Raw genomic sequence first — 72,089 nt, 5'->3', positions numbered from 1 at the left:
CGGAGGGCGGTGTGTCCCATATGCCGAGATCATTTCACGACTCACAGAGCAGTCCCCTTGAGAGGGAAGCCCGGGCTAATAACAGGCTTCCCTTGTAAATAATGAAATACGGCTGCCTTATTTCAGCTATTGATTTAGACCAAATCGAGTCAGTCAGTAGTGCTGTGTTTTATTTTTTGGTCTTAGTAGTTAATGTATCACAGTACTTGCAGATATAATGATTCATATTTCGGAATCTCAGCTTCCTTCTTGTAATGACTCCCGCTAATCCTCTGCATTGAAATCTTGACCACTCCTCTCCACCAATCTTCCTGAACTTTCCTACTCGGAGACAATCATCCTTGATACCCCGCTGCACTGATGCCTCCTCTTCTTGTTCTTTTTGTTGCTTCTTGGTTCTCTGACATATAAACATATTTTTACAATCATCTGAACAGCTGTTACCGGCATGAATATCCCAGTAAAAATATTCAACACAATTTACAAAAATCTACACAGGGTTATTCTCACATTCATTTATTTACCTGGTATTGTCGCTAAATACAATTATTAATAAAAAATAAAAACCTGTGTGGAATGCATCTGCCACAAACTGTCACAAATACACAACCATTCTATTGCTGTCAACAATAAATGGATAACAATAACAATATTTGAATGAAGTTAACAAATACAATGCTGTCCCACCTCTCAGATTCGGCTCATGTCCATTAAATAAATAAAACTTGTTGGATAATGCATAACACAGTTTCTAATATTGACATTTTAGCCAAAATTTTTCATCAACAACCTTTTTTACCATTACATTTTAGGTTACATATGCCACACTGTCTACACAAATTAGTCAAATTTCATCTCATACTTAATTGAATAGTGTATAAATAAAATAAAGCAAAAAAAGAGAGAGAAAATTTAGAGAAAGAGAAACACAGAGGAGTAGCCAACAAGTCCCACGCAAACAGGTCAGTATTTATTAATGCAATACTTCAAAAGAGATTAAACCGAAGTTAAAGGTGGTCTGGGAGTTGCATTGGGTAAGGCTGCCAAGCAGTGCAGTAGTTTTACTGAGCAACAGCTTTAATTAGCAACAATATATTTCTGTGTGTGGCAAAAAAAAAACTGATGCTGCCAATAGATTAGAAAGGTATTTCAGATATTCCATTTGTGCAGTATTCAAATATCCAATTCCCAGATGAATCGGCTTCCTACCAGTTGTGTCATGAAGGAAGGTAGCTGATCATTAATTTAACTTTATCTCGGCCAGCATTTTGAAAATGTGAGATCCATTTCCTTGCAGAATAATACTGCTATCGAGGGCACTGTAGTGTTGTTTAAAACAAATACATTGCTGTGTTTGTTTTGGAGGCAGGGTGGGAGGAGGATCGGAAATCCCCCCCAAACCAGAACACTTGTCCAATACAGGCAGGAGTTCAGCAGCCTTAACTCCAGTGCAAACAACAGTTCGGAGACAAGAAAAACTGGACTGCACAACATTGAGAAACAGATCAGGGTGCTGTTATTGAAGCAAAGAGGAGCGGTGCTGTTTTCTGAAGCTGGAGACTGCAGCAAAATACAGACCTGGCATTTGACCTTCTTTTCCCCCTATGGCTCTCTTATGGAAAGAAAATCTCCTTGTTGATTTTTGTTTCTTTCTTGTTTTTTGCTTTTTCTCTCTCATATATTGGCTCTGTTCTCCAGTAAATCCATCGATCACCCTTAATCCCGCTGACATTTTCAACAGCTATTTCCTCTTGCATCCTTTCCCCTCCCCACCCTAAGTCTCCACATGTGTTATTTTTTTTCTCTTTATTAGTCGGGGACACGAAAGCTCCAGTGCCTACCCTATGGGGTCACAGCTGTTTTTTTGTATTGCCACCAACTGGGGAAAATAAGCTGTTGGACTGTAGATGTCTGATAAGATGCTATCATGATGAACACTGTAATCTGTTCATCTTTTTCATAGCAACACTGCAAGTGCCCAGTGCATCCAACCCCTCCACCACTACTCCTTTACAAAAGGCCTGTTGAAACACAGAAGGTTGGATCCTGTGAAGGCAAGGCCTGGTTGCAAGGGGAAAAGGTGGGAGAGAGGAGAGAGAGAAAATATAGAGGAAAACAGTCTTGGGAGAGGACAGAACGCTTGGCTTTGTTAAAAAAATGATATATCTATTAAAAAAAATAATAATAATAACAGTGCTGCCAGAGATGGTATTACTGATATAGACCTGAGAGGAGAGCAGAATCGCACTGACCTGAGAAACAAGGAGCAGGATAGATTGCTCCTGCCTGGATTACAGCACATTACCAACGACTCCGCACAGTGATGAATGAAGTTTAATGCCGGTGCTGTGTGCAGAGAGGCAATGAAGGGAGCAGCCGGCTGTTTTAAAGCTGGCAGACCTTATCGACATGCTAATTGCCACAACAGGGAGGCGCCGTGCCCTCTAAACACAGTGACAGCATGAGAAACTGACACACCAGGGTGCCAAGGCAGTGCCAGCTCAACACTTCCTCTCTGGGGGCCCTGGCATGAAATATTAATCTGGTGTTTTGTAGCTCAGCAAGAGTGTGCCCCACAATACTGCTACAAGCCAGGGCAGATAATGTGAGCAGCACAAATCTAATTTTCCGTAATGAATAGCAGAGCTGCTTATTTACAGATGTCGGGCTGAAGGGGGCCTGGCCATAAACAGCATTTCTCCCTCCGTTATGACATCTGCATGCATAATTCAGACCAACGCACCATCTCCAAGAATCTCTCAGGCGGTATAGTTTTGGTCTGAATGGCTTTGACTTAATTCATAATTGCAATGTATTTTGTGAGAACCTGCAGGACCTGTGCATTACATTTCCATTATTTAGATGAGCATCTGTCCTTTCTACCTGAACTAGGTATCTAATGAGAGCTTGACAAATTAAATGGTTTATGCAAGACATATAGGTTTACACTTTATTTATTTACATGTAAATAAATAAGTGAAATAAAACACTATGTTATTACTGAGAATAAACAGAGTATTGTGGTCCATGGTGTCATATTGTAGGAAAGAAATTATATTGTAAAAGGAAAGACGTAAAAAGTCACCTCACAGAAAAACTATCAGACAGCCCAGAAAGTATTATGTCAATGGTTTCTCAGAAGAAACAGCCTGTCTGACCTGAATTGACATTTTACACCTATTGCACATCCAGTGTCAGGCCTCCTGTAGATGGCCAACAAGTCATTAATCTTCACAGATGTTTCATTGTGGTCATGCCTTTCTGTTCAGTCCTGTGTTAAACAAACAGTTCCTACACAGTGCTTACAGTCTCTCTTCACACCAAGCAGAGAGACTGGGTTTCTTTAAGGAGTGGGCAAACAGAAAAAACTCATTTTGCTTGTTTAGTCATCCTCAGATACAGTGTCTCTGACATAACCAATAGATGGCACGTGTTCTCACAGTGCCACGGGAATGAACACAGAAAGCTGACGCACTTAACTGTGCAGCCTCCCTAGAGAACAATTGCTAGACACTGACAGTACAATTAAATATGCATCTGTAGGAATATAGAATATGTAGCAATGACGAGGAGAGCCATTCACCACTGACAAAGCACACTCCAACAGTCACATAATCATGGCACTTATTAAGCACTGATACTGCTTCTAATATTGTAATTGCTTTGACTAAATGGTCTGAGATCTTATGGTTTCTCAATTAATCCTTTAAGTGTCTGCGAGACCGTGCAGCTGCACCAACAAAACTTATATTTCAATTTAATTCTTGCTATTTAGTTTTTTTTAATTTGTTTTGCTTTTCATGTAATCCAGATTACCAGTTTTATGCAAAAGTGGATCAGCTGCCGGGGTTAAAGGGCTGCTAAGAGCCTGTTAAATCACTGTTAATCAAGTCTATTTTCACTTAAACAGGCTGTAATATTTTTTGAACCCTGTTTCCCAGATGCTTTGCTTAGTCGTCTAACAGTATACCAACACGTAAACTCTGCACACAGGGCAAAAGAAATTCTCCAGTACAATCCACCCACACATACTGTAGTCATTAATTTAGCCAGGAGGACGATGATGCTCTGTGAGAGACAGGTACAGGGGAGTATGGAGATTGGGATGATGTATACAGCAATTTCAGTGACCTATATTCCAGATCTGTGTGCCAGTGAAGTGGCTGAGCTTTAATTCCCTCCTACTTGTCGGGGGGGGGGGGGGGGTGATTGATTGGCAGGCTTAATAATGATGTCAGCGCTGTGACTGTAATTGAACAGCCTTGGTGCTTTTAAATTGATTAGCTGCAGGCCTCTTTGCTTGGGAAGCCAATTGGCGGCTCAACACTTGAGCTGTTGCATATAAAAGCGAGCCACCAGGATCGATACGGAAACACAGCCACATTCACTCTGAGCAGTGAAAACACACACACAGCCCTCATGGACACACACAAGCACAGCTGTACAGGCATATCTTCCCACAGACCTCACACTTTCACGCTCAGCTTAGATTCTGCATTCCTATGTTCATGTGGCCAGCGTCATGTAAGTCTCAAACACAAAAGCTAATTTTGCTGTGGAAGGGTTTTATTCATCATATTCAAAGGATATGGAAGCCTAGATCTTTCTTCCATGTCAGCTGCCTTCTTTTACTGGGTGCTTCATAAGTGTGGCCTGTGAATTACCTGCATGGGTCCCATGCACAGCAGGACAGATTTAGAGTCTCTCCTTGCCTACGATTTCACCTGATTTCACCCGAGGGAGATTTTTCTTGACCTATCTGTGAGTTTCACTAGCTCCTTTGCACTGTTTTGTCAGAATTTACTCAAAACAAAATGCTGGCAACAAGCTAAAGCTCAACACACCATAGAAGTCCTTGACCACTTCCAGACATTCATTACATTTTTGTCTGCATTTTATTATTAAAGTCTACTGCAGTACAGCCCAGTGAGTTATTGATGCATGTTTGCTATAACATAGTGCTTCCTTCTCAAAGTGGAAAGTTTTCTGCAGTATGTGTCCAAAAAATACACTGAAAAGTTTTTAGATTTCAAGAACAGGGTTCCCACTCAATTCAGGGTTCAATTTTCCATGACTTTCCAGGATAATTTCCATTATTTTCCAGGAAAAAAAATTAAAGTGAAAATTAAAATTAGTAAATTAGAAAAAAGTAAAATTAATAATCATCATATTTGTACGCAGAACAACTGCTGCCATTACTAAAGGTCTGCGTAAAGGTGTAAGGTGCATGTTACTGAACCGATGCCAATACTAAATCTCTCCACCCTACCAAACTATTTCAAAAGTGCAGTAAGTGGGTCATCCCATGTCAAATGAACACAGAAAAGTGGATTTCGACCCTCATCATCTCAGTTATGAAATTGATTTTATAGTAAGAAACAAATATGGTAAGCACTCCTGCAATATTATTTTGTAGAAGAAAAATGATCTCCAAGAAATTAATTGATGACATGCATATTTAATGCTTTCATTTCCTAGAATTCATGTTTTGATTTTTGTTTTTTTGTTTTTGGAAGTATGAATATTTTTTCCCCTAATTTTCCAGGTTCAAAACATTTTCCCTGACTTTTCCATGACTTTCCAGGTCAATGTTTTTCCCCTGAATTTCCATGTTTTTCCATGACGGTGGGAACCCTGCAGGAAAGTCTTCCATATGGCTTGGCTAGAGATGGGTCAAGTGCAGCATTTTTGCAAAGCAGAAACAGGGCCAGGATAATGCACAATTAAACCCCTAAAGCAGGAGAAAGCACTACCTAAAATCAGGTGCAAAAAATACAAAAAATGAAATATAAGCAAGTGCAACAGCAGCAACAGAAAAACCTCTGTCAATTTCACAGAACGTGTGAAAATGAGATTACAGCACAGTACAGAGAAGCAGTATGAAAGAGTGATGGACATCCAAGCAGGAAGAAAATAAATTGAGGTGAGGGGAACTGCCAAAAAACAACAGAAACAAAACACTGTGAAACAAGGTAAGCAATAGCACAGTGTGGTGAAAACAGAGCACTGTGTGACACATTCTGCCAAACACCAAACGAAAGTTAAAAAATCTAGAATAACTATAATATATAACATTCATTTAATAATATTGTATTATCATCATGAAAAACAAGCAGATAGAGGTAGATTTAAATAAGGATATTCATAATTAATATTTTTTCCTCTCTGGCATTCAAAAAGAATACATCTCGTATACTATATAAAAAAAAAAAACCTCTGACGTCAGTTCATGTGGTAGGAATTATCTTAGTTGGCTACACTGTGGTTATCGTTTTGACAGAACAACATGTACCCACAGTAGAAACACAGAGCCTACTTTGCTGCCTCCTGAAACTTTCCCCCAGGGATACTGTAGTAACCTAATTAAGTCATTGAGGGTACATTGCTGCGTATAGTTTGTGCAAATTTACCTTCAGCCAGAGCCAGATTGTTTGCAAATAACATCTGTTTGCTCAATATACTGGTAAGAGTCAAAGAGCACCATCAGATTAGTCTACCCAGTTCCACTAAATTTAAATAGTAATCTAATTTTAGGCCAAAGACATGCTGAACATCTTGTTTTATGACGATTTCAAAGTCCCTTCTAATGAAGTCAACTTAATTGCTTATTTATACAGGAGAAGGGAAAAGATAAAACAAAAGAGGGAAAGGAAATTAAGCCACACATTTTAACAGGCGATGGTTTTGATGACGGAACCCCGGCGCAATGCAGAGAGTCGTTTCAGTTTGTAGGGAAGGCAGCAATTGTTGGTAACGCTGCTTCACAGAAACTGAGACTTCTTATAATACAATTACCACATCTAGTAGATCAAAGAAAGTCTGAATTGCACAAGTTACAGATTGTTATTGGGTGGTTTTGTAGTTTGAAGGACATAAAAAAACAGAGGATGACTGGTTTTGAAAACTCACTATGGGTCAGCTCTTACTGTCACCGAGCAGCCTCCCTCCTCACCCTGCACAACCCTACAGATGTGGTGTTGGGACCAGGAAATCCATGTAAACGTACAGAATGAGTTCTACACTGACACACAGCTCGCCAGAAAGAACTACAATGTGTGTTCATTACATCAGCTCATCCAATTAATGTCATAAACTGGGTCAGGGTTTGCTACCCTGAAGAGGCCTCAACAGCTGAGTCACCCGAGTAATTCTTGACAAAAAGCCAGTGGGAGGTGAAAAGTTGGTCAAGACTGATCAATTACCAGAGTGGACAAAACTTTCATCATACCTTTTATAAAATGTTTAAAACAAACGTGGGGGGAAGTGGAATATTATACATTTAAGTACACTTGGCAACAGAGAAAGAAGGGTGGTTAAAAGAGAGAGAGAGGGAAAAAAGAAGATGAGAAAAGAGTAGTGAGGAGTGAGAGGAAAGGAGGCTGATTTGAAGACATAAGGAGAGGAAAAGAGGGAGGCAAAGGAGACAGACTTTCTTTCTTTCTTTCTCTGACGTGTGTTTGGTACTTCCTGTTCACTTGAAGCACTTTGGCAAAATGTCAATAATCTTGTTATGTCAATACAAGCTGTTTTTAACGTACTAAATGTAATAGGAAATACGAAAAACACAGAAAGAAAAAAAACGGGAAAGAAAGAGAAACAGAAAGAGAGCCATGGAGAGATGGGAAAGAGTGCTCAAGGTTTCGGGGAATTGAGCCAGTTGGTCGTTGGGTTGTTGAGTGCAACATCATTCACACCCATCTCTTTATACTGCACTCACTTCTCACGTCGTTTAGAATCAGACGGGGCCTTTCTGTGTTTCTGTGGTTTTTATTGTGCCAAAACTACGCCTGATGTGTACCCTTGGGTTTCACCTTCACCCACAACTTCATCCCCACTTCTCTCGAGCACCACCAAGAATCTGGAATCTCTGTAGCTCCAAGGAGGAGGGGCCTGATATTGGATGAACCAACAATGCCTAAGGACAATTTATTACAAGGTAGGGTACAAGACATTTCTTTGAAACAGTACAGTGAGGGAAAAAGTATTTGATCCCCTGCTGATTTTGTACGTTTGCCCACTGACAAAGAAATGATCAGTCTATAATTTTAATGGTAGGTGTATTTTAACAGTGAGAGACAGAATAACAACAAAAAAATCCAGAAAATTGATTTGCATGTTAATGAAAGTATTTGACCACTTCGACTTAGTACTTGGTGGCAAAACCCTTGTTGGCAATCACAGAGGTCAGACGTTTCTTGTAGTTGGCCACCAGGTTTGCACACATCTCAGGAGGGATTTTGTCCCACTCCTCTTTGCAGATCCTCTCCAAGTCATCAAGGTTTCGAGGCTGACGTTTGGCAACTCGAACCTTCAGCTCCCTCCACAGATTTTCTATGGGATAAATGTCTGGAGACTGGCTAGGCCACTCCAGGACCTTAATGTGCTTCTTCTTGAGCCACTCCTTTGTTGCCTTGGCTGTGTGTTTTGGGTCATTGTCATGCTGGAATACTCATCCACGACCCATTTTCAATGCCCTGGCTGAGGGAAGGAGGTTCTCACCCAAGATTTGACGGTACATGGCCCCGTCCATCGTCCCTTTGATGTGGTGCAGTTGTCCTGTCCCCTTAGCAGAAAAACACCCCCAAAGCATAATGTTTCCACCTCCATGTTTGACGGTGGGGATGGTGTTCTTGGGGTCATTCCTCCTCCTCCAAACACGGCGAGTTGAGTTGATGCCAAAGAGCTCGATTTTGGTCTCATCTGACCACAACACTTTCACCCAGTTCTCCTCTGAATCATTCAGATGTTCATTGGCAAACTTCAGACGGGCCTGTACATGTGCTTTCTTGAGCAGGGGGACCTTGCGGGCGCTGCAGGATTTCAGTCCTTCACGGTGTAGTGTGTTACCAATTGTTTTCTTGGTGACTATGGTCCCAGCTGTCTTGAGATCATTAACAAGATCTGTAGTTCTGGGCTGATTCCTCACCGTTCTCATGATCACTGAAACTCCACGAGGTGAGATCTTGCATGGAGCCCCAGACCGAGGGAGACTGACAGTAATTTAGTGTTTCTTCCATTTGCGAATAATCGCACCAACTGTTGTCACCTTCTCACCAAGCTGCTTGGTGATGGTCTTGTAGCCCATTCCAGCCTTGTGTAGGTCTACAATCTTGTCCCTGACATCCTTGGACAGCTCTTTGGTCTTGGCCATGGTGGAGAGTTTGGAATCTGATTGATTGATTGCTTCTGTGGACAGGTGTCTTTTATACAGGTAACGAGCTGAGATTAGGAGCTCTCCCTTTAAGAGAGTGCTCCTAATCTCAGCTCGTTACCTGTATAAAAGACACCTGGGAGCCAGAAATCTTGCTGATTGATAGGGGATCAAATACTTATTTCCCTCATTAACATGCAAATCAATTTATAACTTTTTTGAAATGCATTTTTCTGAATTTTTGTGTTGTTATTCTGTCACTGTTAAAATACACCTACCATTAAAATTATAGGCAGGAAAACAAAAACAGCAATACATCTCTCACCATAACTGGTAATGGTCCAAAACTATGAGCATTCAGGACACACTGTAACACGATTAAAGCCAAGTAAAGACAAGCCGAGGACTAGGATCCTTTGTAGAGGCAGAGACAGCTCAAGGAGCAGTTATGAAAAATGTAAAGAAAATTGCACTAGCAAACAGAAGGGAGAAGATTTTGACCTAAACAAAACAAAACACCAAGTTAAAATAGAGGGAGTCGATATATTGAATTGTTTCATTCTGATATTTTGTTTTATGCAGTGCAAAAACTGTTGCATGGTTGATTCTTAAATGTGGTGTAATTTTTCTGTTTATTTATTTATTTAAACCTACAACATGACCAGAGCCTTTCACACGGCAGGGTTTTTATCTCGATCTATGATCTATGATCACTTCAGTGGGTGTACCCCAGAGAGATGAGGGAGACTTCTCCTCCCAGACCAGGTCGCAGGGAAAGGAGGTCGATATCCTCGGTGGTCTCGTCGACTCACTGGAGGAAAATGTCAGGTCGGAAATATAAACACACATTTCCCCCAGGTGAGCAAGTGGCTCTCCAGCTCTGCAGCACAATTTCCCTCTCTCCCCCTCTCCTCCCCTCCTGCCTGCCAACACCACTTTGCTCTCTCTCTCTCACTCCACCTCTGCCCCCTGTCTCTGAACCTTTCTTCTGTACTCCAGCCATCCCCCTACACAGCTCTTCTCTCTCTTTAATCCATTCATTGCACTCTTTATGGATTCACCTCTTTTAACAAAAAAAAAGCTATAGTACCATTTCAATCTCTCTCTCCCTCTTCACGTTTCAAACACCCCCCCGTCACACACACACACACATGTTCTCTGCTCTGTGTGGAGTCCTGGGAACGGAGGCAGATGGATGCCCATCACTGAAGGGTTTAGAGCCCTCAGTTAGCAGCAATCAAATTTAAACATGAAATTTCAATTAGCACAGCCGGTCCCTCAGGACTACGATCATTCACTGCAGCAGGCTGACCTACGCAGCTCCCAGGACCCAGGACCCAGCCCCACATTAGTCAAGCCCCCTAACTACCTGCAGCGGATTTCACAACAGCAGATTTAACCCCCTCAGCTGCGACCCCTGTCTCGCTTGGCTATATTCCCAGGCACTCCCTCCCTTCCAATGCACTTTAGAGAATGAGAATTTTCAGATGATTGGTCCGGATGTAGTCACAGCATATGTATCTATATCAATTAAAGAAATGGAAGCAAAAGCAATATCATGTAATATGTCTTGTGAAGTTAATTTTATGCGGGTTCATGTTTATTCTTCATGTTTGTTTTGTATGTATCCTGCTTTAGCTGGGTGTGGTTCTCTTAACTTTTCAACGTTCCAGATCACATGTCAATTTTATCTGGATGCTTCTCGGGGCTGGATTCACTTAAGATTCTCTTGGAGCCAGTCTAACATGCAGCACACATCACTTCAAAATAATTCCACAGTCCTCTTCATCAAACATGCCCGAGTACAAGATGAAACACTCGAACACTGCCTATCACTGGAGAGAAAAGATTAATTAAAATTTCATGTAAAACATTTTCATCATGCGTAACCCAGATTCTACTCGATAATTAAATAGGATTGCTTTTTTTCTTAAAATGGGGGCTGAAGTTCTGCATTGCCTTCAGCCAAGGAAAAAATAAAATAATCTAGCCTTTATTGAAATGTAAGTTTAGATACTACAACTGATATAGCATCAGAGGAGCGTGAATCATGGTCAGAAGGGCAGTGAAGCATGCTGTCAAACAGGACCCAACTGTATCCTGACTCCACACAGCCCACTGACAGGACGCTGCTGCAACGGTGCCAATAAACCAGCTACAGAAGAAGCCAGCATATACCTCCTCCTCTCTCTCTCACACACACACAATCACCTGTGGCTGGGTAACAAGACCCACAATACGGTGTCCCTGCTTGGATATCGTCTGAAAACGTCTCCCAGTCTCTCTCTGTGTTTGGATCCTTCATACAGCCCTTTGGTAATGTTCTTTACACAATCAAATCAATGCTACCAACCTGGTATGATACGATGCTCTACTATCTGCGGACACCAGCTCTTCACTGGGTATTTGTTGATTTGCTGATGTTAGCTCATTAGAGAGACCTGTTGAAAAGACTAATGAGAAAAGTAACAGGGGGGTGCTAATTATGCATGACGAACTGGAGCCTCAAACTAAATTGGTCTTGATATCTTCATTACCCAGTTTAAATAGCTGTATGCTGCATTTCTCAAGCAAACGATGCTCTGGCACAGAGTAGTAAATGTTAGGCCGAGGGATTTAGAAGTCCATTGGTATTTCAGAAATGGCTTTATTAATTTTATATATACAAAGGCCTTCATTTAGGCAACTGTGTGATTTGTGTGATTGTGGCAGTCCTTGTAAGACTCTGGCTTCTTCCAGGTGGAGATTTTTCAAGACCAACTCCTAGATTTTCATTTGTTTTTTAATTTTGCATACATGATACCTGTTTAAAATCACTTTGTCGATTTGCAATTTCCATTTCATCCTCTACCATGAACCCATCCTCTCTTTACACTGAAAACTTTTTTTTTTTTACACTTGCGTTTCTAAATGCTAACAAACAACCCTGCTAGAAACACAAGCCCAAACACGTACACAGCACCATTGCCATTAGCATTCAAACGCAGTGGAAGAAAAAGCACGTCCCGTTTAACAGAGTTCAGCTCAGTGCAGGGAGCAGACGTAGTGCTGATGCTGTTATGAGGTATACGCAGAACAGAAGGAGATGCACGTCTGGCCTGAAGAAGAACCCCACAAGAATACTAAGAGGACATTTAATCAAAGCAGAGACAAAGTTATTTAAGCATGAAGCACTGGGGGATGAAATAAACACTGATCCTTTTGTCACACCATTTCACTTATTAAAAAAAAAAAAAGACAGAAAGGAAGGGATTTAGCTGTACGGATTAAAGTTTCATTGATATAAATAAACAGATTAATTAAAGTGTGTGTGTGTATATATATATATATAAAAAGAGAAAAGCTAGTGAGAAGTGAGCAGGGAGACGGCAGTGGGGTGAGATGGGAGAGCTGTGAGTAATGAACACCACTAAAACCCCAGCCGCCCAGACATTACAGAGCAGGGGGGCATGTACCGCCATTCACAGTGACTCCAGAAAGCTAGAATCAAAGCAGCACTGGGAAGAGGACAGGGACGCTAGGGGGACAAATCAGGACGGGAACAAAAGCCTGGAAATGATAAATTAATAATCATAATTGCCTCAGAAGCAGGATACATGTGCATGTGGGCCCGTGTGTGTGTGTGTGTACGTGCACTTGTGGCCGTCTATGACATTCAAAGCCAAGATCCTCTTTGAGTTTTCTGCTGGGATCACGCATGATACTTCAGATCCCAGTCATTGGTTCTGCTGTGTTACCCACTGCTAGGATGGGTGGGAGTGTGCACAGTGAGATACACTGAATATTTTAAAGTTGTATGTGATAAACACTGCCACAGGGAAACAAACATTATTTTGTCAAAACAATGCCCAACACAACCCCCAGCTGACCGATTCACAAAAAAACAACCTTGTGTTTTAAATACCTCTAAGAGCATTAGGAGCATTTAACCTGCGACACCCGAGAAAACCAACAGCGCTGAAGTCCCACATGGAGGATGGGAGATGATCCCTCTCCTGGGGCCAAAGAGGAGAGGGAGTACAGTGAGGCTGAATGGAGGAGACTCAAGCTGAGCTTTGTTCAGTAGGGTCTAGAGGAGCAACACAGATCACACGCCTCTGAGAAAAACAACATGGCTGTAGAAGGGGAAGAATATCACCTGGACACTCCTATTCATAACAGAGAAGGTAAACACAGGGGGAACGCTGAGTGATTGTACAGGGTCTTGTTTTCCTCCAATCACAGAAGCACGGTTCACTGGTTTTCAAGTTAATCTCAGAGAAAGTGAAAGATGTCTGCACTGTTATGTAAAATACATAAATTAATAATGTTTTGTACACACTTTGGGAAATTAAATGCATGTAAACAAAAGTCAGTCAGCACGCACTTTTGATTAATTGAATTGAGAAAAAAAAAGGAAGTTACATTGCAAGACATTTTAATCATAATTACAAACTATACAGAAGTCATTAACTTAGGTTAATCAATGTTAAATAAGCACAATGTGATAAAATATTTTATTTTATTTAATAGTGGGAAGAAAAAAAAAGCTGGGTGGTGTGGACCTAATCCCACATCTATCAATGTCTGTTGTGGTAGGGGCAGTCATGTGACAATATCTTCTGCCATCAGTAGCTGCTATGGCAACCTCCAGTTATCAGGCATCTTAATCCTGACCTGAGCAACCCCTGCCAGTGAGTCATGGGGTTTCCACACTAAGGGTGACACATCCCAGACTTCACTGGTTCCTCGGGTCTGGCTGAGGACTGAAGGATCATAAGACAGTAGGACAGCACCAGAGCTCCCAGATTGGAACAAAAGCTCCAGCAGAGAGAATTATTATTCATTTCAGCACCTGCCACTTTTGGGCCTAGGGGTAAGGAGAACAGCACAACTATTTCAACTCACTCAGCTGTGGCCATTCATTCCTACAAATTGATTGATAACTGGTAATCTTTACCAAAAAAATAATTACATTAAGGGGCCCCACAACGGAATGGCTCAGAGGAGTCAGTGTTGCCTGGCCTTTAGCTCCAGCTTCAACTCTAGCTTCAACTCCAGCTTTCCTCAAACAGGTCACCTTCCCAGTTCCCACAATTCAATGGGGCACAGAATGTCCAGTCCCCCACACGGCCATCCTCCTCCCACGACCTGACTTCCTCCAGAAGTGGATGCAGGTTTTGGCCTCAGAGACCATTGGACCGTTCCGCTGACACAGTCTCTCCTTGGCTAACCCGGCAAGACTGATCTCTGTCACAGCGCGGAGAGAGTGACTTTGCAAGCCCCCCCGGGCGCATCTCCGCAGATTGTTGAAAGTATTAAATATGAATTACGGCTGATATTAACGACGCTGGGGGAGGGGCTGTGGCAGCGGCTGGACTGGTCATAGAGCCCTGTTGCCATCTCTCAAGGACAGGAATAGCCGCCGGCACCGTGCTCTCAGGGAGAGAGAGGAGAGAGTGTGCAAGCAGGATAAAGGCAGTGAATTGTGGGTGGGTTACTGAGACAGCAGGGCAAGAAGAAGGATGAAGTGGAGACATGGGGAAGGAATGGAGAAAGGGACATAGAGAGAGAGGTGAATTAATTACTATTTGGGAGAAAGAGACAAAAAGACAATAGGGGAAGTGGGGGAGGCTGAGGCAAGGTGGGAGAGACAGAGAGTATGAGGAGGAATAAACGCCCCACATTGGGCACCTCCCTCTGCTTGTTGCCTTTCCACACCAAACGAGCATGATGGGTCGAATGGCCTTCTCTCATTTGTAAACTTTCTTATGTTCTTATGTTCTTAAACTAAAAACAGAAGCAAAGAGGGAGAGGAAAAGGGAGGGGCAAGATGAGAGGGGAGAAAGCAGAAGAAGGGTGGGAATGGGAGGTGAAGAAGGTGGGAGTAAAACACAGACAGAGAGAGAGAGCGCAGAGAATCAGGGAACAGTCGGGGTTGCTGAGGAAGAGACTTGGCACAGCTGCGATATTTCACAGTCACTTAGCGTTGTCTCCAGGGCAAGAGCTGCACTGTAGTGTTCTTAATGTTGTAAGTCATTAAAGTAATAAGTAAGTATGCCGATTTAATATTCACTGTACCAAGCTTTATGGCTTCTGTATTACTGGTAATTGAATCAGTGTGTTAGTCACGAGTGCTTTGTGGGAGACGCTCTGGCAAATCTTTGATCTAATATGACCTTTGTGCCTGGTGGACAAAGCACGGCCCTGGGGAACACAAAGACAGGCCAAAGTCTTTCGACTTGATTCCAGACACATTCAACAAGATGACACAAGGGCTTGAGATGACCACTTCAAAAACAAAAAACAAAGAACAACAAATCTCAGAGTGTGTTATAGACCTTTAGGTCATCTTCTAAGCTAATGGATGGAGGAAGCAAGTGTAGGAATGAAGACAGGAATTTGTTAAGGGAATAAAGCAGAGGAATGCATGAAAAGCCAAGAAGGAGAAAGAAAAAGAAAAAGAAAGGAAAAGTGAGCATGAACACAGAGATTAAACATTCCAAGAAATCAGTTAGTAAGATTTTCTAGGAAGTCAGTGAACAGTTTTGCTAAATTACTCTGTTTACTGTAGAAATTATGTTCGATGTTTCCAGACATCCAGCATTGACAGTAATGAACTGCAGCCCAAAAAAAAAATCTCTGCAATTACTGAGGCTTCTTATCTAAGAATTCCAGCAAATGACATTCCCCAGTTTGAGTTCTGCAATTAAAGTCAGATTTATGCCTGAGAGGTCAATGAGATGTATTTATTTCATTATCCATTCAGAAATAAAGAGGATTAATCCTACTATGTTTCTCTTTGTTCATTATTATTTGCCAGCCTACATTGGCCTGTCCAGTTACATGTTATATGTTATCCGGGGCTAGTCCCTGTCTTCTGGTTGCATTATATTGAAACCATTAACCACTTAAATTATTATATTATTCAGCTAACTCAGTCACAATAACCACTTGTTCAAGGTATTCAGTGATTGATGATGTAGAGAGAGCTATCAAACCTAAAGGATTGTGAGTCTCCAAGAAGAGGCTCAGAGTCACCATTTCTTCAGCATTAGGACATCTGATATTAAATCCAGGAGATCAGTCTGTTGCTCTCTATCAAACCCTGAGCTCAACACACATCTCAAATCTCTCCACAAAGCCGGGTCTGGCAGGAGAGAATCATGGGCACGAGTGTATTATCATCCCCTCACCCCACCCCCCACATGAGCGGCTTTTTTATTTATGGTATTTTGACTTGAACGTCATTGCCAAGACAACAGATAATGTAACTTATTTTAACATAATTTAATTTCAGACTTTTTTTCCTGGAACTGTGCATCAGTACTTCTTCCACGAAAGCATCTAAGACCTCTGCAGTTAAAAACAGATTTCCTTTGAGCACAAGGAGTGGGGGGGGTGGGAGAATAGAAAGGATCACAAACAGAGGAGGATAACTTGGGAAACTGAGCTGATATTTGGTAGGCATTGAAAGTCGTCATGGATTGCGAGGGTATCCTGGGCTACATTTCCTTTCGGTGTGCTTTTTGGATACTGCGATCACTGCTCAAGAAATTGCCAGTACCTAAAATCACATTTAGTATTACACCCTTTCTGTAACAGAATCTGACAGCAAAGTTTGATTTATCCATCAAATAATTAATGTATCATTCTGGCCCAGAGACACTGCTTTACACGAATGGTTGAAGATCTAAATGCCCAGATATTCTCCCATCACAGGCTGAATGGCCACCTGCCCCTCATGGGTAAAGCTTCTGACATTCTTACAGAAAGCTCATAACCGACTGACACATTCTCACTTCCGCTTTTCTAAATGTATTTTCTCCCTCACTAGCTTCATGGTGTTGCTTTCTGAGAAACATTGGAGATTACCTCTAATGTTTTCAAAGGAAACTGTTTCTCTGTGTATGTGTGACTGTGTGTGTGTGTGAGGCATAGACTGACAGACACAAATGAGATACTCTCCCTATATCCTGTGCCAGGATTGTATACCTCATGCCAGCCTCAGGGGATGCGCTGCCATGAGCCATCCCCACTCAAGCACACTGATCCCTGTTCATGTGGCATTCCCGGTGACCAGAGCCTCTCCAAGGCCCACGAACCCACTAACGGCACTCATCCCTAGGCTAGCATTGCTCACTTTGGAAAGAGAACATGAAGGTTTCACTGCAGAATGCTTGATTTGCTGCATTGAGGGCATGTGGCCAAAGCGCTGTGCTGCACCAGGCCCTGTGAACTGAGAACAAACTGAGCCACCCTCCCAAATACCTGAGGAATGTGAGCAAAACTTGCTAAGGATCCCTGCTTTGCCCAAGAATGCGCAACATACCCAACACAATACTGCATCAAAATATTCCAAAATATTTATTTTAAAAGTTTAATTGTACGTATAACACACTGTCATTGCCTGCCATTTTTAAACAAAACACTGATGTGATGGAGGTTCAGAACATTTTCAAGACCAGCACAACTGGTATCATTGCTGGCCCTGAAACAAGCTTGCTCCTCATTTAATAAATTTGAAAAACAATACTCAACTACCTAATAATAATAATAATTATGGCTGCTTCGATTAATCGGGTCTATTAATCAACTAATAAATTGATCAACGATCAATATTTTCTCAATTTAATCGTGCAGATTTCTTTTTCCCATGCATTATAATGACTGGAGATTATATGGTTAACATTAGAAGCGCCAATAGCTAAACGCTGTGGTACAATGGATGGCAAACGAGGAATAAAACTAGCACAAATGTAGTATTTAAATGGAAATATTAACATAAAACATTAAAATGTACTAGTAAAATATATATATATATATATATATATATATATATATATATAGTAAAATGGTATAATTCAGCGTTCCCAATCTGTGGCGATAAATAATCTGCGCACCCCCCACTGTCACACACTGATGATAAAATCTCACTCTATGATTTGGTGTTGTTTTTTTTATAATATACATTTCTGTTATATTTATTTTTTTACCATTGCGTTAAGCATGGTTGTATGCTACTGTAGTATCAATGCCTAGTATTTATTAAATTATTACTGTGTAGCACAACCATTTAAAGACCATTACACTTATCTTAATAAGTGCCTGAGTAATCTGCCGATTAATCAACTAATGGCCTTGATTAACCGATCGACTATCGCCCCCCATGCGTGAGATTTTAGTGACAGTGATTCAGAGTTAGAGATGGGGTCTCAATGCTTGAGAGCTATGCTAAATAATTATAATTATAATGCAAAAACAATTACTGTTTAGCTGCAAAATGGCAGAGGATTCTCCTCCCCTCTCTCTACAGCAAAGTGTTTTCCCACAAATGATACTTTAAACTGCTCACACTGCCATTTTAAGAAAAACATTTATTTCAAATGAAACCGAGAACCTTTACATTGTCTTCAATATTCCCTTCTGAATCCAAAGCTAAACTGTAGTTATCCTTTTAGCGGCTGTAACCCTACAGTTTGTGCACAGATACTGTAGCTCTTGTGATGTGATCTCTTGCGTGATTCACCTTTATAATGTAACATCCATTATACCACAGCATTTAAAGAGCTATCAGCGCTTCTAGTGTTAACCGTATAATGGCCAGTCATTATAATGAATGGCAAAAAAAAAATCTGCTCAATTAAATTGAGAAAATATTGATCATCGATCAATTCATTAGTTGATTAATAGACCCGATTAATCGATTAATCAAAGCAGCCCTAATAATATGAAGTTGTGGCTACCATTACAGGCACATTACATGGTTCTCTCCCCCATTGGACTTTTTCAATAGCTACTTACATATAACACACTTACTCCATCGCCACAGCACACTGCATCATTCCGCTCTTCCCCAGGCGCTCACCAGCGTGTGTCTTTTGTCATGTCACTGTCACCCTGTCTGTAACTTGGCATCTGGAGTGTGGATCTCCTTTAGAGAGCTGTGCAGGTCCTGGGGGTAGACAAGGTATCGCATCATGTCCCAGACTGAGGAAGACTTTGCGTCATGCCACAGAACCACCCTTCCCCTTCTCCTCCACAGCAGCACCACAGAACTCAAGTTTGGGCTTAGCTTAACCACACTGTCCCTGTAGACATTCCTTTCAATATTTGGAGTCAAGGTTAGATTCTTGAACAGCAATGCTATACAGAATTGCTAAACGGTCCACATTTCTAACAGATATGCCACTGCTTAAACAAAGTTAAAAAGAGATAATACCCAGATCATTGATTAATTCACACAGAACATAATATATATGTTTTTTCAGCATAAAGGTTTTGCAATAAAGAATTCAAGAGATGAAATGAATAAAAGAATATCTCCCTGTCACTGTCTGTCACACCGAGTGAACTCGAACACGACAATGACGGCTGACAGACAGCTCCTGCCGAGAGGTTGTAATTCTCCCTTTGGAAAAAGAACACGTTAAAACATTATACATTTATATAACCTTTCTAGTCATTCGTTTACTTGCAACTTTTATTATTATTATGCCACTGAATAAATAAAAACAAATCAATATTAATGAGCCTCGTTTGGAACTAAACGTCAAAATATGAAACTGTAAAATATCTGAAACTTAGAAATGGAGCACTGATGCTCATATAAGGTCAGGGGCTGGGGGGCGCTGAGGGCCCAATTGGGGTCCAGGCTCAAGGCCCTGAGGGACCTTTTTCTATTTCATGGATGTATCTTCCACTACAATTAAACAAAATAAATCATGAACAATGTCAAATATCATCACCCTATAACTATTAAGTACTAAGTAAGTACTAAAATAAAACACATACCAACCACATAATGAAACTAATTCCAAGAGACAGATTAAAATGTATTACAAATTACATATGAAATTACAAAACCCAAAAATAGGGCTGTGGGCATTGGATAGTAGCAATGTTTTAATAGTAGTATGGTTTTTATATCGATAGTTGTTATACAATAAAAAAACAGACATCAACAAAAATCTAGATCTACTAAAGCAAGTGGCATTCTACACTTAAATGTTAAACTACAGTGGCCGTTCATTGACAATAACAACACAATGTATTTTAAGAATATACTACTTGAGGCTCAGGAGCAATTTGTACCAAAACGTAGCAAATTGAGGAACAAAAAACATTGGCCAAAATGGTTTCATTGAAGTATGTAAAAAATATAAAGAGAAAGAAAATGTTGTATAGCGCATACAAAAGGGATGGAGACAAACAAAATACATAGAATATGTTGAGCTGCAAATAGATCTTAAGAAAGGGATCAGGAAAGCAAAGAGGGAAATAGAAAGAAACATAGCTCTTGGAGCTAAAACCAATGCAAAGAGCTTTTTTCAATATTACAACAGCAAGCGGTCAATAAAGGAGGAAGTGAAACAGATAAAGGGCAAACATGGAATTATTTTGGAAAATGAACAAGATGTGGCAAATGTTCTAAATGAGTATTTCACAGAGGTTTTTACAAAAGAAAAGACAGATGACATGCCACAGGTTAACAATCAGTCCAGTCAAACCCTAACAGAGATCAGGATAAATGAGCAGGAAGTACTAAAGGGACTAGCAGAATTAGAAACAAACAAATCACCTGGGCCAGATGGTATATTTCCAGCAGTACTTAAAGAAATGAGGGAAATTATGTATAGGCCGCTAACTCAAATATTCCAAATGACACTTAGAACAGGGGATGTGCCAACTGACTGAAGACAGCAAATGTCATCCAATCCACAAGAAAGGGGACAAAACTGAGCCAGGAAATTACAGACCAATCAGTCTCACCTGCATTACTTGTAAAATATTGGAGAAAATTATTAAACAGAAAATATAGGAGCATCTTAATGAAAACCATATTCTTGGAGATAGTCAACATGGGTTTAGACGAGGCAGATCATGTCTAACTAATCTATTAGAGTTCTTTGAACATGTAACTGCAGCTGTAGATCACGTGAAAGCATATGATGTGATATACTTAGATTTTCAGAAAGCTTTTGATAAGGTTTCACACCAAAGACTGATCCTCAAATTGGAAGCTGTAGGCATTCAGGGTAATGTAAGTAGCTGGATTATGAACTGGTTGCTGTATAGGAAACAGAGGGTGTCGATTAGAGGAGTTGCTTCTAACTGGAGTGAGGTTGTTAGTGGAGTTCCACAGGGATCAGTACTAGGGCCTTTGCTTTTTCTAATCTATATTAATGATCTGGACTCTGGGATAGTTAGCAAACTTGTCAATTTGCAGATGATACTAAAATAGGTGGCTCAGCAGATACAATCTGGGCAGCACAGGCTATTCAGAGGGACTTAGATAATATTCAGTTGTGGGCCGACACCTGGCAGATGAAATTCAATGTGGACAAGTGCAAGGTATTACATACAGGTAACAAAAATGTCCACTATAATTACACTATGGGAGGAATATAACTAGATGAAATAATGCCTGTGAAAGATCTAGGAGTCTACGTGGACTCCTCACTTTCTCCATCCAAGCAATGTGGGGAAGCAATAAAAAAGTCAAACTGAATGATAGGGTATATTGTCAAAAGTGTAGAATTGAGATCAAGGGCAGTGATGTTCAGACTGTACAATGCGCTAGTTAGAGCTCATCTGGATACTGTGTACAGTTCTGGGCTCCACACTTCAAGAAGGATATCGCTGCTCTAGAGGCAGTTCAGAGGAGAGCAACCAGACTTATTCCAGGTCTGAAGGGAAAGTCCTACTGAGAGACTGAGGACCTGAACCTTTTCACCCTGGAACAGAGGAGACTACATGGGGACTTGATTCAAGTCTTCAAATCATGAAAAGCATCGACCACATCAAACCAGAGGAGCTTTTCCAGATCAGCAGGGACACACGCACCCGGGGACACAAACGTAAATTGGGCTTTCCAGGAGACACTTCTTCACACAGAGAGTCGTCACAATCTGGATCAAACTCCCCAGCGATGTGGTAGAAGCTGAAAATGTGGGAACATTTAAAAATAGTCTGGATAGGATCCTTGGATCACTTAGTTATTAATGGACACCAAACAAGCACGATGGGTCGAATGGCCTCCTCTCGTTTGTAAACTTTCTTATGTCCTTATGTTCTTAAGATCTAGTATAATCCTCTTTGTACAGCATGTAACATTTTCCTCATTTTGGTTGCCCGCCACAGTCAATTCAAAAGCCAGCATCTGCTAGCTAATGTTGTTAGACAACTTAGCCATTTACTTGGTAAAATAAACAAATTTATCTCATCTGGCTAGTTTCAATGTAAATATTTATTCTTGTTTTACTGTAATTATTATTATTCAAATCTGAACAGACCCACTTTCACATCTGATTTGGTGTAAGTTTGTAATTAAATCGGTTTAAATCTGTTTGTATCACAATCTGAATTCAGTTCACTTTTTACACCACCTAATTTTATTAGGTCATGGTTTTGTGGTGGAATGTGGGTGATATTGTGCCCAGTATGCCTAAGTGTCAAGTTAGCAAACCAGTAAGTGTTTACAGATAATACATCAATGTGCAACAGTATTGCATTTCTAAACTTTCAACTGAGACCAATGTAGTTAACTGGTATACTTTCTATCAACCTTGACTATTCTCCTTACTAATGAATACATATTTGTATTGTATAGCTTAATAATTATATTAGATGTTGTATTATATCCAGTCACTCCCTAGTTTGTCTATATTTTCTGATAATTATCATTATTATTTAGTTATATGATATCCAGTCACTCCCTCGTTTGTCTATATTTTCTGATAATTATCATTATTATTTCGTTATATTATATCCAGTCACTCCCTCGTTTGTCTATATCTTCTGATTATTATCATTTATTTTATTTTTTGTTCGTTTTCATACCTTTTGCATGGGGGATTCTGCTGCTGCTGTCTCTGGAGTTTCCCGCTTGCTGGGACATTCACACTTCAGTGACGTCAGTGACAGGAGGGCTGGGCAGAGGCTGTACGGTACAGTGCATGACTGACAGTGGGTTTGTTCATCTGAAAGTTCGTTGGTTTGTCTGTAAGTTTCTTTGGAAGTTGGTCTGGTTGTCTGGAAGTTCATTGGTTTGTTAGGAAGTTTGTCTGTTTATATTAATGAATAGCCACATTAATTACATTGTTTATCAATGTAATAAAGGATTAAGTGACACATGAATCAGACAAATGAATAAATAAACTGACAGACTCCTGGATGAATTTACTACTCTATGGCCAAACTGCCGGCAGAGTGGCCAAATTGATGAATTTCCGAATTAATTTCCCAATGAACTACCAAACTGATGTACGAACACTTTTGGCACAAACGGCGATCCATAGCGATTGGAACGCTCTCTGGCACGCATGTGTCTTTGACTTTTCCACAAGATGGCTTCGTGTATGTATGTGTAGAAGCATGCAACAAATTTAGTAGCAATCCATCGCCCCCCTCATGTATTTTTATCGGATTTGAGCGTATCTTAAATAGCCCATGGAATGGCCTAAATGTCTGGATTCGGCCCAAAATCTGAAAACTTTCATGTCTGAATCAGACCCATAATTGCAAGTAATTACTATGTAAGAGTAGGCTAATCGAAAACATTAAACCTTACGCTTAAACCTGACACTCTTCTTCTCAGGTCTTGTTCATTTTCTCTCACTAGGCTGCCATCTTTACTACTTTACCACAGCAACATATAAACACTTAGTTTTCATTAAGTCAAAGCATAAAAGTGAAGCGAATTGCATGATCAAACATCATGAATACAACAAGCTCGAATACCAAAAAAAAAATAATAGGCTAATCGAATATTAAAATAATCGATTTAATTAATTATCGCAGGTCTTATATTAACATACCTGGTATTACAGCTAACATAATCACTTGTATTAATGCATAGGACTCCTAAATTATACTACTTAATTTACAAACTATAACTGGGATAGGCTACTATGATATAATACATATCCAATGATACAGTGAGGGAAAAAGTATTTGATCCCCTGCTGATTTTGTACGTTTGCCCACTGACAAAGAAATGATCAGTCTATAATTTTAATGGTAGGTGTATTTTAACAGTGAGAGACAGAATAACAACACAAAAATCCAGAAAAATGCATTTCAAAAAAGTTATACATTGATTTGCATGTTAATGAGGGAAATAAGTATTTGATCCCCTATCAATCAGCAAGATTTCTGGCTCCCAGGTGTCTTTTATACAGGTAACGAGCTGAGATTAGGAGCACTCTCTTAAAGGGAGCGCTCCTAATCTCAGCTCGTTACCTGTATAAAAGACACCTGTCCACAGAAGCAATCAATCAATCAGATTCCAAACTCTCCACCATGGCCAAAACCAAAGAGCTGTCCAAGGATGTCAGGGACAGGATTGTAGACCTACACAAGGCTGGAATGGGCTACAAGACCATGTCTCTCAAATGTCTCTCACTGTTAAAATACACCTACCATTAAAATTATAGACTGATCATTTCTTTGTCAGTGGGCAAATGTACAAAATCAGCAAGGGATTTTCTTATTTTTTCCCTCACTGTATATCTTGCAAGAAGTACTTGCCCAAGCCTTAAGGAACTGGAAACAGAGACAGGGCTGTGTAAAACTACAGTGGGAGAGATGAGCAACTGAACATTAAACTTCACCAATCAGCAATTCAATCAGGAGACCAGGTGCCATTAGAAACCCCCATAGTCTGCACACATACTACACAGAAAGTTGCTGCACCATAGTAATTAAGGACTATTTGAGGATGAGGTCCTGGGGGATCTGTTTGGTAAAATCCACATCTGCTGTGTGCTCTCCCAGACAGACAGGTACAGGTTGCCCTTTGTGCAGAAACCACACACTCTCTTCCTGCTGAACGGTTTATTGTAGCTCTCTGGAACTGAAGCAAGGGTTGTCTGATAGTGAACACATGTGCCAACATGTGTGATAAACCAGATTGTTTTTGTGCCCAACAGGTGCAGTGCATCTGCTGCAAAAATACAGTCTTAAGTCGCTGTTAAAATCTCTTTCCAGACATATTTTTTTGGCATTTGCAGAGAGTGGCAGTCCAGTAAGTTGGAGAACCTCCCCTATAGGCCAACATCAATGAAGTGAACAGCCTTAAGCAAAAAGGGATGACAGTGGAAGATGATCAAGGAGAGCCCCTACGCCCCCATTCAGCAGAGCTCCGATCCTGGCCATGCAATTCAGCAGAACACACACACGTCAAGAGAGACGAAAAGAGCTCTAATCAACAGGCAGTAAAAGGTGTAATAGTTACAGCAGCAAATCAATGCAGGACACGATGAAAGTCAGAAATCAATCCAATGCCACAAGTGTGCAAACAGGTGGACGTAATGACCTCAGCAGGCAGAAAATCCCTGCTTGAGGAACACTCATCACCAGTCAGTGAGACATTGGTTAGTATTGATCCACTGCAGGGCCTTGTGACACACTGCAACAGATTAGGTCTAATTGGACAACATTAGATTACCGCCTCTGTTGCAATCTAAATGATGCATGCATGCCTTTTGAAAATAGATCTGTGAATGAAGCAGTTGGCTGTCACATGGTCTCATCTCCTGGTGATTAAGCACTGACTAGGAAGTGTGGATACAGGGTGTATTTTATCAGTAATGTGACTGAAGAGTTATTCAAGCAACAGGAATAGAATTGTTAGAATAATGCCTTTAGTCAATTGGTTACTGTCTGATGTATTATTATAATTTGTTCCCCTCTGGTCAATCACGAGAAACAGACACATACAAACATGGTTCTCTTCACATACAGTGGGGGAAAAAAGTATTTGATCCCCTGCTGATTTTGTACATTTGCCCACTGACAAAGAAATGATCAGTCTATAATTTTAATGGTAGGTGTATTTTAACAGTGAGAGACAGAATAACAACACAAAAATACAGAAAAATGCATTTAAAATAAGTTATAAATGGATTTGCATGTTAATGAGGGAAATAAGTATTTGACCCCTTCGACTTAGTACTTGGTGGCAAAACCCTTGCTGGCAATCAAAGAGGTCAGACGTTTCTTGTAGTTGGCCACCAGGTTTGCACACATCTCAGGAGGGATTTTGTCCCACTCCTCTTTGCAGATCCTCTCCAAGTCATCAAGGTTTCGAGGCTGACGTTTGGCAACTCGAACCTTCAGCTCCCTCCACAGATTTTCTATGGGATAAATGTCTGGAGACTGGCTAGGCCACTCCAGGACCTTAATGTGCTTCTTCTTGAGCCGCTCCTTTGTTGCCTTGGCTGTGTGTTTTGGGTCATTGTCATGCTGGAATACCCATCCACGACCCATTTTCAATGCCCTGGCTGAGGGAAGGAGGTTCTCACCCAAGATTTGACGGTACATGGCCCCGTCCATCGTCCCTTTGATGCGGTGCAGTTGTCCTGTCCCCTTAGCAGAAAAACACCCCCAAAGCATAATGTTTCCACCTCCATGTTTGACGGTGGGGATGGTGTTCTTGGGGTCATTCCTCCTCCTCCAAACACGGTGAGTTGAGTTGATGCCAAAGAGCTCGATTTTGGTCTCATCTGACCACAACACTTTCACCCAGTTCTCCTCTGAATCATTCAGATGTTGACAAACTTCAGACGGGCCTGTACATGTGCTTTCTTGAGCAGGGGGACCTTGCGGGTGCTGCAGGATTTCAGTCCTTCACGGCGTAGTGTGTTACCAATTGTTTTCTTGGTGACTATGATCCCAGCTGCCTTGAGATCATTAACAAGATCCTCCCGTGTAGTTCTGGGCTGATTCCTCACCGTTCTCATGATCATTGAAACTCCACGAGGTGAGATCTTGCATGGAGCCCCAGACCGAGGGAGACTGACAGTTATTTTGTGTTTCTTCCATTTGCGAATAATCGCACCAACTGTTGTCACCTTCTCACCAAGCTGCTTGGTGATGGTCTTGTAGCCCATTCCAGCCTTGTGTAGGTCTCCATGGTGGAGAGTTTGGAATCTGATTGATTGATTGCTTCTGTGGACAGGTGTCTTTTATACAGGTAACGAGCTGAGATTAGGAGCACTCCCTTTAAGAGAGTGCTCCTAATCTCAGCTCGTTACCTGTATAAAAGACACCTGGGAGCCAGAAATCTTGCTGATTGATAGGGGATCAAATACTTATTTCCCTCATTAACATGCAAATCAATGTATAACTTTTTTGAAATGCGTTTTTCTGGATTTTTTTGCTGTTATTCTGTCTCTCACTGTTAAAATACACCTACCATTAAAATTATAGACTGATCATTTCTTTGTCAGTGGGCAAACGTACAAAATCAGCAGGGGATCAAATACTTTTTTCCCTCACTGTACATACCAGTCTAATACAGGAAGTAATCTATGCAGCAAAAAAAAGGAATTCTACAAACTCTCAGCACGTCTGTTATCCGTTCACTCTCCTGTACGGATCTCTTTTAAATAGCTTCAATAGTCTTCAATATTATCATCCACAATAATGGCCTTGTATTGTTAGTGTCAGGAAGCTGAAAGAGGGTGACAAAATGCCCTTTCATTCATTACCATCCCAAGGGCTGAGCTAGTCAGAGCAGCACAGAATATGCATTGGTTGTATCATTTTGTCTTGCTTTGCCCAGCAGGGGAGTTATCGATCAAGTAAAACCACCAAACAAATTCCACTTGATGTGTTGGACTCCACACTGGGCCCCACCACAACACGTAACCGCAGAGGAGATCCACTCCAGAAAACTATGGATGGTCTCAGGTGCGTCTATCATTTTAAATTATATATTTTCCCCTCTTCTTTTTATATCAAGCTGACAATACAATTTATCTCACAATGTTGCCATCACCATTCTCATAACCACAAGACAACACACAGAACGATCCTGATCTGGAGATCCTGAGATGAACAAACGTGACATCACAGACTCCGTGTATATGCTTTAAGAGTCCATCACAGAAGACAGGCCAGAGAACAGGTTCAAACTCAAGGGCTCAAAGGCTGTTCAAATTCTTACGCCCTCCCAGCGCTGAAATTCTGCACTGAGGAGTTTTGTGTGCAAAATAGCATTTTTTCCTTGTTCCTCCTCAGGCCTAAAGCAGGGTTTGATGTACAGATGCCATAGAAACCACAAGCATGACCACAACCAAGTCAGGAATGAGAGTCGGCAAATACAATCTTCCCCCCCCACCCCAGCCCATTTGAGTGAGGGATTCTGGTACGGTCAGTGCAGTCATGCCCTGTCTGATTGGATTGGAAGGGCATGAGAGAGAGGGATGAACCAATTTTCAAACAGAAATACTAAATTAAATGCAAATGTCCTCATCAAATACCACTATAAGAAGACAAAACATCAGCAGATGTTATAGTGGATAAGTGGCCCCTGGATTCTCTCTCTTTTTTTCCCCTATCTCCCCTCACATGATTGATTCCTTAACTTGACCTTGTTTCTCCATGTATCCCCCCATCTCCCCTTCAGTGGTTTGAACCATGAATAATGTGACCCCCCACAATAAAATGATGTGACTTGACAAGTGGAAAACAAAATTAAAAAAAACTTGGTGACATCTATGGACTGTCTTTTGCCTTTTTTTTTAATTTTAATTGTCAGACATTTCCACCTCACATACAGTTCTCCACCATTAACTGCAGAGGAGGCCACTGGGGAGTGCCCAGTGAAAGAGATAAAACAAGGAGAGGAGAGGGAAATTGGGAGAGAGGGAGATATAAAGGCAAAATTACATTTTAACCCTTGAGATGAAAACATTCAAATTCACTTTCTAAAATCATGCATCGGCACCTGAAATTCAAGCTATATAGTTTAATTAATATTAATTGTTACCAGTTGACTGTATGGTTATTTAAAGGGAAATGATTACATATATATTATTATTTTTTAATTATTGTAGGCTGAAACAGTCTGCTTAAATCAAACCTGTAATAGAGGGCTGCACTGAGTGGGGAAAGGCAACCGAGTGAGACTGGTGGCTTCCTGTAGTGGAAATCTAGCACCATAATCTCCAGGAAGGCAGTATGTGTGCGCATTGAGGGAACACAGGGAGGCCTATTAAAGCTCTGTTTAAGTCACAGCATGTCAGCCACAGTTACTTCCTAACTGAACAAGCATCGTTGGTGTATGGAAGAAAGAAGAAAAAAGATCAAATGCTTCACATTCAATTAGGGACCTGGGTGCATCAACATCCTTGTCAATATGATACTGGCTCTAGTGGGACTGAAGACAGGAGATGGAGGTTTCAGAAAGAATATTATATATATTTAAAACAACTGCTTTGAATAAACACTGCACTGTAAATTACCTCCCTGAAATTAATTTTTAGATAAAAAATACTGACTCTCTCTCCACTCAAAAGGAATGTGTTGTGAGGGAGTTTTGATAATTATTCTAATTAAACCATATCTTTCCATTCTCCATAAACAAACAAAAAAATAAAAATATCTTCATCCTCATACACAAACACAAATCCATCATAATTCAACTTTCAATCCCACTGACATACAGTGACATTTTCAGCATGCTTTAGGGTTTTTTTAGTTTGTGTTTTCAGGATTTTAATCTTGAAATTGGAAATTACTGGTGAAATAATTTTTCATTTTAATTTTGAATACATAGAAACACATATACAGATATAATATCCAAATATATTAAATAGGTTTTCAGAATAAGAAAGGCTGCTAAAGTGGGTCCTGCCTCTATAACTGTATTTCTACATTCATAACAACCCTAACCATGTACATTGCATGCACAGACACTTCACTGCTAAAGGATTCTAGGCAGGCTGTGCATTTCCCAGACTCATCCTTTCAAGGCTGCGGTGCGATCCACATGTACCCAAGAGGCCTCGGAGTGATAGAATCTCCTCCGATTCTTCTGGCAACCGGTTATCTCTTCCCAACTGCTCAAGCTAATCAGAGGACACTGCCGAGCTGCACAATGCTGAGCAGCAGGACTCTGCTCAGATGGTCTCTGCCGAGCCTCAGCAGGGATCTACTCACTCTTTGGGGGCTGGAGTATATATATCAGGTGAGGTTAGGACGAGACTGGGGCAAGCTGGAGGAGCCAGATCTGAGGAGCATCAGGATCCACTGAGAGGCAGGACAAATGGTCTGACCAGTCCTCTTGACACTTAGTCCAGGGCAGGCTGAGGCTCTGGCCTGACAATGATGTCCAACTGTCTGTTCTGTGGCTGAATCTCCATTTCTCTGATTGCCCTGCCACCCACTTTAAGTGTCTTTGTATTTTACAGCAGATAACAAACAATCTTTCATCAGGTCCCACGGCATAAGCAATGGGTGTCTTCTGCACTGAGTCTGGGGGTCCTGGGTGCCTTCTCTTGAATAAAGTGGCTATTTAATAAGATCTTGTTGCCGCATTCTCAAAGCCAACACCCCTCTCCTCTTCTCAGGCTCCCCACACTGTAATCATAGGCAGGAAATAATTCCATTCTCAGCACACCTTGTCAACAGCATCACGAAACTCATTAAACATAAATCCTGAAAGACGACCCCCGCAAGATCTCGTTTTTGCAGCACCACTCCTGCGCCCTAACAATCGCCTGTGCACTCGGCATCACGTCCCTACCTCGGTGGAAGCTGGAGAAAGCCATGAATATTTCACACAGTACACTCACTAAATGAGGACCATGGGAGAGCTTCAAGACCAGGGATCTCATTTAAATGGAAGGAAAAGCCACTTAGAAACAAGGAAGGGGGGGGGAATGTAAATGGTGCTGGGCGAGGAACAGCACTGAAGTGGCAGTAGAGCTGACAGAAGGAATCCCTTTTTTTATTATTTTAATTAAAAATTAAATAAACAGAATCACTCTCTTGGATGCCCAGAGCCACCTGCCGAGTCCTGTTTCATATGGGGGAGTGAGAAAAAGACAGTGTGAAAGAGAGAACGAGAACAAGCGAACAAGAGACGGAAAGAGAGGGAGCATGGGAGACGGAGCAAGAGAAGATGGGGAAGGGCAGCAGAAAATAAAAAAGTGGGGGAGAACAAAGTACCTTCTTCTATGTCAAGGGGACAGATGGACATAAAAGGAGAGTGCCCAGAGACGAAACAGGATTGGAAGAGGAAGAAAGGAGAAGGACAAAACGGAGAGAATTATAGAGAGACATCCAATAATAAGCCTGTTTTTTTAAAGATCACACATGTCAGCAAACAAACACCCTGGTCAGATAAGTCTGGCAAACAGCATTTATTGATCAGGGAATAAAAAGCACACTGAAGACGAGTTGAAGATGAAACGCCAGGAAAACACGAGCACTTCAGAGAAAGATGACAGCAGGCCAATACATTATTCTCAACCCACCAGCGGTGGCTATTTATAGTCCCTGCCTGCCAGTTCACATCAGTATCCTCAATGGGTTTTTGCTGCCACCTGCTGGCTGAGAAACTATACACAAAGTGGGGTGGAGGGGGGTAAACTAAAAGGTACAAATAAGGACACACACAAGCTGTATCAGAGAAACTGGTCACACTTTAAAATAAGGTGGCGTCATTCGTCATTAATTAATATATGTACACCACAGGATTAAGACATCAATACCTCAAACACATCATCTGAATTCTGATGTTGAGCACTTGAAGTCTGCAACTAACATCAGAACTCAGATGAAGTAGCATGACATATTAATGTGTTAATCCGGTGGTATTCATATATTATCTTCATGAGAAATCACACCACCTTATTTTGAGGTGACCAAAAACTGCTCTCAAAGGTCTGTGTACAGAACACAATGGAGAAGGTTTGAAATATTTCAAGTTTGGGCCCTCACTGGGACTCAGGTGTATTACCCTCAGCACTTATGGGCTGCGGGGAGATTAATGAAGTAAGTCACGTTGCGATTAATCGTGCATCTTTGAAGCGTTGAAACTCTTTTATATTCAAACAGTGAGAATGACTACACTATCTGAGGAGGGATGGTATGCACGAGTGAGCTGTGCATCTCATCTTGTTTAGCACCGGTGGTTATCGCAACCACTTCTTTCTTCTTCTGAGGATGCTAGCTTCTGAAGAAAAACTGAAGCCTAGACCAAATTAAAACTTTGTCCCGGAGCACTGGTACTGAATCACAAATAAAATGAGGACCTGCCTCGCCTGTATTGTCAGACAGTAGTGTAAACGAAGTCGCAAAGTTAATGTTTGAATATTAGTATTAATCCCAGAAACCAAGCATTGAGATTATATTTCTGGGTACATAGGTGGTTTACACTGCACACAATGTTGTAACTATTGCATCTTTTAGTACATGTTGTACTGTTTTAATTGTGCTCTTAAATAGGTCTATATTGTACTGAATAATTGCAATACATGTGAAAAGATATTGTAAATCAGCCCAGGTAAGGACTTCTGATAAGAATGAAAGCATAATAAAAACACTATGTACATTTTGTGCCCTTCATCTTTATTTGCAGTGCTTCCTTCCTCTTATATTCCTTCAGGGAGCTCCTCCACTCTAAATTAGTCCTCTACAGCACAACTCCAGCTTGCTGAGAAGGGCAGTAACGCTCGGTGCCGTGGAGTTGCAGAAGCAGCCATGCTGTTGAGTTGCAATTCTCTGGAGGACAATTTGTGGCATTGCTGCACCGCACTAAACGCTGAGAGCAAGGCATAGCAAATCTGGCTGGTCAAGGTGCAAATATCGCAATGACTACTATTAAGCATTTTGTCACGCTCGTCATATAGCATCTGCTGCAGAATCCTCTGATGTATGCCGCAGAATTATAAAAAATTTACCTTGCGTCTCTGAGATGGGTCTGAGTTTCTTGTACGCTGGAGGAGATTCTGCCCAGTATTCAACCACTGGGTGCTGCCCTCAAGTGAGAGGCCTGTGGAATTGCAACTGGAACTTCTGGCTTTTCTACAGACGCCTTGCTTCTGTCCAGGCCTATCCTCGGCATCCCTAATTGCAGGTAGGCGGTGTAGCTTGAATATACATCAAAGCTCCAATGTGATGACATGGCCTAAACAGTGATGAATGATAGTGTCTCTGAATGGAGAGTGTGTGGGCAGTTACTGTTCAACTGTTAGTCTTCTCCACTTTGTTTTCTTTTAGATGTAATTGTCAGATCTTAAACAGTGACTTAGCTGTTGAATCGATATATACATCTGCAGAGGTTAGATAAAGGAGTTATAATGATTACAACACAAGACAGGCCAATTAAAAACTTTAACCTATCCATAAGATGCAAATTACAAATTTGTACCCAGTTGTGTTTTAATATGGTAGAAAGTGGCTTCTGATCATTCATTAAACAGCGATTGGGTACAACATTATCAATTGCAAGCAGCTTTGATTTTGTCCAGGCCTCACAATACATTTGGTTGTGTCCAGGTGTCCTCAGGTGTCAGTGTGTCTGTGCAGCCGCCTCATTGCTCCAGTAGCCTGTCCAGGCCTTGCAGGGCAATGTAAAAGGAGAGCAGGGAGAGGTCGGGGCTGCCTGGTGTCCCCAGGCTGGGGTCCAGCCTCTGTTCGCTCAGCTGCAGTCCGCAGGCCTCCAGCAGCTCCCCTGCCAGGCGAACACTGTCCTCTGGAAACTGCACTGTCCAGTCAGGGGGCACCGCACTGCCACTGTACACCTGCTGCAGCAACCACTCCACCTGCACGTGAATGGACACACACACAAGCACGCGCACGCACACAAACACACAATTACATTTGTGCTTCTAAAATGTATTCACAAAAAATATTTTGATATGCCTCCACATACAGATGGGTGACAAATTAAAGGAAAAAACAACATAAAGTGTCTCAGTAAGGTGTTGGGCACCACGAGCCGCCGGAACAGCTTCAATGCTCTTGACACAGATTCTATGAGTCTCTGAACTCTACTGGAGGGATGAACACCATTCTTCCAAAAGATATTCCCTCTTTTGGTGCTTTGATGATGGTGGTGGAGAGCGCTGACACGTCAGTCCAAAATCTCACATAGGTGTTCAATTGGGTTGAGATCTGGTGACTGCGAAGGCCATAGCATATGATTCACATCATTTTCAAACTCATCAAACCATTCAGTGAGCCCTCGTGCCCTGTGGATAAAGTGGACCCAAACCATGCCAGGAGAATTTGTCTTTGTAATGAGGGGTTTATGCACTGCCATCTTGTTCCAAAATCGAGGTCAACTGGGCCTGCTTAGCATTTTTATACCTGCCACAGAGCATGATAGGATGTTAATTGCTTAATTGCATCATGCAGTACATGTGTTTGGAGGCATCTGCATTCATTATGTTCCTCCACTCACTTATCAGGTTTTTCCTTTAATTTGTCACCCGTCTGTATATTGAAGTGTTTTAAGTAGACTGTCTTCTAAACATAATAGCTTCCTCACTCCTTGCTTTAACATTGTGCTAACAAGGCACTGTACATTACCCTTCCTGCCTTCCCCCCAGCCCCCCCGTGTCCTGGATCCTGGATCTTACCAGCTTCAGCTGTTTATGGCAATCATCTGTGTTCAGGCTGCAGATCAAATTCGTGGCTGTGCCCTCCAGCTCTGCAACAAAACAACAGCCCAGTGAGCCACACTACCATACTGAGAGACAGGAAATGTTGTCAGGGAACAGTGGCATCATATTTATGCAAACTGCTGAATACACCACCCTTTCTAGCTCTCTTGTGTACTGAAGCCTGAATCTTAAAACAAGTCTGGAGACTGCTGAAAGCGGTTGAGTCCAGTGTCCTTTCAAAATCATCTTTAAAAGCTTATTTAATTGAAAGGCATTTAACTGGTCGTTACAACACAAAATCTGTAAGCAAATGTATACATTTTCTTCAACTTGCTTCTGTGCAGTGCTTTTCTTCACTGCAATTTGAACAGGAAGCCCCTTAGAAATGCCCACTGGACTGTAAGACCCCCAGACAGAAGCCAGAACCTCACCAATGAACGCATTGACCAGGAGATTAAAAGGGGCCATGAGCTCGTTGGGGTCAGGAGCATCAGATGGGTCAAGTCCCACAAGCCTCAGCAGCTCCTGGACCGAGCCTCTGTTCCCCTCAGACAGAGAGTCCAGATAAGAAGGGCTGTCTGGATCCACACCACCCTCCTCGAGCTAGAGACACAGACAGGTTATTACAGAACTGTGCTACAGTGCCAGGCGCGCACACACACACATAGACGCGCATGCACGCACGCACGCACACAGAGAAAAAGACATGGTACAGTAGGAAACCACTGCAGACAAGTTACCACAATCCAGATCACACAGTTCCCGTTTTTATTTTAATCCACTATGCAGATTATATTGGGGGAAGAGCACAAGAAATAAAGCATCATGCTCTCTTCAGCTTTGCTGCTAGAGAACACGTTCAGTCTTTGAGGTCTGGACAAAACATATTGATCAGAATCCTGGCTGTGTGTGTTGTTGCTATATATGGGAACCATATAACCACCAACATGACCTTATTATAGTACTGTACCCATACATATAAACGCACAGGGTCAGGATTGGACTACTGACACAATAGAGGGGCCCAAATCCACACTGAACAAATTCAGGGAATCATAAAGGCTCCATTTCGCACGCTATGTTTCCAATCAGTCCACTCACAATGTAATCCAGAGCGGTCAGGGCCTGGTCACACATTATTATTTTAGACAGCACACCCCAGATGTCCTTTCTTGCGCACTTATCCAGGTTCTCGAACTCTGCAAACTCTTTCTGGACCTGCCGCTTCAATGCGGGGAAATCTGAAGGCCAAGCAGATGAGCACTCATTTCAGCATGCTAACAGAATGGATGCTTTTTGTATGGCAGAGAAAATGAATGATTAAAAAAGAAGAAATAAAATATATAATAATAATTAAAACAATCTGCCCCCCCACCTACCAATACAAAACTTTAATCTAATAAAAACCCAGAAATTGGTATTTGGTCAATATATCCAGTGATGGGTTTTTCCCAGAAACTAAACAAATATCTTTTGTTTTGACTGAGTGAAAAAAAGGAACAGCTTTTCACAAACTGCCTCAAAAAAGACCAGATCAGATCAAGTCCTTAACACTTACCAAGTGTGTCAGATGCCAAATCCTCCATCGCTCCTAGATATGGGGGGGGACAAACCATAGCATTACAAATCATCAGGTATAACAATGCCTGGAATGTATCTGAACCATTTGCAAATCAGGTAAGAGAAGACAGGCAGCCATTAATCTACTGCTCGGGATACTTGCCAAGAGGAAATCAGGAAAAAATACATTTTGAACAGAAAGACAATAGAGCTGCTTCGCTTCAGTCATTTCTAACTAAGTGAACTGCAGAGATTATATACAAAACAAAGTGAGGGAGTAGCCCACATGGTTTAGATTGTAAAAATAGTCTCCCACAGCTCTTGAAGAAACATTCCTCCGAGTGTGTCTACATTACCAGAGATTCCTGCTGTATAGGCTACAGGAACACTGTGGGTGTGAGTGGTCGCCTGCAGGGTTAGGGTCAATCCCAATTCCCCTTTTTTTAGCCCCATTCCAAATTCTAAGTTTTGTTCTTTGCCATTGAGAGCATAAGCCCTACTGGAATTGGAACGGAATAGAAAAAGGAAATGCAAACGGAATGGGAATGGAACAACCAGGACTGACCCCCAGCCCTGTGCGAGGGACTGCGGCGAGGAAAGCACCTTACCGTCAAAATCTAATCCTTGGTCCTTGAGAAAGCCTGCAACACAAGAGACATGTGCACAGTCACAGTGCTGGCCTATCAAAGAGCTGCCACAGAGCATCGGGGATATCCCCTTTTCCTGCCAGTCTCGGGCAGCATCAATTTAGCTCTCCTGCATCACTGTCATTCTGAGCACTAAACCTGCTCATCCATACATTTATTCTGATAACATGTTCCGATAACCCGTGTCAACCTACACCGCATGCAATACTATACTCAAGTCCCATGTCTCACTCTGTGACAGTCGATGGTCTGGTAAGGTACGCTCTCCCTTTCACTGCTTGGCTATCAACCGGTTATCCGATTGGAGATGCTAAACAAAACCCAGAGTGGTCGGTGATCTGTGGGTACAGGGTCGAAATCACCCCGCTGCTGAGTCTGCTTGCAAAGATTGTGTAAAAAAGCTCAGAATCAGGATGGGAAACTAATCTAAAACAAAATGGAATCGCAAAGGCAGCATTCTTCAGGCCAGAAACATAATAAAGGACTCTTTTCACCCCGGCAACCACCTCTTTACTCTGTTGCCATCTGGAAGGCACTATCGGTCTCTTAAGACACACACCTCCAGATTCCTGAACAGTTTTTTTCCGAGCGCCATCAAAGAATTGAACTCTAAGTAATAAGGAGATTAAACATTATAAATTACAGGGTTGTGCAATAATATTACTGCTTTTTATTGTTTGACTATTTATATTTTTATGTTTTTTTATATTTAAAAAAATATATATATTTGTGGTGTGTATCTTTTTATGTATGTGTGTACCACTGAGGAGAAGCACTAAATTTCGTTGTACAGTTGTGCAATGACAATAAAGGTATTGTAGTGTATTCTATTCTATTCTGTGCTTCAGCATAAAAAATGAACCGGGCTCTATCTTCGGCAGGGATTGACAGAACGCAATGCAGTTAAGCATGTATAATCGAGGCACTAGAACCAACAGATGAAAGCAGTACAGGAAGTGCAAACGCAGATACTCACATGGCTGTTTACAAACATTAAATATCCGTAACGCTTTGAAAGCTAGGATGGCACCTGCCTCCACATCCATCTTTTGTTCGCTCTGTCCTTTGGCTTTAGCTCTGAACTAAAACATGCCACAGAAAACAAGGTTACTGACTTTGGGAAATCAAGTCATTTTTTTGTTTAAAGGATTTGCTAAAGAGTTTACTGCAGAGATGCATCCTAACTTCTCATATCAGTATGGTTGCAAAAAAAGCACCTGAATTTAAAAACCTGCATAATGTAACTAAATTCTTACAGCTCATCTCACTCATTTACCACCTGTGGAATATCAGGCCCTGTAAATCTGAGACCATGCTGAGTGAAGGCTGGGTTAGTGGTTAAAGCAGAGAGACAACAGCCAAATAAAAGCTTATTAGAGAAGAGTCTGGTTAAGCTTGTAGGGAGATAGTGGTGCAGTACTGAGGGAGCTGGGAGGTTGGGCATAAGCTTATGGGAGCTACATGTACTTTTTGCATTTTGACGGCTGATAAACTGAGGCCAGCATCTACAGTACTTCTTTGCTCCAGGTTTATAGTGTTCTTGGCTCTTAGGACCTCGTAGATCACATACAGCCCAGTCACTTTGGAGTTCTGCAGGCTCCTCAGCAGCCAGTGGTTGACGTTAAATTTGCTGCAACAGAGTAGAGGAGTTTGAGAGAGACACTACAACCCTACACCTACAGAAATAACTACATTTTCATTTCAAGTTGATACCAAACCGGTTGTGTCAGAGTCTGGCATCTTAACCTTCTTTCTCATTCCACCACCACCTCGGTGTGTGCTCTGCCAAGCAAGAAATCAACTGGTGCAGTGAGGAATGAGGAAACCACCTCGGTGGCTAGAAGGCACCACCACCAAATAGTAATTAGGAAATGAAATAAGTTAAAGTACAAAATTCCATGGCATGCAAACAGATGTATTATTAGGTTAACTGAAACTATGGAACTAAGAATGGAAGAGAGATAAATAACTATTGAGCTCATGTTTCCAATCAAATAAACAGCATGTACAGAAAATTCATAATGCTTCTGTTTCCCCTCCTCTATCATATATACTCTTTCATGCATTTTCCACATTACCACTATGGCAAATCAAAATTACATCTGCCATAGGTACACATTATTATTGTAGTTTAATCTTGTTTATCTAAGATTGCCCAAGACTTTCCCACCTCACTTCTGGCCCTGTTATTTCCTGTGCCCGAGTACACTGTTCTCTGAAAAAGGGTATTACGTAACAACGCAGCTCACATGAGGAGTGATTTTGTCAGCCTCGTACTGCCCCTCCCCTACAAGCATTAGTCAGCATCGTACCAATGCCAGATAAGTCTGTACATATAGGACCCCCAAAGACGCAGGTTATCCGGAACAGTGCCTGATTGCAATAGGGACTTTTATTTCTAAGGAGCAGAAAATAGAACAAAAAAAAGGAGAGGTAGAAGGAGGAGGAAGTAACAGAGCCACTGAAGTGACCCATGCTTGGTCTCCCCTCCATCATTGGCTCTTAATGTGGCAGCTCCTCCCAGCCTGCCTGTTATGAATCAGAATCAACACTGAGATGCGTCATGTACCATGCCAGATCTATTTTAGGAATACATTTTCTTCTGTGAAGGTAATAACATCTAAACAGCAACCTGAAATATAAGAACATATCATTCCTCCCTCACAGTTGCTCCAGACCCCATTTACATCTTCTCCTCACCATTCCTCAAGCTTGTTCCTGAGTTGGTTGATATTCAGGCCCACCCTCTCCATGTCAGTGTTGCCCACTGTGTGGGTGTGGCCCATGTTCAGCTGGGCCTCTGCCTCCACCCCGCCACCTGCAACAGCAGAGTTCAGGTCTGTGCTGCCGTGGTGCTTCACCGACATCCTGGCAACACTGTCCTGCCTCTTCCCTGCAGGCCAGGAAGAGAGAGAGTGAGGGACATGGACACCTGCGCTGGGGACAGCCAGCAGGAAGGACACTCGTGACCAAGATGTTGCCTTGTGGACATTCCTAGAAAAATGTCTGCCATACTACAGGACAGTGAGAGAAAGAGTATTCAGGACTAGACCATGCTGTTAAACTCTGACAGAAGTAGCGACCGCAAGATTAAGGTTTTCTGATCCCACATGATGACTCTACTGTTAAAATATGCATCTTATTCAAACCAGGTTCCCAAGAAATCGAATGTCCTGTGATTGGATTTCCCCTGGTACATCAGGTACTCTGAAAGAGCCTGAGCACACCGTACCACACAGCAGATGAGTACATTCATCCCACCAATGTCCTCCAGACCCTGAAACCTGAATGCTAAATACTATAGTAACTTAAGTCATTAACTGCAATATTTTATTCATTTATTTCTTGATTTATAAAAAGGTAATGTGGAAATTAAAACCGGTGTATTTAAACTCTGCCTTTTCAAATTAGTTCTGTGGCTTATCATTTTGCTCAGTGTAAGAGTAAATAAAACTGAAATGAGGTTAACAGCTTTGGAATCTGTAGACTTGGGTGTATCCCTCCAACCAAATATAAAAAAAGCCATGGAAGGTTTGTGCGTTTAATCTACAAAAGCTTCTTGGGTTGAGTTGGCATTTAAGACTGTCACGCCATTATTAATAGAATTTGACTGCAACATAAGATGACTTCCCTGTGACGCATGGAATAGCTTTCTCCCAGCAGAGTGGGAAACCATCCCTCAGTCATGTTGCATTTATATATGTTATATATACAGACTTGTGACAAATTAAAGGAAAAAACAAAATAAAAAGTGTCTCAGTAAGGTGTTGGGCACCACAAGCCGCCGGAACAGCTTCAATGCTCTTGGCACAGATTCTACGAGTCTCTGGACTCTACTGGAGGGATGAACACCATTCTTCCAAAAGATATTCCCTCATGTGGTGTTTTGATGATGGTGGTGGAGAGCGCTGTCTAACACGTTGGGCCAAAATCTCTTGTGAGATCTGGTGACTGCGAAGGCCATAGCATATGATTCACATCATTTTCATACTCATCAAACCATTCAGAGACCCCTCGTGCCATGTGGATGGGGGCATTGTCATCCTAGAAGAGATCACTCCCATCAGGATAGAAATGTTTCACCGCAGAATAAAGGTTATCACTCAGAAGAACTTTGTAATGATTTGCAGTGACCTTTCCCTCTAAGGGGACAAGTGGACCCAAACCATGCCAGGAAAATGCCCCCCACAGCATAACACTGTAGGGGTCAAGCCGTCAGGCCAAACATGCACTCGCCCACTTGTCAAGAACACTAGACAGTTGAGCGTCTTTGTGACTGAAGCTCCTGCCATTCGTGCCCCAACAATGACGCCTCATTCAAAGTCACTTAGATCCTTTCCTTTTGCCGTCTTGATCCACAATCGAGGTCAACTGGGTCTGCTCAGCATTTTTATACCTGGCACAGAGCATGATATGATATTAATTCCTTAATTGTATCATGCAGTACGCCTGTTTGGAGGCATCTGGATTTGTTATGTTCCTCCACTCTTTTATTCAGGTTTTAACCTTTAATTTGTCACCAGTCTGTATACACACACACACACACAGAGAAGATATAGATATATCGTGTAAGTGCCTAAGATATAGACTACAAATAAATACATAACAATATTTTATATACTATGCTTGAAGACAATTATCTTTTGAGTTTTTCCATTGTTCCCATTCCTAATTCACCCTATGTTCTCACTCCACCTTGCTCACCTATATCCACAGTGTCCCCATGGCACAGCAGAGATTCCAGCTTCACCCCAGTGGGTTGAAACTTGCTCTTTTTAAAGATGACCCACTTGGGGCACACAGTCTTTTTCAAGAGATACAGCAGGTCGAGGTTGTGGTTCTCGTAGATACTCCAGGCTGGCTGTAGTTCCCCCTGAGTGTCCAGCTCTTTCACAATGCTCGTGGTCAGCCTCTTAAACATGGTCCTGCAGAGAAGAACAAGAACTGCAACAGCTCTAGACCAACACCCCTCCAGGTATAGAGACCAAGAAATAACAAACTCTATAGGAGCAACCTTCGTATACACTTCTAATCAGTCAGTCTTCTCAAATTTTCACAATGGTTTCTTGCACAAGACTGTTATTATGAAAGAAGGTAAAGCAATTGATTTCTTCATTATTTTATTATTGCTTCATCAGGGTTCCCACACCTTCTTAAACATCAAATTCAAGGACTTTCCAGGCCCAATTCCCTCAAATTCAAGGACTGTTACAACACTGAGATTTTTTATAATGCGAATTAGCAGGCTTTACAGAAGCTCACAGACAACATTTCAAAAGAGAGAGAGACTTGAATGTGCAAGTAAAAAAAAAAAAAAATCTAACGAACTTCAATTTCTATTCTTGCACAAAATATGTAAAATCAAGCACTTTCAATGACCCATGTCTATTTATGTCTATTTTCAAAAGCTTTCAAGGATTTCAAGGACACGTGGGAACCCTGCTTCATTATTATTTTATGGCTAAAACTGTTGCTATTGGTCAAGTGTGTGTTTCAATGCAGATCTGGAATGGGGATTATAACCGTGCAGCAATCTAACTTAATTAGAAAGCAATGTATCTCCGGCTGTAAAATCTATTAAGATTAAGATTAAGATTTGCTGAATAACTGGGCCCCGAGTGTAGCGACCTTGCTTAATCTATTACAATGCATTGTTCGGCATGCAAGAAGGTTGTCAGTAATAAGAATAAGTGGCTTTAATAAGAAAATTAGTTCAAATTATATTGGACTGTGCAAGGGACGTTTGTGTCCCAGTTCTGCCCAACTAACTCACTTTCTAGTCGCTCATTTGTTTTTAATACTAAGACCAATACTGCTGAAAATTAAAGTCCAAGTTAAAAGATCTTAAACCGATTAACGCGACGAGTAGGGGGGGACATTTTCATCGCGTTGAGAAAGTGAAACTATTACCTCCTTCGATACAAAGTTTCTCTTTCTTCCTGTCACGGTCTTAAAACCTGAAAAAAAGCGTCAAGGACTGAATGAAAGCCCTCTTTTTAAATAAAGATGGCATTTGCACATCTTTGTTTTAGGTTTACATTTCGACAGAGAGGGACTCAAGCACCTTGTGTAGTCTGGTTGTATTTTGGGGTCAACGGACACCAGAGCTAGCCGTCAGCGACGTTTCGTTTTCCTCCTTTACGTGTATTTATTGATTTATTTTAATTACACTTGGTGCAGCTGTTCCGGTTTAATCATTACACTACGTATTTTACAGTTGTCTTTTATAGGCAGGGACGTAAAAACGAGGCTAAATATTATTTGCCATCAGTCGGACAAGTCAAAAACACATGCTTCACAAACGCGCAAGACTACCCAGATATTCACATCCATTTCATAAGAGAAAGAAGAATAGACTTACCGTGTTTTATACTTCTCAGTCCCTTGGCGGGCATCTACAGTTGTAAGTAAATATTACCGTGTACAGACCTTACAATACATGGTTTTTAAAAACAAATAAACAAACAAACAACAGACAACAGCTGCCCCCTGGCTTCCTTTGCTACTATAATAAGTGGTTTCCGTTAGAGGTATCCTACTTTATTCTTCCCACACACAAAAAAGTCTGTCAGGGTACAACACATTTTTTACCCCACGATAGTCAGCTTATATATCATGATTGCAAGTGATCGATCTTGGCATAGCTGGCGAGAAAGAAGGAGAGGCTTGCTTTCCTGCCCCTTGGACTGGCATGGTGCAGCAGCCACGTTTATTCCCCCTTTCTGTGTACTTACTGACACCAGGTGGCAACACATCGCAAGGACAACAGCATAGCAGAGATCAGATCTCAAGATCACAGTATTACTCCATACATTTAGTATATCAAAAGCCAAAAAAACAACAATGCATTTATTTTTCTTACATGAATACTGAACTTTATTATAATTTCTTAGAATACTGTACAAAGGAGTAATAAAAATAATATTTTCACACTTTTATGCATTATAAAGTTCTCTATCCGAAAGACAGTTCTAACCAGAGTGATCTACCAAGAGCCAAAGTCTGAGAAGGCTGTTTAGAGATACAGGGACAGGAAAGGATGCACCCGCTCATCCACAACTTCAAACGCTCAAATCGTCAGAACCGTACAATACAAAGACACCCGGGATTGTGTGCTCAAAGCATCGACCTCCATGTCTGCTTTGGAAAATGTGTTTCCTTAAAATAAATACTAATATCACTACAACTACTTCTAACAAAACAAGGCATGCATACTGCAGGTGCTTAATGGAAGAGATGCTATTCATTAATCCATTCATTCATTCACTCATGCTAAATAACTATCTTTAAAATTCACAGAGTCAGGGTCGATGTTATTCTACTTAAAAACCTGTAACAGGTCAGGGGAGGGGGCAACATCTGTGTTCATCCTGACCCATGGCACTGAAACGACAACTGGTCATTGTCTGTCTGGACTTACTTTAAGTATTCTACAATTGAAACATAAGGATCTATTGGATTCTCGAAAGAATACACCAAGCTGTACATCATTTTTTTTTTTAAATGGTAAAATACCTTTCTTTCCATCTGAACTCTCTCAGTCCATCATTCCTTCCTGCACACAAGAAAGAGATCCCAACCAACCTTCTGTGACCTTATGAGTTCTGTGGAAATAATCATGATCATACCAAACTGTTCTCTCAGATATTTGTGCTATTATTGTTGTAAATGAAAAGTACACACAGTCCTTGTGTAAAAGTATGTAAAAATATAGTCTTAGAGTTCATACTATAGATTTCTACATATTTCACATACTACTACTACTGCTGCCCCCCAAGGAAACTAACAAAAAGCTGGTGAAAGCTTAAGATATACAGCAGTGCAGAAATACAGAAAATAAATAAACTGAAAACCAATCAAACTAAAACATTAGAACACAAATTTACCTTACCGAACGATCCAATCTTGTGCTAAAAGGCCTTTAAATCAGTGGATAAAATGAATAAAATGTATTTAGCGATAATTTATATTATTCTTACCATTACACTGTCCAGCCACAATGTGAACTGAACCCTTTAACACTAAAGTAATACTTTGTCACAGGCTGTAAATAAAGTAAAAAATAATAATAATACAGGACAGGGGTTATCAAGTCGGGCTCTGGGGGACTCCAAGGTTGCCAGAAATGTTAGTAAAAATTAGTACAGTGAACCTGCTCACTCATCCAGCCACGCTACATATGACTGTGTGGTCTACAACACCGCTACCGTGATTTAATACAAGCATTATTGTTTCAGTTCTTTGTCAGTTTAAACCCAGGATCCCTATTTAAAGTAACATTTACTTCAAACCTTTAGGGAAGTCCGTATGTGTGTGTGAGCTTATCACACCCAGAAGGAATGATGAATATGGTTTTTGCCCTTCTACATTTTATTTCTTCATACACTTAGGAAATATTGTCAGATCCATAACAACCTGCCAGCTCATAGCTGTGACAAACACATAATTTCTTATTTCCTCCTTCTCCTAACACACTGGAACACAAATCAGTTTGTGAACTACACCTGATCCTGTCACTATTTTAGTCTTGAGCGAGGGTTTGACGTTCTGGAGAGCTCTTGCTCTCTCTCGCTCTCTCTCTCAGTCAATTTGAAATTAACATTCAGTCCCTGGGCCGTCTGGGTGCACATGAGTGCTACAAAGCAACTCTTTTGTCCGAGTTGCTACAATCCCCGTGTCCAAATGGCAGCACATAATGGATCTATCACAGCATATCAGCTGCTTGCAAAACCAAGGACTGACCACACCCTGCTGCCTGCTGCTGACACCCCCCTGCCCCTCTATGTAAAAGAGCTGAGTTTCTGACCTGTGCATTAATTCAGCTGGACAAGTAGTGACATGGGAACACATACTTTTAGCCATGTTTTGTCCTGCAAAAAATAGCCCATTGGCATAATGCTTTATGAATTAAAAATGCTCCTAATTTTAGGAACTTGTTCAAAAATGTATATGGAATTAAATCAAACAACAACACAAGATTAAGATGCATGAGAGAAGAGGTAAAGAGAGGGGATCATGAGAAGATGTAAGGGGGCCCTTCCCCGGCTGGCTGAGTAAGCAGGTCATTAAACGAAGCACGGATGAGCAGGAGGTGCTGAACTATCAGTTTCCACGATGTGACTTCTGAACAATGCGCTTTTTTTAGAGCAGTCAGTCGTTTGTGAGGGAGGCTTCCACACTTCACGCAGTCTACTTAAAGCAACATGGGACAAAGCCCCTATGAATGTGAAGATGAGCCCAAGAGCACAGATACCACTACTGCTGAAGGAAAACACCACAGGAAAGCAGCAAGTCTCACCTGAGGCCCGTTGCCTCAAAATAAGTGACGTTTCATCTTCGTTTTCTAGTTCAGTACTCCTTAGGTTTAAGTTACTCGTGAAGGGGGAAGCTGCCATTCTTAACTCTTAAGATATTCAGCAATTTAGGTATTTTATACAACTAGCCACTAGTCCCTTAAGACAGTGACTCCAGAACCACGTGCTTTTGGCACATTGTCTCTCCTGTCCTCTGCCTCAGCTTAGCTTTTCATTAATTGAACAAAGAATCTGACGAGAAATGCTGAAACCTCTCAGACTTTTTTGTTTAAGCTATCCATAAAATGTTATGAAAGCTGCAAATATTTATGAGCTGAAAACAACAACGACACCAGTATTAGTAACTGGGGGAAATTATTTAGCTCAATGCAGTTACTGAGAGCTGGCCTGAAATACAAATCAGAAGACGGCCTGGCCCAAGGGTACGCTGCCTTAAGGGGAAGACCAGTCAGGAGAAATTGGTGCTTGGCAGGCACTGCTGGGAAGTAGCCAGTGGTAATGTCTATTGTTGCAGCTATCTGCTATGAAGCTGTCAACATTTAGAATCAGTCATCTGTGTTTCATAAAAATCAAGGCTGGGGTTACATGCTCTGCCTTTTCAAATAAGCTTAGAGTGTCCCTTAATGGACTGGACTGGACTGCTGAGGTCCACTGAAGTGCGCCACACATCCAGGCACACAAACACACACAGCTGCAATGGCATTCATAGTCTGTGCTTTCAAAACCATCACACATGGATGAGTTTCTGAAGGACAAAGGGACAGATCGCAAAATACCCTAATTACAGCGTAAACCCTGACCTGCAAACTGCAACGCTCGTGTCAACTCAACTACACCACGTCAACTGTCACAGATAGCTTGTAGGTTAGAAACACCTGTTTTCTAACAAGCATTTTTGCAGACTATTGACAGACAGCTTGCTCAAAGGCAAAGCATGATATAGCTGTGGTTGAAGAGGGGAATGAGGCCTGGGATCACATATGCCAGACACTAACTAAACAGATATATATCAGGAACTCAGCCATTTTCTTTTTGCCTTTCTGCCAGTGAACTTAAAACACACAAAAAGTAAAAACTGGTCAAAGGTAAACATTAAAAAAATTATAAAATGAATTAAACAAACCAAACAAACAAACTTGTGCACATAACTAATCTAAAGAATAAACTGCAGAAATCTGATCTTTGGCAAACAATGATTGTTTTAAAATGAAATAAATCAAAAACTGGCTCAGTTTCATGGGGCCCACAAACTGATAAATAACAACAGTAGGGCAGGAGGTGAAGATGCTAAGCATTGCTACAGAGTTCAGTCTGTCCAGAATGAAAACCCTTGTTCAAGCTGAACTTTTCACCATAAACTGATGCTTTTCATCCAATGTCTGCTGTGGGGATAGTTTGTGTTGTAGAAAAGGGGTTAGTAACACAGGCACACATGAATTGTGGTGGCATAAAGCGCCCTCTCAGGACAGGCCCTCAGGTCAGGCACACTGTCAGTGCCCTTCACTCACTGCAATCCCTCCATTACCGAGAGTATTTCAAATGCCTTCCTTTCCTGGATTTTACATAGAATACAGTATAGAATACATCACTAGAAAAATACTTAGAGATCTACTGAGAAAAAAAAACTGAAAAACAGCACAGAGAATATTTAAATCAAGATTACAGCTAACTAACTACCCTAAAGTATTAATAGCTCTATTGCACGACTGTAAATGTTCTATAAATCTAAAGATCTGAGCTCTCAAGTACAAACACCTCAATACACTAGATAGCCCTCGTTAGTTTGGTTTTTCTTTCTCGCCTAACACAAACAAACATTGCAGGCGTCATTGAACTTCGGACAAGTGAAATACACTTAACAGTGAGCATTGTCTTTTTAGTATACCTTGATTCTACTGCACGTGCCCAGTTGCATCATCACTTCTCCCCATTTCGAGCTCCTTCTCATTGACACTCATTTCTTAGGTCTTACGCTCCGGTTCTGCCCAGTTTTCCTGCTAAGCAGAGATCGCTGAGATTTTGAATGCGGGAGGGAAAAGGGCTGCTCTTGATCTGAAGCCCACATAAAGGCAAAGATGAAATCATGTCTCCACCCAGGATGCCTGTCCAGATCACTAACTCAACGCACCCAGGACTGGAGCCAGCGGTGTCCTAAAAGTAACCTTTTCATTTGCATTTCTATTCTGGTCCGAAGCAAGACAAATATTCAACTAAAATTGAGGGGATTACGAAATTGTATAGGTGCAATACAAATTTCATACCGGAAGCTGGCTAAGATGACTGCTCAGAACCAACTGATATTGCTTGACAGGACAGTGTTTTGGCTCAAGGGAGGGAGGGTGAACTGGGCATGTTGATTTCTAACTCTAAGACAAATGTACCGTGAAGAATGGAGGGGGTAAACTAGGCATATTAACAAGAAAAATGAGTACCAGAATTTGCAAAAAACATGCTTCATACTGCTACATAGTGCTACGTAATTACACTGAAAAGCAAAACAAACCGAAATAACTTTGAAATTAAAAACATGCCTTCCGATACTCAAATAAAGTACAACTAAATGGTTACGTTATTAATAAAAAGTTCTCTATGCCTTTAATACATTTTTTTTTGTAGTCACGTTCTTTTGTTTTGTTTTTTCCCCTCAAAAATGACATAACTAAAGTACGATGTCACCTAGGTCTTAAGGAGACAAGTGCAAAAGGTAAATTGAACGAACATACGAACGAACAAACAAAACAATAACAACAACAACAAAACATACAGAAACTGTAGCCTGGTGTGCAGCCAGCCAGGCTTCGGCCGGTCGTGATTCCAGAGAGGAAATGATCAGGCTTAAATTCTGCTATCAGAGAGCCCAGACCTCCGATAGCACAATCAGCTGTGTTTTCACCATTGCGGCGCTTCACTGATCAGTGACTGGACTCTGTGCGGTCACTGACATTTCCCCAAGCTGACTTCAGATTCCTTCTTTTTTTCTGCCTTTTCAAGTCCGAATTCCCTTTCTTGGCTCTGAATAAGCACTCTTTAAACACAGCTGGCAAGAGACTGCACTGCTACCTCTGTCCCTCTGCCAACTTAAAAAATAACTGCCATCTCACAGTTCTCTGGACACGACCTCTTCCCCTAATGAGAATGCAGCATGTGGCCACTTTATTAGGCAAGACAAAAATGACAAACGATAACAAGACAACCCCTCTCTCAAAGTATGGCTTGCATCCTATCTTTATTAAGTGTTTGGGGTTCCTGATGGCTTTCAGATGTCATAATCTCAGCCAGTCTATGTCTGTCTATCCTGTCAGTCCCTGAAAATGAATCCCCACGATTCTCTCATTTCCACCAGTGCTGTCAGTTCGAGAACCCTACCCAACTAATTTATTCAAAGCAAGCAAGTTCATTAAATAAAATGTTAAAAAAAGAGACATCCAACTAGTCTTTTAACCTAGTGGAATGCTCCCCTGTTCGGTCTTTATATGTGTACCTGTAGTTTACATAACAAAACAGTGTTCAAAAAGCCCAGCAAAATGGAAACTGACAACACTGGGATATTTTTAATGATGCAGCAAAATAACAAACTAATTATAATAATAAAAATAATAATAACAATAAAACCGTCGCATAAACAATTAAGATATAGTTCAAACTGATTTCTCGTAACCCCTATTTGTGACTAAGTAAAATTTCCCGTGCTTTGGTTAATGTATGTTGTATCGCAAAGCACTCTTCAGAAACGACTCCTGAGAGAAATGTGGCGATTCATCATGCATAAGTGTAAGGTCACACTCAACAACGAACTTTGCACAGACAAAAACCCGAACTGAGCACTTTCAGTCTGAGATGTGTGAACCGATGATTTCTGTATGACTGCATTTGTGAGCATGGGGAGGAAAAAAAAAGCTGCAGATGCTCAAGGGAACTTTCATCTCTCTCCATTTGAGTCTCTAAATAAAAGTCCCTGTGCTCTGCACGTCCCAGCACAGGACCTGACTAGCCCCCTCAGCCCTTTAATAGGGGGTAGTTCTTAATAAAGTGGCCACACCCTGCAAACACAGCTGAAACACACACACAAACAAAAACAAACAAACAGAAAAGCCCTGGAATTCTACCCTGCTTCAGAGATTGTATGGCTGCACATTCTATGGCCAAGAGCTAACTTAAGCTCACGCATTATATACTGTAAATGTACACGTACACATACATACGTACACACACACACACACACACACACACACACACACACACACACACACAACAAACCACACACAGGCAATGGGTTCTGTGGAGGATGAATCCAGCAGAGAGGGAGGCACAGCATAGTGGATAGCAGACACTGCCCCCATCTGAAATTTTTAGTGCAGCTTCTGCTTTGATTGTCAGTGGGGCATAGTCAGTGATGTAAGCGGCTTGATTCTATTTCCAAATGGTGTCATGGGTGTGTGTGTGTGTGTGTGTGTGTGTGTGTGTGTGTGTGTGTGTGAAAAGGCCGGGGTGGACAGAGGAGGTTCTGTTTCAGCCCCTGACCTGTTCTCCAGAACTGAATGGAACAAGCTCCCTCAGTGAAACAAAGCCACCCATGATCATGAACCAATTAGAAAGGAAAAAAATAAATACAAATGAAATGGGAAAGTGTGACAGAAACTAAGTTCAGTAGACCTATGTTTTTTTTCCTTTTTCCCCTCGAAATGTCTTTCCAAAGAGACATCCATTTAAATTATGATTCTTGTCCTTTGAACTTACTTCCCCATTACGTTAGTGGAAAAAAACAGTTGTAACACCGGGGTAACCAGTCCTGGGAGTATCCCTCCTTGGCCAGGGCGCAGTGTATCGTGGGGCTGATGCTTGCGAGTCGCAGTTGAGAGTGGCAAGGGTTGAAAGGTCAGGGTTGAGGGGTCAGGGGTGTTCCAGCGTGTCAGTACTTGTTGATGCCAAAGATCCTGACGCCGTGCAGCTGGGGCAGTTTGGGTATGAGGACAGTCAGCAGGGACACTGTGTTGATGACAAAATGGATCCGGTCGTACTTTGTGTAGAAGCTGGTTAGGAAGTACCTGAGTACAAACAAACAAAAGAGTAAGTAAATAAATAAATAATATTGGAAAACAAGAAAATATATGCAGTGGTTTTTGGACACAAAACATAATTATTAACTTTAACAGAAGTCATGGCCTACTGCGGACTCTAACCCTAACCTGGACCTATATGAAACCCTAATATTACCACTAAACTTTAAATTTTATGCAAAATGTGGCTCCATTACTCAAAACAATATTATAAAAATGACCTAAATATAACTAAGACCATTCCTACCAACATCTGAATCCCTAGTTCAAATTTAACATATTAAGATTTTGAATGACCATTTTATACCGAATATATATATATATATATATATAAAAACGGATCACATATACAAAATGTTCGATCTCTAATTGAGCTGCAGTCCTGTTTATTTCCCTCGCTGGTTGTTCTCATGTCAGCTCAACTGTCTTAAAATGTTGGGCTGTTCATACCGACAGCCTCAGTAGGCGTCTCTGACTCATCCACAGCTTCAGGCCTGGAACAAACGACACAAAAACCTAATGACAGGAAACAATTAAGTGTTCTATAGAGTGTGAGCACTCCACTGACCTTTGACCCTGTGAGGAGGGTTCCAGAGAGACAAAGACGTGAAGCAGAGAGGGCTTACTGTAACCTCATTCATCATCGAGCTGTGCACACACTGCTCTGCATTGAACAGGGGGCATAACTCATGTTCTGTACTAGACAAGTACAGATGTAAAAATGGCTCCAACACAAACAGGCTTTTACTAGAATCTTGGGACACTACACAGCATATCTCATAAAATGTAATTTTAAGGTGGAGGGGGTAGTATCTAGTTCAGTGGTTCCCAAACTTTCTGGGTGGCGCCCCCCAAAAACATTTGGGTCACAGCTCGCGGCCCCCCCATGTCCCACACGTTCATATTTATATTACCATTAATTTTTTTTGAAAGCCCTAACATTGACCATGGATGAATGTACTTTAAAACGTGTTTGCATTTCACTTTTCACAATTTTATTTGGCCATTTACATTGGAATCTCTCTATGCATGAACCTATTCTTACTCCATCTAGTACGGATGAGCCTGAATCAACATAGTTACAGAAGATACAGTAACACTCTCTTTCCATTTTATAAAATTTTACTAGTTATTTAATATATAGGATATATATTAAGGATGAGACCGAACAGTCGAAAATTCAACTATTAATTAAAGATGGCAACTAAATTCTCTCAGAGAGTTTCTGCGTGGTAATACTCTGACAAAGTAAATGAAAACACTGTTAAGTGTATAATATGTGCAGTGCAATTAACATACCACAAATCTACAGCTGTTATGTTAACCCACCTAAAAGCCAGAAAAGGAATGACAGAAAAGGAAAAAGGAGCAACAAACAAACTAATATTAAAACACACACAGCCAGCTATTGCTATATATTTTGTTTTCACTGGAACTTGAACGTACAGGTATGTTTCAGAATGTATTTAATAAAGTTGTTGTGTTAGATGAGTATTTTAAAATAAAATTCAGAACTTCTTGCAATTGCAAAATTGTCACATTGCATTATTTCGCATTTAATGTATTTTTTGTTAATGCGTTTCCAAAATATAGCAGCAGAGAGTCCTGGCGAGCTCGTTTCCCACTCGATGACATTTTGGAGCTGCAAGTTATTCTTATGTATTTATTTTACCGTAATTATCACCTCATATAAACTGCTGTGTATTTTGATCTGAAACTACCTATTAGCGACTTTCACAGACACTGCTACCTGACAATCCTCTATTCTGATTAGCCAGGACTGGATATGGAAGAATCCAGTAACCAAGACCCAATTTCCAGTCTTGTGAGTTGCAACAGTACAGTTTGTTTTTAATGTGTGTAAGTGTAGAAAGAGTCGTTTCACAGAGATAGGTCGATGCAAAAGATATCAGTTTATCCAATGCGATTTCAGTGGTGCAGCAATCAACAGTTGTCAGATCGCTTCGTGGATTTCTTGTGTCTCGTCTTGACTTTTTTTCACATTCAGCTCTTTCCCCGCGCCCCCCGATAAAGGGTCTTGCGCTCCCCCAGGGGGGCGCGCCCCACAGTTTGGGAACCTGTGATCTAGTTAATAAGGGGCATTGGAGGAGGGAGGACTCACAGGATGATGGGTGTGATGGTGAGGAACTTTCGAGAGGCGGTGAACTGAACCCCGTAGTCCATCTGCTCCCAGTGAGTGAGGAGGCGAGCCTTGCCCTGGTCAGGGGTCTCAAAGGGGGTTCCCTTCACCGTGTGCAGGAAGATGTACATACACTGAGGAGGAGAGAGCACAGAGCACAGACTGGTCAGCAAACACACAAACACACACATACACAAACTCAAAACAGGCTGCACACCATAGGGCCTCCCATCTCTCTCTCTCTCTCCCTCTCCCTCTCCCCCCATCTGGGTGTTGCGGTCTCAAGTTTCCAGCTGCTCACCATGTTGTGGATGAGGTTGGTGAGGGTCCAGACCACAGGCACGCTGACGAAGGGGATGCTGAGCAGGATGACGTGCAGCAGCCCAATGCCCAGCACATAGGACAGCCAGATCCCCCGGCTGTTCATCACCCGCGTGTTGGGGTTCACCTCACTGTGCGCCGTGCCCACATTCATCCTGGAGACGCCTGCCTCACCACCCCGCTGCAAACAGCAACACAAAGGCACGGCAATTCAAACACAAGCATGATATGAGCATGGCAGCACTAGACTCCTGTAAGTTAATCACTCTTACAATATCTCAGGTCAACATATTGTTACAACATATTACCTACCGATTCTAACCAGGGACAGAAATGTACATTCCCTATTACAGAAATAGAAATGGGCACACTTTATACAGTGGCAGAAAAATCCTTACAAAAGATCAGGATGTCTAGCTGTCCTCCACGCCAGAATATCATGTCGACTTCTGTCCCATTTTGGGGTGGACATTAACCCAGATAAAAAGCAAACTATGAGGGGAGGATTATTTACTTATAGGAATATGCTGACACAAATTCTTTCACCATGAGTACAGTAGTGGGGGGTTTAAATTAACCAAACAAACCTTACCCTACATTGACCACAAAGTGAGCCACAACTTGAACACGGTGCCGAACAGCACAGTTAATGCATCACACAGTTAACCAATACAAGCTTCTTTGACTTGACAACCAGACAGTCCTCCCGAGTGTCTTTCACACAAATGACAGCTTATGTAAATGGTCTCCTTTATCTGACAACCACATCATGGTGTCTGTGGAGCGACTTGATAACAATCCTCGCCGTTGAACCACAGCAGAGTTGCAGTTTAGCATTGTTCTCCTCCTCATCTGAATTGGCTTGTAATATAATTGGTTCAAAGGTGCAGATCTCAGCAGAACTGCGGGAAACTGCGCTACAATGCTGAACTCCGCCGTACTTCCCCCCAGGTGTCTCCACCGCGGCGTGCGACGTCCACCTAAAACCAGTCCAGACCGATCGGCACTGCGCAAACGACATTAACATTGTGGGATATTCAGGTTATAGTCATGCTAATATAGATCAGATCAGATCCATACTAGGCATGAAGTATACATCACGCAATCGTTCAAGTAACTGGTCTAGTTGCACAACTTAATTTACGGTAACTTCTAAAACTGCATCAGTGCACAGGGCTGTGTGGATTGATCTTGACACAATGTTTCCCCGAGCAGGATACATTGTTATTTGTTCATGATTTAAAAACCCGTACAGACAATATTATTTTTCATTGCTAAAATATAGTGGGGGGAAATGCATGCGTAAAGCTAACGGTAACTCACGTTGAGAGCTGTGACAGAGTCGGCGCAGATGTCGAGCTCCTGGACTCCTGAATAGGATACACAGTTTTATCCAAAATAATAAACACTTGTTTTTCTGGTTGCAATATTATCCCAATCTCGTTATATAATGTGGAGATCTCTCTCGCCTCCGGTGTCTTCAGCCGATTGTTTTCGTGCTCCAGTCTCAGGGCTGCTCTTGCTCGGGTCCTTGTGCGCCCTGCTCTACATGCACGGAGTCTTTTTTCAACATTTATAATGGTGTCATTCAACAAATGAATATTGATGTTTTTTATGTAGATAAATTCCACTCCCCGTCACTTCTATTTCTTCTGCGAACAGCTGGCCACAGCACAGCTGAAGCGCACCGTGAAACGTCACCACTTTCAGCGCACACAGCTTCGGCAACGTCACGCAGGCAGAGGTAAAGGGAAGCGGATCAACACAGCGCGTCATTGTGGGAAATGTAGTTCTGTTCACCCTTTCCTCGACTTACTGTACCTTAGACTTAGATAGCATCAATAACAAATCATTCGCTTTCAAATGCATTTATTATTATTGTTTATTTACACGAAACAGGCTGTTGTGCGACACACAAAAGACAATTCATCCGTTAACCTATTGGTGAGAGCTTCACACACCTCCATTCCCATTTGAACAACAATGGTAGCAATATACAATTTGCAAAAATGAACCTTTTATTAGTTTTATTCTAACACTTACAAATCAAAATATCAACGCATGATTTATTGTGGATTTGTAATTGTTCTACACTGGTGTCATAAAAAAATGTTATCATAAAAATACTGTAAACATGGTTTTAATTAACATTGACTTATCAGTTCTCCTATAGTGTTTAGGATCAATCAATCAATCAATGCATATTTTTATTATTTTATGTTTAACAAATACATTAGTAGAGGACACCACTTTAATACAGACTGAGGCAAATTGTGTTACTGATACAGGAGAAATTGTTTTCTTTCTTAAAACCCCCATATGTACTTATGAAATACAAGGGGATGTGTGTAGATGTATGAGTTGTTTTCTCTATGGGTTCACTGGTGCATTCATTTACATTATAAACATTTGAAATAATTTGTGTAATTATGTTTTTAACATGATTGTATTTTAAAACTATAGAAGTGTCTGTGACAGGTAGTTCATTTCACTTAAAAGAACAATACCAGTTTATGTTGCGAATACTGCACATAATGCACTACAATAAAACACTAGTTTTTCATGTCAAACATTTCCCCACCTACTTTGGCTCCATTCGGTCCAGAGGGGATAAGTTTTTCAATTTTGACTTTTAAAAGATGTGATTTGAACACAGTTTCTAAGAAGGGAAGACTGGTGCTAAAGTCTCCTTTACTTCTCTGCAGGCTGTACTGTTTGTGGCAAAGCTCTGGCTAAATCACCACATGTATGTGTAGAAGTAGGCATTTTCCACACACAGGACGATCAGGGGGGTGTCGCAGGCCAACAGTTTCCTGCCCAGAAGCTCCCTCTTACGCCCCAGGGGTGAAGATAGGCCTTTCACCTTGTTGGCCTTGTGCCAGTCCCCACAGCGCTGTCCTGGCACTGCCAAGCCCCTCGCAGACGAGCCATGCCACAGTGCCTTGTGGGGCCTGCCCATCCACATAGCAAGAGACCAGGGGGATTGGAGTGGTGGGCAGAGAGAGAGAGAAAGAGAGAGAGAAACAACAGATTACATGTACTTGTATTACTGTAACTCTGACTCCATTTCCAATGCCGGAAATTCACAATAGGATTCTGTCACACTGTGTAGGGGAAACTAGATCACAATTAATATATTAGTATATTGCTAGATCTTGTAATTACATTAACACCTGTTTTTGCCTGTGCTGTATCAGGAAATGCCCACCCCCCCATTCTCCCATTATAATAAGAGCAAATTGTTCATTACCAGAAGGAGTCGCGCTGCACGTCACGCCCATCGAAAGACAAGATTGGGACATTGCTGTTGAGGGGAGCCCCCACCTCTGAGAAAAGATGCAACCAACTAGGAAACAGCCTCTGACCCTGAACAAGAGAGAGAGAGCCCTGTGACCTACAGAGCTTTGCCACACATTACAGTAAAACAAATATATAAGTAAAACCCTTGTTGCCTATTGTTTGTTGTGGAAACACAAGTGGAACCTTGAGCAAGTTCCAGACTCTGCCCTCTGGCTGACCTTGAGGTTGAGAATGGGGTAGCTGGTCCTATCGGATCGCTTCACCAGAGATTCCAGGTCCTGACTGGAAGAGGAGAGGAAAGCGCGGAACGTCCCCCTGAGCCCCGCCTCCCGGGCCTGTCGGTAACACTGCAGGTCTGCCCCTCTGATGCCAGACATGGCACCCGAGAGAGGGGCATTCAGAGCCACCAGGTGCAGCTTGGGAGAGAGAGAGGCTGATAGCATACAATGGGACATGCGACACTGATCACAGCACACTCAAAATGTCTGGGCTGCTTCCCAGCTGAAGTTATGCTAAGTAGTAGCAGATAATCATTTTGAACACTGTAGTCTCCCAGTAGTATTGGGAGTGGTGTATTTAGATACAAAACGTAGTGTAGATATGCGAGTAATTGAATATACAAGGAAGCAGCTATTGGTTGTGTTAATAAATGCAATAAGCAGGCCTTTCACACAATAATTACCCTCAATTACAACAACAGTTAGACTCAGGTGTGCATAACGTTTGACTGCTTCATGAACCATTACAACAAATGCAAAAGAAGACATTTAATATACCCCATGGTTACTGGTGACCCTGGGACCTGTGGTGGAGGAAACTGGTTCAATACTTGGCTTTAGTGGCTCCAGCTGAACAAACAAAACAAAACATCAACAACACAGTGCTGTCAGAAGGGAACGATAAAATACCCACAGAAGTGGCCTTATGGGTGTGCGAGGATCCCAGCCTGAGACGTGACATTCCTGTCTGTGCGGAGAGTGAAGTTCAAGGATACTGCGGGGTGCTCGGTTCCCTTTGCTAATGCTTAATGCTGATAACAATGCTAACAAATAATGCAGATAATAATGCTAATAACAATCATAATAACAACAACAATAATAATAATAAGAGGCCTGTGTCAATGTATATTGTAAGTGTGTGCAGTCAGACGTGTAAGGAGTGCTGGTCACCTGCTCTCCGTCGAAAGCAGGGGGGTCATCAGCGAGGTGAGAGGAAAACATCACCCCCTCCAGCTGTAGTAGGACAAGAGCGGGTTAGTTACTGTGATTGCAACGATGCCCTTCAAAACAGGCTGTGTCACTATCTGACTACCATTACGATTAATACAATTAAGACGATTATGATAATGATAATGATAGTTTCCTTCTAACAGCTCTAGCTGGACATTCTCTGTCACACCAGTTGGGGGGGCACCCTTTGGCCACTACTTTATCAAGTACTAGTGCATGTGTGCGCAGCAGGGCCAGTGGGTAGAATGTGTGTCCGCAGTGGAGTGTCACCTTCAGGCGGCTCCAGCCATTTAACACGCGGACGAACACTGCATTCTCCTGCCTCACGAACGCCATGCTGCCCTGGGGCATCTGGTGAGAGGTCTCCCAGAGAGAAGAGAGCGTGTTGAATGACCAGACGTGGAGCTGTGGACAGGCACACAGAGAGAGGGCCAATCAGATAGACAGGCAGGCAGGGAGACAGGGAGAGAAAGAGTGTGAGAGAGAAAGAAAACAAGAGACACAGAGCTTCAGAGAGACAAGAGGCTTTGGAAGTCAAAGAGAGAGACAGGGAAGAACAGGTGATGCCACGAGAAGCCAAGAAAAAAGCTGCCGTAGCTCTATTCTCTGAATCATTCATCACTCCACGCAGGTCAGGTAACTGCAAACCATAAAATGCACACAGTATCCATTCCACATATGGAGCCATCTTACAGCTCTCTGCAATGTAAATCAAAATGTGGCAATATCCCTGAGTGACACAGTCCGGGGCAGGACATCTTGAGGGAAGCAGTGAAACAGCATATGCAGGACACGACAAGACTGACACCAGGGAAACTAATGACCCTCCTACTGGAGAGCAGGTGGATTTGCTCCAGTGCCAATGCACGGTGGTGAGTATTTCTGGTTTCTTACTGGCAAAAACAAACCTTTAATGTTTAACCAAGACCAAAACAATGCATTCCCGCCTCATCAAAGACTGTTTGCTCAAACAGTGTCTTAATTTACATCCCTGGAGACAGAAATACCTTGACTCCACCTGCAACGTACTGCTGCTGGTCTTCAGTCAAACCTGCATGACAGATAGCACAGACTGTGTTAATAATAATGCCCAGGTTCATTCGCACTCCTCCTGGGCTGTAACAATACTCTTTGAGGGAAGTGCTAAAGTACGGTGTTCATTTAAAAAAAAAAAAAACTTTTATAGCTTAGCAGTTTCACTTCTCCCAGCACAGTAACGCTTCAGATAAGATTAACAAACGGAGACACACATTAAACATCCCAATACTATCAGATTAATCAAACATTAAATCAACCAATTACTAGTCTCCAACTGCCAGCTCTTACACTTAATAGTGTTGGAATACAGAGTTTGAGGTGAACGTATGACCTAATGTAAAAATAACCTTGTGCATTCAACACATTATTTGTCCATGAATCAGTTGTGTGTTTGCGAGTTATGTTTTATAAATAACATGGTATTTTTTTCTACTTAGTGGCAGGACTAATGTGCACGACACTTGATTGTGGCCTGCAAAAGGCCATTGAACACACACCTACCTGGAAAGCTAGGTGGTTCGGCATTCACCTGTGGGTGCACAGAAGGGATATTTATATATGATATGATATGATATATGATGTTAACAGTAGCCATAATTGTAAGTCGCCAAGGACAAGGGTGTCTGCTAAGAAATAATAATAATAATAATAATTATTATTATTATTATTAATAATGTGCTGTACAGTGCCCTGTCATATTAAAACAAGTAGCCTTGGTACAGAGGTAACAGAACAACACAATCAAGAGCCCATTAATAACTAGGACTCTCTTTCTCAGACCTGGTTTCCCCCCCAAATGGAACAGTGACAGCATCCATGCACTTTTAGAAGAGGAATGCCACTGGCAGACGGCCAAAACAAAAGCAACGCCTCCATCCTGTCAAGTCTCGGACTGAGGTGTAACCGTCAACACAAACTTCTTAACACATTCGCCTCGGGCTTGGCTGCCAATTGCTTTCAGTTGTTTGAAACTGTTTCCATTTCCCATTTCATCCAGACACCAAAGACAGGTGTCAGACAGGTTTTGCGAAAAAGACTCAGCTTCCCCCCTCCCACCGTTAGCTTATGTGAGTTCATGGTTCCACTGATGTTCCATTATAGCCTATACAACACAGTAAATGCTCCGGTGCTTACTGGATTTTTGCAGTGCGGTCGAAGAGGGTTGGGGAAGGGACCCTAGGAGAAGAGAGAGGTACAGACGTTAGGGAACAGGTTCAATCAATCAATTGATTGAATTAAAAAAAAACAAGGCAGTAGAAATATTCGATACAAGCAGAAAGAAGATGAAGATGACACTGCATGGCACATATTGCAGAATTATAAACAGAATGAAGCAAAGTAAAATAAATTAAAATGTATGTAATAGGTGTGTAGAATCAATTAAGCATACCTCCTGTATGTGGCGGATGTAAAATTCTAAGTGAAGTGCGCCGAATCTGTATGGGAGTGCAGTGTATTTACTTTGAACCTGGCCGATTAAGTCACGCGTAGTGCGTTCTGAATCCAGTCTGCATGCAGTGAGGCACAATGCAGTGCTTTTTAACCTATACTGCTGTACAGCCCATGCAAAGCGAGACCTGTGGGCTGGAAGGAGGGGTAGGTGAGGTAGTATAGTTACAATGGTTTGAATGCGTCCAGGGAGTCCAACGGGTCCTGGAGGACCGGGAGGGCCAGGGGGTCCAGGGATCCCAACCCCAACCTTGCGAGAGAAACAGAGAGAGCCTCAGGACAGGAAACAGTGCCTATGTGCCTTTGCCAACACTTCTCCCTCAGTCTGGAGGACCCCTGTGTCTCCCAGGGTGTTTGAGTGACTTACACAGTTGCTACTCTGTCCTGCCTCTCCCTTCTCTCCTTTCTTTCCTCTCTCTCCTCTCTCTCCTTTATCTCCTTTCTCTCCTTTCTCTCCTTTCTCTCCTTTCTCTCCTTTCTCTCCCTGCATTTCCGGATGGCTCTGTAGGGGATATGAGAGAGTGACAGACATAAGAGTTAGATAGGTCAAAACAGAGGAAATGCGTTCTTTCATCTTAAACAAGTTTTAGGGATTTGGGCTCTAACCCCCCTTCCCCGTTACCTCATTAGTGTGGCTCAATGTGGAGGGCCCTGGGGTTCCTGGCCATCCAGTGGGGCACTCCCTACATACCCTATCCTTTCCAGGTGGGCCCTGCAGAGGAGAAGAGAATAAATGCAAATTAAAGTAAAGTCCATTTGGCTGCTGGGATATCACTTTCCTTTTGATAAACATCCCACTGTCTGGGTGTTGTGTGTGGGCTTCCACCAACACTTTGGTGTGATTGCTGATTGTTCAGTAGAACGACTGCGCTTTAAGATTTTCAGATGCGACTAAATCAGTATTACTGCAGGAATACATTATTTTAATTCACCCTCTCTGAATCTCCAGGAAAGAAAATTGTATCTGTATCTGAGGATCCGTCATTTTAAAGTATTCAAAAGTAAGCATATGTTATGTATCATGTTGTGTAAAGTTTGCATTATTTAATAATAATTTGATGAACATTATCTCCTTGAAAAGATGCATGCAAGTTGGGTTCCACTGTTCACAGCAGTATCAAGCTTCAGGGTCACTAAAATAAGTGAAACTTCAGCAGAGGATATTTGCATACTGTAGCACCTCTCAAGAAGACACCTATCTGATGGCTGATGAAGCCTGACAATTTAAAAGGAACTTGGAACACTTCATACAGAGGGACATTGTAATCTGTGGATTAGCCTCTGGGCATGGTTTGGGGATATGAAAAAAAGGTACTCCACATTGAAGAAACAAACAAAACATTTCACAGTGACTATCGAAAGGTAACACAGAAATTACCCAAGTACCTGAGGCATAATAATCATATGACTCTACTAAGGATTGTCAGGTGATTAAGCATGTATTCAAACCTGTATGCCAGGGTCTCCCTTTTCCCCTTTTTCACCCTGAAAAAGAAATAAAAGAAAGAAACAGGGACATTCATTATCTGACCCTGAGTCTGTAGAAAGGTTTCAAATTAAATCTGGTGTTGTCATAGTCCACTGGATGAGAGATTTAAAGCAGGTGTTTTAAGTCCTGGTGTTTCTGTTCTACAGCATGGGCCAGGAAATTTGGGAAAATAGCAGAGTTCAGCCTTTTTTTTCCACAAATGACTTGTGTGTTCTGCAACTACCACACCTGCTCCATTGTGGACGGTGTTTTGAAAAGTACATCCTGTCATGTTGAGTAACAACACAGCAGTACTGCAGCTGCTGACCTTACCCTTGTCATTCCTGCAGTGCCAGATATAAACACTCACTGGATAGACTGAAAGATGCTGCAGGGAAATCTTGAAAACTCTGCTGCGTTTGTGTGCTACGTATCTTGTGTCCTGTGTGTGTGCTGCATGTCCACCTAGTCTTACAGGATGCTTGACCAGCAGGTGTCACTGTATCCCTGCTGACTGAATCACCATCCACCAAATCCTCCCTCTCTCTGGCCTTTAGCTAAGCTGAGCCAATTAGCCAAAGTGAATCACATGATATAACACAGTACACTCAGAGACCATGCTGCAAGTAACCACTAGTGGCTGTCAAAGACAAACCATCGAGATTCTGCTTTTAAATAACAGACGTCAATGAGAGCAGCACCAGGAGGCTGCTCACAGGATATGCCTCTTCTCACTGCAGATGGTTGTCCCAATTCAAGATCAGGGACTCCATCTGTCCAAGAGACCCTAACTATCCCTATCACTATCACTGCCACCCAGACTTCTATCTCTGTCTCTCTCTCTTTCTCTCTTACCTTCATCCCCAACTCTCCTTGCAACCCAGGGGCCCCTGGAGGGCCTTTAATTCCAGTGTCCCCCTAAGAAAGAAATACAGACCATGCAGCAGTCAGAGGTCAAACCAGCCAATACAGTATGACTTGCCTAATACCCAGCCTGGAGTATACCCACTAAATGAGGACATTGCAGCAGTAGTAGTATTATTTAGTGCACAGCACAGTACTTGTCACAAAGCCCCCCAAAATTAGTACATCATATTTTAGGACACAATTCAATAGAAAGCTGTAGATTTCTGATGCAGGATATTTCTGACAGACTGAGTTACCTTTGGTCCAGCTACCCCAGGCAGTCCCTGAAGACCAGGGGATCCCTGACACAGTGAGACAGTAAGACATTGTTAGCTGAGGAGAGGAAACACATGCACCACACCGAACACCTTTACAGAAGCAAGCATCACATTTATGGTTGTAGGTTGGTGTCTTTTTAGGTAAAGTGGAAGAGAGTAAAAGCATGTTTGCTGTGGCAATATATATGTAATTAAGTTAATGTATGGACCACAGCATCAGCACTTCCAGTATGGCAGTTTAAATAATGTGGTCATACTACTCAGACACTACTGAGCCCACTGCAGAGAGCCAGTGCATCTCCACACTACAGGGAAAGGACCAGTGATGCGGACCTTGGGTCCCGATGGTCCCAGGGGTCCCTGTGGTCCTAGGGGTCCCTGTGGACCTGGTTCTCCTTCAGGTCCAATGTCCCCCTTTTCTCCCACACTTCCCTGTGAAAAAAAGAAAAACACAACCCAGAAAGAAGTGCTGTCTACGAACAGGGCGTTAACATCACCAGGAAAGAATCTGACTAGTTTGCTTTACCTTCTCTCCTGGCAACCCCTTCTGATCACCCTGCAGAGACACCAGAAAACACAGCACTGAACACAGCAGGACACGGCCAGCCAAACCATGCCTCCTCTCACTGCTCACTGTAAAGAGCCGCAGAGGGCAGTGACATGTCAGCCTGTGGCTGTCAGCTAAGAAGGTGAACTCACCTTTGGACTGTTGCTCCCAAACCATCCTGACCCTGAGGTCTGGGACCCGGAAGAACCAGGGGGGCCAGTGGAACCATCATTGCCTGGGAGACCGGGTGCACCAACAGGCCCTGGTAAGCCTGGGGGGCCCACTTGCCCAGGCTGCCCAGCTGGGCCCATCATTCCACTGTCCCCCTGAATAGAGACGCACATAAGCAAAACCCTGAAATAACACTCACCTCTACTCACCCAGTAACAGAAGATGCACTGTGTAGAAGGTGTGCCACCTGGTTTGAGAACCATAATCAGTTCTAAACATGTTTTTTATCTGTTTATTCATTTTGAGTAAGATTTGCCTATTGGAAAATATATTAGATCATCATACAGTTTACCTTTGAAATGCAGAAAAACCTACCAGAACTCGGCCATCTATTACACACACTGCACAGTTTAAAATTTTACCTTGGACCCAGGAGGACCAGCTGGGCAGGAGCACTGGGCTTGTGTGATCTGGGAGACAAGAGTGTGGAAAATACATCATCTATTTGTGGATCTCACCAATTCAAAACATTCACTATAGAAACCTACATCCTGAAAAGGTACACTATAAAATTCTGTCTTATTCTGGGGGTCGGGCATGTAATCTAGTGAAGAAGCCTGCCAGACAGAACTTGGCACCTGCGTCGAGCAGTCAGGCAGTCCCTTATGTCGAACCATGCCAATACAAGCTTACAGACCTATCAAAGGCACGTGCTTTTTTAGAGCCTCACCTGGCTCGGTTGAGCTGCGGATGTGAGAAATGCTGAAAGTGTGGTTGTAAGTATCCCCGCATCTTTGTCTCCTGATGAAAGATAAAACAACCAACAGTCAATCGACTGGAAAAGGCTGTCCTCCAGAACCAAGCACCTCAACCATGCAACTTTGCAGAGACTTAAAAGGAGACTAGAACACATTACACTGTCAATTGCCTCTCTTATTTTTTCTCAAGTGAAGGGAAAAACAACAAAAAGATTCTAGTGTTCTTAAATGGTATACAAATCCGAAAAGTGAAGCAGGATGGAAAGCTACATGACACTCCAACACTCAAGAGGTAAAGATCTGGCTAGAAACTGACATCAGAGCCCACCAGTCAGTCTCCAGCCATCCTGCCTCTCATGTGGGGCAAGACACTGCAAGGGAATCAAATAGATCCTGTAACACCAAACCTAGTTTTTGATCCAGTCTCCCAGGTTCATGCAGTGGAGCTGTGTTCCCAGTCCTCTCAGTGACCAATCCCTCTTGGACTTCTTCATGTCCTGTAACCTGACCTGCGATGGTTGTCTCAGCTGGTTCCTGTGGGTGTTGGGTTTGCAGGCTAGAGTTTTGAGGTGTTGCCATGGGTTCCATAGTTCCCACAGGGACAGCTGTGGGCTTGGAGCTTCCTGGTGTTGAGGGGCTGGTTGGATCCTTCTCAACCTTGTGCTCCCCTGAGGGTTCTGTAATGACCTGTACTGCAGTACCTACAAGAAATGGCAGGAGAGGGGGATCGTGGGAATAGAAGATACAGCACTTAATACAGCATACAGCAAAATACGGCCAGCCAGCACAACGCTGCTGATTTTCCGCCAGCCACTGTAAAAACCCTTAGAGGTCAGTGCTATGCCAGCCTGTGGCCGTCAGTTAAGGAGATGAACTAACCTTTGGGTTCCTCTGTGACTTGTCTACCTCCTGTGGTTGTCTCGGCTGGTTCTGGTGGGTGTTGTGTTTGCAGGCTAGAGTTCTGAGGTGTTGCCATGGGTTCCACTGTTCCCACAGAGACAGTCGTGGGCTTGGAGCTTCCTGGTGTCGAGGGGCTGGTTGGATCCTTCTCAACCTTGTGCTCCCCCGAGGGTTCTGTGGTGACCTGTACTGCAGTACCTACAAGAAATGGCAGGAGAGGAGGGTCATGGGAATAGAAAATAAAGCACTTAATACAGCAAGACACAGCCAGCCAGCATAACTCTGCTGATTTTCCGCCAGCCACTCAGTGCTCACTGTAAAGAGCCTTAGAGGTCAATGTTATGCCAGCCTGTGGCCGTCAGTTAAGGAGATGAACTAACCTTTGGGTCCTTCTGTGACTTGTCTACCTCCTGTGGTTGTCTCAGCTGGTTCCTGTGGGTGTTGTGTTTGCAGGCTAGAGTTTTGAGGTGTTGCCATGGGTTCCACTGTTCTCACAGAGACAGTCGTGGGCTTGGAGCTCTTCTGTAGGCTTCCAGGTGTTGAGGGGCTGGTTGGGCCTTTCTCATCTGAGGATTCTGTGGTGACCTGTAGTGTACTACCTACAACAAATGGCAGGAGAGGGGCTAAATGGGATGAAGGAGAAAATGCACACAGCAATTAGGGAGAGAACAGCTTTGAGAACAGGGATGACTGAATGACAGCACAGACACTGTACAAGTGACAAGAGAAGGGACCTGATCTTATCAAAGTTGACCAAAGTATATTTAACACAGCTTTCACCTTACCTTTGAATAATATTCAGTTATGGAATAAGCCTCACTCTAAAGAGATAGAGAGAGAGAGAGAGAGAGAGAGAGAGAGAGAGAGAGTAGTAGAGAAGAAACCCTAACCTTTGGTAGAAGTCACTATAGGATGTCCCTTCTCCAGATCAGTCTGCTCTCCTGCTGGTGTGCCAGGGCCGGCCAGGGCAACTGTAGTACCTCCAGTGTGCAGGTCAATTATGTTCCTCTCAGGCAGCTCTTTCTCAGTGGAAGGGGCAGCTTCTGTAGGCTCTATTGTGGCTAGGGGGGTCTGCAGTGCAGCTGAGGTGGTGATTTTCTCTTTTTTGTTTTGGAACAACTCCCACCACTGGGCTGCAGCTGGGACCACCAGGGCAACAGAGAGCATCAGCACAAGAGCCAGAGAACGCCAAGAACCAGGTGCCATTGCAATGTCCAAAACTGCCCCTACTCAGACTGTCCGTCCTTCTGTCTCAGTTCCTTACCTGTTTCACGCTACAGATGTCTGTGCCTTGCTGACCGCCCTGCTTCTGCAGCCCCTATCCCCCTGTGTCCTCCTCTCGACTCTTTGTCTGAATGCCTCTCGGTATAATGTTATCTGTGCTGCACATTCAGGTACAGTAAAACATCATAATTGGTGACTAAGAAGTGCCAAAGGTCTCTCCTCTATCAGCTGTCTGTCTATCTGTCTGTCTGTCTTTTGTTTGGCCTTAGAATGCCTGATTCTTTGCTTCTTGTCTGAATATTTTCCTTTATCTGACCTCTCTCTCTCTGGCTGTAATGGTCACCTCAAAATGCCCAAACTCGTTTCTCCACTGGTTTTTCCCTGGACAGTGAGGGCTGTGGTGGCAGGGTCTGCTTTTGAAACTTTGCCCTCTCTCTTCGCATTCGAAAGATGACCTATATCACCCCCCAGCAAGAGTCCCGCCCTGATTGGCTGATGGGAGAGCCAGCTTGCATCGTTGTCCAATAAGGTAGCGCAATAGCACCCAGGAAATACCGGTTATTTAGAAACATATCAAGATTGAAGGGTAATTTATTGTCTCTGTACCATGTACCCAGTCGCCCACAAAAAACAGTCTACAAATGGTCTTGGCCAGCATTGATATGGGCTAATTGTTTGTTTATAAACACATCTAGGAAACTGTGTGTACCACCTTATCTTGTGATAGGAACCGGCAATGCTGGGAGTTTAGTGATCAATTTCAATCTGTAATGGAGTGAATTGAGTACATTAAAAAAAAAAAAAAAAAAAAAAAAACATTTAGCCCTGATTCAATTGGTTCCTTATTGCACTTAATGTAAATTAGAGGCATTATTTCAGATTTCAGTATTGTGTGGGGGGGTGGGGGTCTTTAATATAGGCTACATATATTTGAATATCAGAGAGAAATGAACACAGACTGAAATTAAATAATATATATATTTTCTATTTTTTCAATTGAGCAAATCCCAAAATGTTACCTTTCCTAATGCAAGACCTAATTCATACAGCTGGTGTCACCAGTGCGTCACAGTGTCTCTTCACAGTGAAGGCTGGGTATTAATTCTCCCCATTAGATGGACCTCAAATTGAACCATAGATCAGCTATATCACAGGAAGTGATTAATGATGTGTGTTTACAATGAATAATACATATTAAAGGCATTTTCATTAGGTCAGTTTTCTAACACACATAATCCTAAGACTTATGTTGTAAATCGCCCTGGATAAGGGTGTCTGCCAAGAAATTAAATAAATTAATTAATTAATTAATTATTAATAATAATAATAATAATAATAATAATAATAATAATAATAATAATAATAATAATAATAATAAGATACTGGAAGAAAAAGGTCAACAGGGATTTTAGTGGATACAAGAACATAAGAACATAAGAATATAAGAAAGATTAGAAATGGGAGGAGGCCATTCAACCCATCGTGCTCGTTTGGTGTCCATTAATAACTGAGTGATCCAAGGATCCTATCCAGTCTGATTTTAAATGTTCCCAAATTTTCAGCTTCTACCATATCGCTGGGAAAGAAAGAGTGAAACAGCCATGATTGCATATATATCCTCCCTGGGGCTAAAACTTACGCTGGATGGCCCTCTTTATGCTGATAACAACAGTGTAATCCTTTCTGTCCCATTCTGCACCTATTCTTCACCAGCGCAAAATGACACAACAGCACAGACACACAGACACCGCAGAGCACAGGAAAATGGACCGTATTGCCAAGATGGCAACAAACAAAACGCAAATGGTGACTTAATTTTAACCACATATCAAACCTGGTTCTAATGGAGCGTCTGGAAGTGAGCAACATGCAGATACTCAGCAGGGTATTTCAGGAGGGGCGGGGGGGGGGGGGAGGCTGGTTATGTGACAGGGAGGATGAAGAACGCTAGCTGCAGTGCACATGGCTGCAGGCTCACTCAGTCTCTCTCTTCCGCTCCCGCTCTCGGTCTGTGTTAATCAGCCCCCGCTGTTGTGATCTGGATAGGCCTAGCAAGGGGGTGCATCCAGTCCCTCAGCTCCCCTGTGCGTTTTGCCCTGGGTAAAAGCTCTGCCTGCTAATTAGGGGCGAAGCCGCAACAACTATGTTCAGTGGAGCTGTCAGCATATTCCGTATACCCTTACATAATATATGAAACACATAACCACTAAATTGAAATCAAATCAGGTGTCTTAAGCGATCTCATGTTCATGTCGCAAAGTTAGGGGTACAGCGCTTTTCTAGTAGCTGCAGAGTACTCAGCATATGGTGAGAAAGCCAAGGTGGGAATAAGCGTGAGACATATCCACTGTGAGAGAGAGAGAGAGAGACAGAGTGCATGAGGCTGTGTGTGAGTCAGTGTGAGAGAGTGAGTGAAAGAGAGTGAGAGAGAGATAGAGAAAGATAGTGCATGAGCAAGTGAGGCAGTGCCGCAGTGTTTGGAGTGGGAAGCCTGGAATTGTGGCTGGAGCTCCGAGGGGGGAATGGACTTGTGACCTCTGCTGTCCTGGTGGTGCCCTGGCTGGAAAAGGCTGTCTCAGGGAGTCTATTATATCCGAGGAGGAAGCTGGGGATTAAAACACCAAAGAGTGCCAATAAAAGAGGAGCTTCCCCCTGTCTGTCTGGGGGGGCTTTTGCTATTGTCCCTACCGTGATTGAGAGGGAGAGAAGGGGGCCCTCCCGGCATTGTGCCACTGTGTTTGCAGGCTCTCTGGAGAAGGAGGGGGTGGGGGAGTGAGGATTCTTTCGGAGGGGCCTGTTGACTCTCCTTGTTGAAAAAATAAAGTCTCTTGCCCATGCCTTCTCTCCAGAGCGCCGTGAATTATTTCTCCCGCTCAGCCAGCTCGAGGATATCCCTTCAAATCAGCCTTTTATTGCCTGGCTTAAGTGTGGTTTAATAAAGCTAAGTGAATGCAGCACGAATCCACAGAAGGTTTAGCTGTCTGCCCAGCAGACTCAGGGACCCCACCACACTTGCCACCACACAGCCTGGCTAAAGTTTCAGTCATACTGAAGATGGCAAAGACGATTGGGTGTGAGGATATTGGCCGCCTGCCACTTTCGATCTACTCGGCCTGCTGCCTGTGTCTGGATATGGTCCCAGCTATGTTCACTGTATGGTTTTCCCGAATGCCCTGAAATTGAGGCAACTATATACAGTGACCTGTAAACTGCAAGGAAGAGGTCCATCTGAGGGGGGGTGCACAAACCGCACCATAACTGAAGAAGGTGCGAGGACTGTAAGAGACTGGCCATGTTTTGAAGGATACGATTCTTGCTGTGTTGGATCCAGCCCCTGCTCTCCTTGGCTGTCCACTGCCATCATAATGCCCTTCCTGTGAGTCCTGCAGCCAGCCTGCGTCAACAATTCTCTTTTATAGGGTGAAGAAATGTGCACCAGGAGCCTGTGCTTCAGACCGCAGCCTTTCTGGTGGCACGGATTAAGACAACAGTCCCAACAGTTGCGGGCAAATTAAACAGCTGGATTTCCACCCAGGACCCCAGAAGAAGTCTCACAGTAAATTCCAAGGGGCGGACTGGGGCTGTACGTTACTGGTCAGCATATTTGTCATTAATTTGAACCTGCTGCTCTGTTGCAGCCTGGCTCTCTCCCTGAGAGTAAACAGCAGGTCCCATCATTAACTGCCCTGCAGTTAACTAAAACAGTTCGTCAGATCTGATTGCGTTAAGGTGTAGACCCGTAACTGAAAAATAGAAGATCATCTGTTTCAGGCTGGTTGAACAACCCCTTTCTCTGCCCACTCTCCAAAACCTGGTCTGTCAAAGCACACAAATATAAGTGCATCATGCTACTATAACAACAACAGAATAATACAAATATTCATAATAATCATAATAAATTCCTATCTATTTCCATCAGCACCGTCAGTGTCTGTGGTCAGGTGGCATATCTTGCATGAACACATGCTCACTGCCATCCAGGTCACTGCAGGCTGATCACGGCCGTGAAACTCAAGGGCAACGCACACGGACAGAGCGCTCTGCAGTCACAGCACTGCCTGGCGCTCTCCCTCCACTCTCCAACCACACAACAGCACCAGTCTGGTTCCTGCTCTGCAGCACAGAACCAAAAAAAAAACCTACACCAAATAATCCTCAAGAGCAATAAAAAAGCCTGCCTGTGTCTATATGGATGAGGGATCAGTCTGTGTTGAACCACACTCCCCCTCATTTCCACTGGGGACACTTCATTAGGCATTGGGCAGGAGAAGAGGCGGGTGGTGGAGGTGGTTGCGGGTTGGGGGGGCTTGGGGATAGGGGGTTAGTGGTGAAGTAAGTATCTGCTGAATTGCCCAAGCAAAATGTGTAATTCCTTAAGATCCCTTTGTGCAGAGTATTTAAAGAATGAGAGTTTGGGGAAGAAGCAGCAGCAGAAGAAGAATTAGAAGACATAGAAGAAGAAAGAAGAAAAAGAAAAAAGGAGGAGGAAAAGGGGGGGGGTTTCGAAACTTTTCTGCTACAGTGCAGTGTAGACGCCCTCCTAATCCGGGTTTTATTAGCTGCCTGTCTCAAGCCCGGCCGCGTATTGAGTGGGGGGGGCGGGAGTCGGAGGGGGATTGAACACATGTCCCCTTTTGTCACTGGGACATTCCCTCTGGGGGGGGGGGCCTGTGAAAAAGACCCGGCCTGGTTAGAGCTGTCTTTAGGTCGCCGTAGAAACCGTCACCGCAGGGGTCCACCGTCTCCGTGCACACACTGCTCTCTCACACTCAGCCCTTCTCCCCCCCACCTCTGCCTCTGCTCGCTCCCTCGTCCCAACTCTGCCTCGTCACAGCAAGCCTCCCGTGCATTCAAAGGTTTCCAGCCACTACAGCAATTTTATCAATTCACTGCCCATACGTAAGAGTTTCAATTCTGCTTTAAGTACGTGAAAAATGTAGACTTACGTAATACATTCTGGATTATTAGCTGTAAAATTCCCACAGGATTCTACTGCTGTAATGCAGGCCAAAGCACCGCAGCTGGCACAGTGTGAGGTGTCCAAACACCAGTATCTAATAAATTAGAACATGCATATGAATAACCAATAACAGAATGGTGAAATCTGTATTTTCTGGTTTATTACGCATAGCTTTTGTTATTCTGGTATTTTTAGAGAATTTAAATACTGTTGTTGACAATTAGTTCTCTCTCCAATTCTTTACAAAGGGTCTATAATCTTTTGTCCGTTGCAGTATAATAGCTCCAAT

At 42.4% G+C, this 72,089-nt stretch overlaps 3 protein-coding genes across 4 annotated transcripts; all 3 read right to left on the bottom strand.

Annotated features, from left to right (window-relative positions):
- Positions 1-31,269: 31,269 nt before the first annotated feature.
- On the bottom strand, positions 31,270-43,527 carry LOC136743750 (gasdermin-A3). Its single transcript, XM_066698700.1, has 11 exons — positions 43,102-43,527; positions 41,445-41,665; positions 39,441-39,633; positions 38,208-38,370; positions 37,717-37,822; positions 36,702-36,734; positions 36,092-36,124; positions 35,635-35,774; positions 34,965-35,136; positions 34,510-34,580; positions 31,270-33,690 (listed from the first exon to the last, which is right to left on the bottom strand). The coding sequence occupies exons 2-11, from the start codon at positions 41,659-41,661 to the stop codon at positions 33,460-33,462; spliced, it is 1,359 nt and encodes a 452-aa protein (XP_066554797.1). The 5' UTR covers positions 41,662-41,665; positions 43,102-43,527; the 3' UTR covers positions 31,270-33,459.
- A 5,096-nt stretch (positions 43,528-48,623) lies between these two features.
- Positions 48,624-55,281, bottom strand: LOC136743766 (ORM1-like protein 3). The gene is made up of 4 exons (XM_066698701.1): positions 54,896-55,281; positions 53,553-53,753; positions 53,234-53,385; positions 48,624-51,099 (listed from the first exon to the last, which is right to left on the bottom strand). The coding sequence occupies exons 2-4, from the start codon at positions 53,724-53,726 to the stop codon at positions 50,964-50,966; spliced, it is 462 nt and encodes a 153-aa protein (XP_066554798.1). The 5' UTR covers positions 53,727-53,753; positions 54,896-55,281; the 3' UTR covers positions 48,624-50,963.
- A 143-nt stretch (positions 55,282-55,424) lies between these two features.
- LOC136743724 (collagen alpha-1(XV) chain) lies at positions 55,425-67,248 on the bottom strand. Of its 2 annotated transcripts, none has more exons than XM_066698698.1 (24): positions 66,507-67,248; positions 65,997-66,239; positions 65,596-65,814; positions 65,124-65,417; positions 64,689-64,759; positions 64,381-64,428; positions 63,940-64,113; positions 63,767-63,796; positions 63,574-63,672; positions 63,220-63,264; positions 62,912-62,974; positions 62,038-62,073; positions 61,211-61,300; positions 60,956-61,090; positions 60,758-60,838; positions 60,274-60,315; positions 59,641-59,668; positions 59,109-59,152; positions 58,372-58,506; positions 58,042-58,104; positions 57,649-57,720; positions 57,091-57,288; positions 56,823-56,938; positions 55,425-56,523 (listed from the first exon to the last, which is right to left on the bottom strand). In XM_066698698.1, the coding sequence occupies exons 1-24, from the start codon at positions 66,820-66,822 to the stop codon at positions 56,310-56,312; spliced, it is 2,856 nt and encodes a 951-aa protein (XP_066554795.1). In that variant the 5' UTR covers positions 66,823-67,248; the 3' UTR covers positions 55,425-56,309. The 2 variants fall into 2 exon arrangements, with proteins under 2 accessions (XP_066554795.1, XP_066554796.1); XM_066698699.1 differs by having other exon boundaries at positions 65,997-66,215.
- Positions 67,249-72,089: the final 4,841 nt, after the last annotated feature.

This window comes from Amia ocellicauda, chromosome 3 (genome assembly GCF_036373705.1).
Source record: "Amia ocellicauda isolate fAmiCal2 chromosome 3, fAmiCal2.hap1, whole genome shotgun sequence".
Lineage (NCBI taxonomy): Eukaryota > Metazoa > Chordata > Actinopteri > Amiiformes > Amiidae > Amia > Amia ocellicauda.
This window is presented reverse-complemented; position numbering and strand designations above follow the sequence as displayed.

What these genes read in the sequence shown, in the direction of transcription:
- LOC136743750 (XM_066698700.1), bottom strand. Translation starts at nt 41,661, where the DNA reads ATGTTTAAGAGGCTGACCACGAGCATTGTGAAAGAGCTGGACACTCAG. An exon ending in AGGAACAAGCTTGAGGAATG is followed by an intron (nt 38,371 to 39,440) that starts GTGAGGAGAAGA and finishes ACTCTGTTGCAG; the next exon opens with CAAATTTAACGTCAACCACT. An exon ending in TGACCGCTCTGGATTACATT is followed by an intron (nt 35,137 to 35,634) that starts GTGAGTGGACTG and finishes CTGTGTCTCTAG; the next exon opens with CTCGAGGAGGGTGGTGTGGA.
- LOC136743766 (XM_066698701.1), bottom strand. Translation starts at nt 53,726, where the DNA reads ATGAATGTGGGCACGGCGCACAGTGAGGTGAACCCCAACACGCGGGTG. An exon ending in CCAACCTCATCCACAACATG is followed by an intron (nt 53,386 to 53,552) that starts GTGAGCAGCTGG and finishes TCTCCTCCTCAG; the next exon opens with TGTATGTACATCTTCCTGCA. An exon ending in ACCATCACACCCATCATCCT is followed by an intron (nt 51,100 to 53,233) that starts GTGAGTCCTCCC and finishes GTTTGTACTCAG; the next exon opens with GTACTTCCTAACCAGCTTCT.
- LOC136743724 (XM_066698698.1), bottom strand. Translation starts at nt 66,822, where the DNA reads ATGGCACCTGGTTCTTGGCGTTCTCTGGCTCTTGTGCTGATGCTCTCT. An exon ending in AGTCACAGAGGAACCCAAAG is followed by an intron (nt 65,418 to 65,595) that starts GTTAGTTCATCT and finishes CATTTCTTGTAG; the next exon opens with GTACTGCAGTACAGGTCATT. An exon ending in GGGTCACCAGTAACCATGGG is followed by an intron (nt 57,289 to 57,648) that starts GTATATTAAATG and finishes CTCTCTCCCAAG; the next exon opens with CTGCACCTGGTGGCTCTGAA.